Source organism: Pinus tabuliformis, chromosome 1_1 (genome assembly GCF_031772625.1).
Source record: "Pinus tabuliformis cultivar Carrire ecotype Pingquan chromosome 1_1, CPIR1, whole genome shotgun sequence".
NCBI lineage: Eukaryota > Viridiplantae > Streptophyta > Pinopsida > Pinales > Pinaceae > Pinus > Pinus tabuliformis.
Window position 1 is genome coordinate 279,990,678 of NC_142297.1, and position 72,089 is coordinate 280,062,766.

Here is a 72,089-nt window from a genome sequence, read left to right on the forward strand (position 1 = left end):
TCAGTGTACCCCACAAATATCCCAACCTCTGCGGTCTCCAACTTCTTCCTGGCATCCTTCGTCACATGCATGTAAACGTTAGCACCAAAAATCCTCAAATGAGAAAGATAAGGCTTCTTACCAGAATAAGCCTCCGCGGGTGTACTCATGCCAAGTATCCTATGAGGACAACGGTTCTGCACATAAACTGATGTATTGCATGCTTCCGCCCACAAGTGAAGGGGTAGGTCCTGATCATGCAACATTTCCCATGCAGCACCCACGATCGTTTTATTCTTCCGCTCAGCTACCCCGTTCTGTTGTGGGTTATGGGGGGTTGTGAGCTCTCTTCGAATCCCTTCTGCCTTGCAGAAATCCTTGAACTCGTCCGAGATGTATTCACCACCATTATCGCTCCTAAGAGCCTTCACCTTCTTCCCTAACTCCTTCTCAACCAGTGCTTTGAATTCATAGAACTTTGAATATGTTTTGCTCTTCTTCTGCATGAAGAATATCCAACACTTATGAGAGAAATCATCAACAAAAATCACATAATACTTGTGTTTTGCTATCGAAGCAACTGAGAAAGGTCCACACACGTCCGTGTGAATTCTCTCAAGGATCGTCGTGGCATGACTATCCTTCTCGTGAAAGGTGGCTTCCACAAACTTCCCTAAAGTACACCCCATGCACTGATCTGACTGTGCAAGAGTGCCTTTAGGCAGCCCTGTAGTGATCTGCTGCAATATCTTCAAGGCTCCATGGTGAAGGTCACCCAATCTCCTGTGCCACAAATCGCCATCATCCTGGCTCACTAATCCTTCTGCCTTGCCTTCCATTGCTGCGCATCCATCTACATGCAACTGATAAAGGTTCCTTACTCGAACCCTTATCTTTCGGGTGTCACTAGTTGTCTTGCTGTGCAGGAAAGCTTTTCCCTCGCTGAAAACAACATCATACCCCTTGTCTTCTAACATCGCCACAGAGATGAAATTCTTCTTCAATCCTGGAACATGCATGACTTCCTTCAATACAAAGGGTTTACCAGACTCCCTCTCAAATGAAATGGTACTGATACCAGTCGCACTGTATCTACCATCATCACCCATCTCGATGTGCACTCCAAGATCTTTGTCCTCCAGATTAGAAAACAAATCTCTATCTCCCGTCATGTGAAAAGACGCACCACTGTCCAAGAACCACACCGATCCCATCAAACTTGAAACCAAGCATGCGATCAATGAAAAATCAAGCTCAAATTGCGAGGCTAGAGCCTCTCCTGCTGAAGATCCAGCATCCTGCTTGTTCTTCTTCTTCTACGGACAATTAGTGGCATAGTGTCCGTGTTGGTGACAGTGAAAACACTTCGCCTTGGACATATCCTGCTTCTTGCCTTTCGCACCAGACTGAGAAGATTTCTTGCTCTTCCCTTTCTTTACTTTGGCAGCCAAAGCGCAATTTTCTTCATCAGCTCCCTTTAACGAAGATCCGTCCCCGGTACTCCGCCTGATCTCCTCCTGCACAAGATCTGACCACAGTCTTTCCCATCCTACCAATTTGTCCCGACCATTGACAGAATCCTGATAGGAATGCCAACTCTTCGGAAGACCAAGGAGAGCCAAGCTCACCAAGTCCTCATCATCGACAGTAACCCCCACACTTCCCAGCTCATCTCGACACTGAGTGAACTTCGTGAGATACTTGGGCATACTGTCACCCTTCTCGCATTTGATGTTTCTGAGTTTATCTTTGAGCACCAGCATCCTCTGATCGCTCTTGCTTTGGAATAAGTCTGTTAATTATTTCCACATCAAATATGGAGTAGCCTTTCCATGGAGGCTAGACACAATGTGATCCCTCACGCCCTCCAACAGAATTCTTCGACATTTTGTGGTCTTCTTTTTCCAAGCATCAGCTTGAGTAGCATCAGTAGGCTTTGGGACATCCGTCTCTATGAAATCCTTCAGCTCGTTATCATCCAATACTGCCTCCATCCTGTCCTTCCATGTAATATAGTTTGAGCTTCCCTCAAGAGCATACTCCAATCGCAATCCGTTGAAAGAAATTGTTGCGTTGCCACCAAGAAAACACTGCTGAAAATTTGAATTCCACCAGCAACCAACTCAACCGCCTCGGATCTAAGATTCGTGAGAACACAATATTTCTCGTACAGAGATTGAATGTATGGGCATTCACTGGATATCTCACCTTCCAAAAGAAGGATGAATCCAGAGGCTACCTGGCCCGATTACAGACTCTGCCTGAAGAAATAGAATGTAAACACTTCCTGAATAGTAGATCAGATGATCAACAGCTCCGATTCCATTTAGAAATTTTGAATAATAAACACATATTCAATAGAGATTATCCTGATCTTGTACTATTGCCGAATACATATACACTACATAAGCTCCTCTACGTTGATCATCAATATAGCAGAATCAATAACAATAAAACATCAAGAGCATTCACACATTAACACAGTATGTAACCCGGGGAAAGCATCTCACTAAAAACCCCACACTATCTGTATATTAATGATTGATAACATGTAACATTACAAAGTACAATGCTTATCACAAGCAATCCAGTACCAGCTCCACCTGTTAGACACAATACAGCTCAGATCTGATCTCCAAATCTATTCCACTGCTTGCCTGCCTCCACAGCTCAATACCTGCTCAAGAATTTAATGAGAATGGTTTACCAACCTCGTATTTACCTCCAAAGAATCACTCACACTGGGAAATATGTGAGCAGAGGCTACAATCACTTGGTATTGGCCAATTCATTGGCATACTCTATCCCTTTGATTGTGCAAATCCTCATGCACAATTATAGTCACAACTGATAGCAATTTGATCCTCTAACACCTGTCCCTGCTGAAATGAACATGCACTGACATGAAACTGATTTAACTGATGTATTCTATAGTTGCATTATGAGTTAATAATTAGTTTAACAACTCATCATTAGTCTATTTGCAGTTATACTAATTATAACTAGTTTAACCAAGTCAAACTGAACACAACTCCATCAACTCCACAATCAACTCCACCAAACTCAACTGATTGAGTTCTAACTGAAGTCATGCATGCAACAACCCAACTGACCCAAAAAGAAAGCGTACTTCCTTTTGACAACTGCATGTGCCACATCTGTAGCTCAAATCGAAGTGGTCCAAGAGAATAAGATCAAGTTTGTAGTCTAAATATTATTAAGGGCTAATAATATTTGACTGTTCTATATTTAGACTGAGCAGTCACTCCTCTGTGATCTAAAAATAGAAGTCCATCTATTTTTCCCAACTTGACCAATCATCCATAAACAGCCACCTGCAATCCATAGACATGATCCATATGTCTAAAAATAGACATAGTCTAAAAATAGACTTGCGCCAAAAATAGCATGCAGGCCCACTTAGTGAAGGTGACTCTTTTCACTAAGCTCCATCATCTTGTTGCAATCTCAACATCCCTCCCTCTCTCATTCTCACCCCCTTCTCTCTATCTATCCTTTCTTGTCTCTTTATCTCACCCTTAAAAATACACACACTCTCTCTCCATATCTCCCTTGTCACTCCCTCTCTCTTTCCACTTCTCACTCTCTATGTTTTTATTATTGCCTCCCTCTCTCCCCCTCCAACTCTATCCCTCTATCCCTCCCTATCTCCTCCTCTCTTTCAAGTCTTCTCTCTCATCCTTCCTCTCTCTCACTTTTTCTCCTACCTTCTCTCTTATCCCATCTCTCTCTCTCTCTCTGCACTCCAATCCTCTCACTATCTCCCTCCCTCTCTCCTTCTCTCTCTCACCCCTCCATATATGTGTCTCTCTTTCCCTCTCTTACCCTTCTCTACTTCTCCCCCTCTCTCTTCATTCCTCCTCTCCCCTCTCATTCAGTTTATCTCAATCTCTCCCTTGTCACTCCCCCTATCTCTCCACCTCTATCACTCTTTGCCTTTGTTCGTCCCTCCCATATATATCTAGAGTTAATATATATAATGATATATTAATATATATCGTGATATATTAAGGTATATCATAACATAACAAATTTAATATTGTATTAATAAAAAATTATTAAATTTAATAATATTATAATATGAATATTAGATTTTTTTATTTTTTTTTTCAAGCTTATGTGATCCATAATGAAGTAAACAAAGTCTTTCGGTAGAAATCACATGAGAGAATTTTTTGGCCGACGTGTTTCAAACCAACAAGTGTGGTTCATCATTGGTTCAAAATGTGCTAGCCAAAAAATTCTCTCATGTGATTTCTACCAAAAGACTTTGTTTAAAATATTGGATTTAATAATAATAATAATAATAATAATAATATTCTTTTAATATTAATATTAGGGTTAACAATATTTTTTTGCATGGTATTAATAATAATTTGGCCCATTGGCTTCACCTAAATAAAACCTCTTTTTTGAGTGTTAGTAAGTATAAAGAGGTTTATGGAAGTAAATATAAAAGGAGGTTGTATTTATTTACCATACCTCTAGTTTATTTATATTTTTATTTATTTACCTCTGGAGTAAATATAAAAAAAATGTTTTATTTATTTACCATACCTCTTGTTTATTTATATTTTTATTTATTTACCATAACTCATTTTTTAGTGTAGGTAAACCTCTTTATATTTTAAATTTATATTGTTTTTATCCATAATAATTAGATTGGTTTTAAAATAGGGTTGATTAAAAATGTTAAATGTCAAATGTTAAACATTACTTTTACGTGCTTTAGATCTGTAGAAATTTTCAATAATATGACACTTATTCACAGAGATTATCCCGATTATACACTAATGCGGAATACATGCATAATACATAACCTCCTCTACGTTGATCATCAATTTAGCGGAATTTAAAACAATGAAACATCAATCGCATGCGCACATTAACACAGTATGTAACCCGGGGAAAGGATATAGCTGAAAACCCCACACTATTTGTATATTATAATGATTGAAAACATGTAACAATAATAGTACAATACTACTCACAAGTACTCAGTACTATCTCCACCTGTTACACACAAAACTAGCTCAGATCCGAACAAGTCACAGGTTCAAATCTCCTCCGCTGCTTTGCCTGCCTCCACTGCACAATCTGCAAGAGAAATCACATGAGCACAACCTACAATTGCCTTGATATTGGCCCACACTGCGCAATCTTCTTTGGCATTACTCAATCCATGCATATGCAAAATCTCGTGCACAACTCATAGTCACAACTCACCCTTTCATTTACCTCTAACACATGTCTCTCTTGAGTTGTCCATGCACTGAGATAACTAATGTATTTTTCAGTTGCTTTATGAGTTAAAAATTGTGAATTAATTAATATTTAATTCACACAACTCATCACTAGAGTATTATTTAGTTAGACTAAATACAACTAGTTCAACTAAGTCAAACTGAACACAACTCTATCAACTCCACATCCAACTCCACAGAACTCACATGCATGAGTTCTAACTAAAGTCCTCCATGAAATAGATCAACTAACAAATAAGAAACCACATGATTCCTTCTGTCAGCTGCATGTGCCACATCTGTAGCTCAAACTGAAGTGCTCCAAGAGGATAAGATAATGTTTATAGTCCAAATATTACTAAGGGCTAATAATATTTGATTGTTTCTATTTTTAGCCTAGCAGTCTAAAAATAGACTCTAATCACTCCGCTGTGAATCAAAAATAGAATTCCATATATTTTTCCCAACATGACCAATCATCCATACCAGCATCCTGCAACTCATAGACCATGATCCATATGTCTAAAAATAGACATAGTCTAAAAATAGACTTTGCACCAAAAATAGCCTGCAGGCCCACTTAGTGAAGGCGACTTCTTTTCACTGAGCTCCATCATGTTGTTGCATTTTCAACATTCCCTCTCAACAAGATATGGATTATCCGCAACCCCTATCCTGCAACTCTAGAATGTTCTGCATGCAACACATTTGCCCGGTCCACTTGCTCCAACAACACTTGGAACAAAAAACACTCTCAACTGACTACTCTGTTGGGCTAGGAACATACTCGGATGATAAAGCTCTACCTGCTGCTGACAAGTGCTCCCTCTCTGACATCTGCGCTACTGCAAAATCTCCATGCATCTCGCACCATTGCACACTTCTCTGTGCCACCTAGCACTGTGCAAAACACTTGTGCCTCTCCATTGCTGCAGCCTGCTAGCTATGTGTTGTCCTGGGATTCCCTACACTGTCAATCTCTCTGCCGCTCCATCCGCATCTGACTCTACCCAATCAATCAGTTCCTGCTACTCCACATCGGGGCTCACGTAGCAAGGTCTCATCCAAGAGGTTGGGTACCTCAAGAATCCTGCCCCTCCTCCTTGGGACGATCAATCCACATCACCCCACCTCCTACCTGGAGGTATGGCTGCATGTGATCCCTCAGCTAACCTGGCTCGAATTTTCCCCCTACTGGAGGTCTCTGCATGAGTAGATGTCTCTACTTGATCTCCTCTTAGCTTCCCTTGTTGTAGCTGCTTCACAACCTCCAGAAGCTGCTGCACCAATCATGGCTCCTCCACAATCGTCTGAGACTTCTTTTGGCTCTGCATGTTGAGAGGTAATATACCCTCCCTCTCAACCACCAAGTTTCCATCAGTTTCCTTGCTGCTCAAGGCTTTGCATGCATCTACATGCAACTGATAAAGGTTTCTGACTCGAACCCCTATCTTTTGGGTTTCTCCAATTGTCTTGCTACGCAGGAAAGCCTTTCCCTCGCTGAAGACAACATCATATCCCTTGTCTTCTAACATCACCACAGAGATAAGGTTCTTCTTCAATCCTGGAACATGCATCACTTCCTTCAATCCAAAGGGTTTACCAGACTCCCTCTCAAAGGAAATGTTACCGATACCGGTCGCACTGTATCTACCATCATCGCTCATCTCAATGTGCACTCCAAGATCTTTCTCATCCATATCAAAAAACAAATCTCGATCTCTTGTCATATGAAAAGACGCACCACTATCCAAGAACCACACCGATCCCATCACACTTAAAACCAAGCATGTGATCAATGAAAAATCAAGCTCAAATTGCAAGGCTAGAGCCTCTCCTGCTGCAGATCCAGCAGCTTGCTTGTTCTTCTTCTTCTGTGGACAATTAGTGGCATAGTGTCCGTGCTGGTGACAGTGAAAACACTTCACCTTGGACATGTCCTGCTTCTTGCATTTCACACCAGACGGAGAAGCTTTCTTGCTCTTCCCCTTCTTTGCTTTGGTAGACAAAGCACAATTTTCTTCATTAGTTCCCTTTGATGAAGATCCGTCCCTGGTATTCTGCCTGATCTCCTCCTGCACAAGATCTGACCAAAGTCTCTCCCATCCTAGCAATTTCTCCCAACCATTGACAGAGTCCTGATTGGAATGCCAACTCTTCAGAAGACCAAGGAGAGTCAAGCTCACCAAGTCGTCATCATCGACAGTCACCCCCACACTTCCCAGCTCATCTCTGCACTGAGTGAACTTCGTGAGATACTTGGGCATACTGTCTCCCTTCTCACATTTGATGTTTCTGAGTTTATCCTTGAGCGCCAGCTTCATCTGATCGCTCTTGCTTTGGAATAGATCTGTCAACGCTTTCCACATCAAGTATGGAGAAGACTTTCCATGCAGGCTGGACACAATGTGATCCTTCACGCCCTCCAATAGAATCCTTCGACACTTTGCTGTCTTCTTTTTCCAAGCATCAACTTGAGTAGCATCAGTAGGCTTTGGGACATCAGCCTCTATGAAATCCTTCAACCCATTATCATTCAACACTGCCTCTATCCTATCCTTCCATGCAATATAGTTTGAGCTGCTCCAATCGTAATCCGTTGAAAGACATTGTCACGTTGATACCAAGAAAATACTGCTACAAATTCGAATTCCACCAGCTCCAAACTCAACCACCTCTGATCTAAGATTCATGAGAACAAAGTATTTCTCGTACGGAGATGGATTGTATGGGCTTTTATCGAATATCTCACCTTCCAAAGGAAGGATGAAACCAGAGGCTACCTGGCCTGATTACAGACTCTACCTAAAGAAATAAGATGTAAACACTTTCTGAATAATAGATCTAATGAGCAACAACTCTGATACCATGTAGAACTTTTTCTACAAATCAACCAGCTCCGATACCATGTAGAAATTTTGAATAATATGACACTTATTCACAGATATTATCCCGATTATACACTATTGTGGAATACATGCATAATACATAACCTCCTCTACGTTGACCATCAATTTAGCGGAATTAAAAACAATGAAACATCAATCGCATGCGCACATTAACACAGTATGTAACCCGGGGACAGCATACAGCTGAAAACCCCACACTATCTGTATATTATAATGATTGAGAACATGTAACAATACATAGTATAATACTCCTCACAAGCACTCAGTGCTATCTCCACATGTTACACACAAAACTAGTTCAGATCCGAACAAGTCACGGGTTCAAATCTCCTCCGCTGCTTTGCCTGCCTCCACTGCGAAATCTACAAGAGAAATCACGTGAGCACAACCTACAATTGCCTTGATATTGGCCCACACTACACAGTCTTCATTGGCATTACTCAATCCATGCATGTGCAAAATCCGTGCACAACTGATAGTCACAACTCACCCTTTCATTTACCTCTAACACCTGTCTCTGTTGAACTGTCCATGCACTGAGTTAACTGATGTATTTTTCAGTTGCTTTATGAGTTAATAATTAGTGAATTAATTAATATTCAATTCGCACAACTCATCACTAGAGTATTATTTAGTTAGACTAAATACAACTAGTTCAACTAAGTCAAACTAAACACAACTCTATCGACTCCACATCCAACTCCACAGAACTCACATGCATGAGTTCTAACTAAAGTCCTCCATGCAATAGCTCAACTAACACATAAGAAACCACGTGATTCCTTCTGTCAGCTACATGTGCCACATCTGTAGCTCAAACTTAAGTGCTCCAAGAGGATAAGATAATGTTTATAGTCCAAATATTACTAAGGGCTAATAATATTTGACTGTTTCTATTTTTAGCCTAGCAGTCTAAAAATAGACTCTGATCACTCCGCTGTGAACCAAAAATAGAAGTCCATATATATTTCCCAACATGACCAATCATCCATAAACAGCATCCTGCAACTCATAGACCATGATCCATATGTCTAAAAATAGACATAGTCTAAAAATAGACTTTGCACCAAAAATAGCCTGCGGGCCCACTTAGTGAAGGCGACTTCTTTTCACTAAGCTCCATCATATTGTTGCATTTTCAACACTCCCTCTCAACAAGATATGGATTATTTGCAACCCCTATCATGCAACTATTGAATGTTCTACATGCAACACATTTGCTCGGTCCACTTGCTCCAACAACACTTGGAACAAAAAACACTCCCAACTGACCACTCTGTTGGGCTAGGAACATACTCTGATGCTGAAGCTCTACCTGCTGCTAACAAGTGCTCCCTCTCTGACATCTGCACTACTACAACATCTCCATGCATCTCACCATTGCACACTTCTCTGTGCCACCTAGCACTGTGCAAAACACTTGTGCCTCTCGCATTACTGCAGCCTGCTAGCTATGCGTTGTCCTGGGATTCCCTACATTATCGCTCTCTTTGCTGCTCCATCGGCATTTGTCTCTACCCAATCAGTCAGTTCCTACTACTCCACATCGGGGCTCCCGTAGCAAGGTCTCATCCAAGAGGTTGGGTACCTCAAGGATCCTGCCCCTCCTCCTTGGGACGATCAATCCACATCACCCCACCTCCTACCTGGAGGTATGGCTGCATGTGATCCCTCAGCTCACCTGGCTCGAATTTTCCCCCTACTGGAGGTCTCTGCATGAGTAGATGTCTCTACTTGATCTCCTCTCAGCTTCTCTTGTTGTGGCTACTTCACAACCTCCTGAAGCTACTGCACCAATCGTGGCTCCTCCACAATCGTCTGAGACTTCTTCTGGCTCTGCATGTTGAGAGGTAATATACCCTCCCTCTCAACCACCAAGTTTCCATAAGTTGCCTTGCTGCTCAATACTTTGCATGAATCTACATGCAACTGATAAAGGTTCCTGACTCGAATCCCTATCTTCTGGGTTTCTCCAGTTGTCTTGCTGCGCAGGAAAACCTTTCCCTCGCTGAAGACAACATCATATCCCTTGTCTTCTAACATCACCACAGAGATAAGATTCTTCTTCAATCCTGGAACATGCATCACTTCCTTCAATCTAAAGGGTTTACCAGACTCCATCTCAAAGGAAATGGTACCGATACCGGTCGCACTGTATCTACCATCATCGATCATCTCGATGTGCACTCCAAGATCTTTCTCATCCAGATCAGAAAACAAATCTCGATCTCTTGTCATATGAAAAGACGCACCACTATCCAAGAACCACACTGATCCCATCACACTTGAAACCAAGCATGCGATTAATGAAAAATCAAGCTCAAGTTGTGAGGATAGAGCCTCTCCTGCTGCAGATCTAGCAGCTTGCTTGTTCTTCTTCTTCTGTGGACAATTAGTGGCATAGTTTCCGTGCTAGTGACAGTGAAAACACTTCACCTTGGACATGTTCTGCTTCTTGCTTTTCGCACCAGACTGAGAAGCTTTCTTTCTCTTCCCTTTCTTTGCTTTGGCAGCCAAAGCACAATTTTCTTCATCAGTTCCCTTTGATGAAGATCCATCCCTGGTATTCCACCTGATCTCCTCCTGCACAAGATATGACCAAAGTCTCTCCCATCCTGGAAAATTTCTCCTAACCATTGATAGAGTCCTGATAGGAATGCCAACTCTTCAAAAGACCAAGGAGAGCCAAGCTCACCAAGTCGTCATCATCGACAGTCACCCCCACACTTCCCAGCTCATCTCTACATTGAGTGAACTTCGTGAGATACTTGGGTATACTATCTCCCTTCTCACATTTGATGTTTCTGAGTTTATCCTTGAGCGCCAGCTTCCTCTAATCGCTCTTGCTTCGGAATAGATCTGTCAATGCTTTCCACATCAAGTATGGAGAAGCCTTTCCATGCAGACTGGACACAATGTGATCCTTCACGCCCTCCAACAAAATCCTTCGACACTTTGTTGTCTTCTTTTGCCAAGCATCAACTTGAGTAGCATCAATAGGCTTTGGGACATCAGCCTCTATGAAATCCTTCAGCCCATTATCATCCAACACTACCTCCATCCTGTCCTTCCATGCAATATAGTTTGAGCTGCCCTCAAGAGCATACTCCAATCGTAATCCGTTGAAAGACATTGTCACGTTGATACCATGAAAACACTGCTACAAATTCGAATTCCACCAGCTCCAAACTCAACTGCCTCTGATTTAAGATTCATGAGAACAAATTATTCTCGTACAGAGATTGATTGTATGGCCTTTTACCGGATATCTCACCTTCCAAAGGAAGGATGAATCCAGAGGCTACCTGGCCCGATTACAGACTCTGCCTGAAGAAATAAGATGTAAACACTTTCTGAATAATAGATCTGATGATCAACAACTCTGATACCATGTAGAAATTTTGAATAATATGACACTTATTCACAGAGATTGTCCCGATTATACACTATTGTGGAATACATTCATAATACATAACCTCCTCTACGTTGATCATCAATTTAGCGGAATTAAAAACAATGAAACATCAATCGCATGCGCACATTAACACAGTATGTAACCCGGGGAAAGCATACAACTGAAAACCCCACACTATCTGTATATTATAATGATTGAGAACATGTAACAATACATAGTACAATACTCCTCACAAGTACTCAGTACTATCTCCACCTGTTACACACAAAACTAGCTCAGATCCGAACAAGTCACAGGTTCAAATCTCCTCCGTTGCTTTGCCTGCCTCCACTGCACAATCTGCAAGAGAAATCACGTGAGCACAACCTATAATTGCCTTTATATTGGCCCACATTGCGTAGTCCTCATTGACATTACTCAATCCATGCATGTGCAAAATCTCATGCACAACTGATAGTCACAACTCACCGTTTCACTTACCTCTAACACTTGTCTCTGTTGAACTGTCCATGCACTGAGTTAACTGATGTATTCTTCGGTTGCTTTATGAGTTAATAATTAGTGAATTAATTAATAGTTAATTCACACAACTCATCACTAGAGTATTCTTTAGTTAGACTAAATACAACTAGTTCAACTAAGACAAACTGAACACAACTCTATCAACTCCACATCCAACTCCACAGAACTCACATGCATGAGTTCTAACTGAAGTCCTCCATGCAATAGCTCAACTAACACATAAGAAACCACGTGATTCCTTCTATCAGCTGCATGTGCCACATCTGTAGCTCAAACTGAAGTGCTCCAAGAGGATAAGATAATGTTTATAGTCCAAATATTACTAAGGGCTAATAATATTTTATTGTTTCTATTTTTAGCCTAGCAGTCTAAAAATAGACTCCGTTGTGAACCAAAAATAGAAGTCCATCTATTTTTCCCAACATGACCAATCATACATAAACATCATCCTACAACTCATAAACCATGATCCATATGTCTAAAAATAGACTTTGCGCCAAAAATAGCCTGCGGGCCCACTGTTACACAAAATATTGTCACCATGACTTTCTGTAGTCAGTGTGAGTCTATCACCACTCATACCGTCCTCCTTTGCAAATCTCAAACCTCAGATCTTCATGTCAAGCTTTAAAAATGAGAGAAAGTCTTTGAAAATCTCTAAAACTCTGGTTCCACACTTTCTCTTACCATTACCTGCGGTCACGCACCCCTTAGTCATGTTACCTACGGACCTGCCTTCTCTGTCTCTAAAGGAGTGGGTTCGGACCCCTATAAAAGTCAAAAAGGTGCAAGTTTATTCTTAAAAACTCACTTTGGGTTAATTCTAGACGCTTCTAGAAGGAATCTTGACGTGGTTTGTTCGCTCCTAAGTGGTTCATGCATCCCATAACTAAAGGAGCTAACCCCTTGATGAGAGGAGCTTATCCCTTTGAAGGAGGACTTATCCCATTGAAGGTGGACCTGGTAACTTCCCTCCTCTGCACTATAAATTGAGGCATTGGGCTGGTTGCTAGGGAGGTTGAAAGCTGAACATTTTTTAGGGTAAATGCTGTTGGAATTTAGACTTCCTAGTTAAGCTTGAAAGGAGAGATTACATACCTTCTGGCTCCATTGGGAAGAGAGTGAAACTTTTCAAAGTAGAGGAGATTCTTTCTAGACCCTGGGAGGAGCTTGTACAACATCAAGGCACCAACGTTGTAAAGTTCTTCTTTGTTTAAAGTTAATACAATCAGATTCATTTTTCTCAATAAATTGTCTTCTATGATTTATTTCATGAATTCCTTGATCATCATGATAAATATGGTTTATTATATTGGCTATGCAGGTATTATTTGATGTGTGTCTGTTTGTGCTTGCAGGTTCTTTAAAAGGGAGCTCATTTGAAGGAATGGAGCTTGGCTTCCACAAACTAGCACTGGAATCGAGGTAGGCCTAAAACATCTATTAGCCTTTATTTATAAATCGCATATTTAGAGAAAGATAGAATTTGTTTGGTTTGCTTGTCACTAGATCTCTATAGATACTAGGGAGATTGGTCTTGTCCGCAAGAACGATTTATCCACCTGACAAAATGGTGACTCCGCTGGGGAATTGAATTTTGGTTTTTTGCCTTTGCTTTTGCTTTGACCTGAGAAACTGTTTCTCTGTTTCTAGTTTTTACTTGATGTGTGTGGGATTGGGTAATTTATTTAGATTGTGAATTGTTTTTGTTTTTCATGCTTTTGGAAGAGGACCGCACGTTCTGCTTGTAACACAGTGCGGACATCCCTGTACTTTTTCTTTACACACAGAGCGGTACCGCACCTGGTTGTACTGGGAGCCTGTGAACCCTGTCAAATTTTTAAAAAACTTAAAATCTTTTCATTCAGTTAAGCCTAGGATTTGTTTATGTGTTTTAGCCTCTACCCAAATCTGCACATGTCTTGTCAGAAACGTTTTGTAGGTGAATTCCATTGGCATTTAGGTTTTAGGTGAATTTCTAGAAGTTTTGTGTGCCTGGCTTGATATTCGTTTGGTCTTTGTAGTAACTCAAAGCTCAGAAGCCTTAGAAGCCTCAAATCACCCTGGTTTTTGTTGTTCTTCTTGTGAGTCTGACCGATTTGTAAAATCTGCCTTTGGTGAGGAATACATCTCGTTTTTCTATTTGCAAAGATTCGAAAGAACTTGTTTTGAGAGTTTTTGATTTCGCTTTTAAAAAGAAAACAAAAGCTGGTTGTTTTTTTATTAATTTGTTATTCTGAACAAGTTAGTCCTTAGTTTGCTGATAACTAAGTAAAACATCCTTGAAAAGAAACTTTGTAAGCTTTTACTTCAATTAGATTTTTAGAATTTATAGATCTCAAGATTAGATTTTTTAATAGTTTTGAGTGTTTTATAAAAAAAAAAAAAAAAAAAAAAATCTCTTTTGAAAAAGTTTGTTTTTGTAGTATTTGAGTGTTGAAAAGAAAGGGATATTTTTTGTGAGCATAAATAGTAGTCTCGTTTTTGAGTTCAATGAAAAAGACAAAAAGGTTTTTCTTTTCATTTGTTGGTTAAGGAAAGATTTGTTTTTCAAGCAATTACATTCTCAACTCTTTCTTTAGCTAGAATTTCATTGAAGAAAAATGATTGTTTATCATCTTAGGAGCATTTTTAGTGTTTTGGAGTCGAGTCTTCACACCATAAAGTTTCATCTCCACACCTTTTGACTTAAGAAACAACCATAAAAAAAACGCTTAAAGTAAAATTTATCTAGCAATCTTTTTATTTCTAGGGCTCTTTATCACCAACATAGCTTAGGCTAGTATCTTGGAGTAGGGAGTAATTAACTCTCCAAGGTAGTAAAAACAAACAAGTAGCTGTATCTTGTGGTAGGAGATAAATTCCAATTTTTACATCTATGCTCAAGGAAGCTCCTCTTAAAGGAGTCAAGTAAGAGATCATATCCGAACCAGTGGGGTAATCAGTCCTTCCTCATTGGGAACGATAGAAAATATACACATATTAAAAACGGTAAACCTTGGATTAACCATTGTCGAGGAGCCTGGGGTCACTTGTTGGTAAACCTTGGATTATGTCAAGGAGCCTTCAAGGGGATTGAGCTTGCTACTCTGCCTTTGCGTGTGTATCGGATCACAGACTGTTCCCCCAAGTATATTTGTTTCCGTTGGTAACCATAGTGACCATATTCTAAAGGATTCTTTCCTGAGGTGACGGTGGAGGGAAGATCCCACTGTACCTGGAGCAGACGTCGACTAGACTCACTTGGATTTTTTGGGAGGTTCTCTTCACTTGAGACGGTTTAGTGGAGAAACTTGTGCCAGTCTATTCATTAAGCAGGTTGTCGAGGTAACTGTTCCAACCGCCATTTATGTATTGAATTCTGCGACGTTGGATTTCATCACCAACTAGTATTTTCGGTACGGAAAGTTATTGTTTGTGTGTGGTTTGACCTCCTAGATTCTTTAGGCGTGTGATTCAAAATTGTTTGGTTCTTTAGAGACTTTAGGTGGTTTTCATTGAGATTTTTCTTTGTTTGCATGTGAAGTAATTAAAATATTTAATCGTGGCTGAATTATCGAGGCAGTCCCATAGACTTCGGGGCCAACCTCCTGAGTTTTCACCAAGCTAGTTTGAAGGGCTACGAGCCCTTGTAACTCCTAGTGATAGTAGAGTTGGATCACCTGAAGAAGGAGAGTCTTCTTTAGTTGTGCATCCTAATTATCAAGTTCAAGCACCAGAGTATATTATTGAACTTGTTTCATTTTCCGAAGTTATTGGTAGTTTTTCTTCTACTAGTGAATTAGCCAAGGAACCTGAAATTTCTGAACCTGAAACTGAACTTGCTGCTACTCCATCATCAAGATTTGCTTCTCCAACTTCTAGTGGTCCTGGTTCACATAGGGTAGGATGAGTCATTACCCAAAATCTTCCTTCTGGACTAATTTTTATAGAAGAACTTGTCACTCCGGAAGAAGGTATTTCTATCCCTGAAAATCAACTAACTATAGAACTTAGGGAGTGTGAATTGATATTTTACTGTCCACCTAGGAGGGACGCTTCGTATCTTTCATTGACCAATTTTTTGGAAAACCCGAGACTCAGTTTTTCACCACCTCAAGTTCCTTGTCATCCAACACCTAGAGGTTATTATCCTCCTTTGAATATGTCGAGACAGTCATCCATGTTTTCTCGATCTCCAGAAACTTTTTTATATGGAGGTCCTTCTATTCCCTCTGGGTATCACTCACTTACTGGTACTTTTTCGAGAGCATCTCCTCAACCTGTTTAACAAGGGTTATTAAATGGTAATAACGGAACTAAACCGTTGAGTGTAGAAGATATTCTTATGATGTCAGGTACTATTCCAAATCCGCAGCCTCAAGGTAGTCAGTTACCGCCTGGGGGGCAACCTCAAGGTCCTCAATTATTGCCTGGGGGGAATCTCAAAGTACCCAGTTACTGCCTGGGGGGAAACCTCAAGGACAGTACATACCTTCGGGATAGTACATCCCTCAAGGTCAACCCCAGACTCAGTACGTACCTCAAGGTCAACCCCAGTATCAATATATGCCTCAAGGTCAACCTCAGTTTCAGTACGCGCCTCAAGGTTATCAACCTCAAGGTCAGTACCCAACCCAAGGTTTCCAACCACCTTCAGGTCAATCATTTGTCCAAGGAGCTGGAAATGTACCTTTGAATTATTAATCCTACCCTCAACCCGATTATGGTCCTCAATATGCTCAACCTTCTATGGGTCCATACCCCGAAATGAATATAGTGTGGGATCCATCTCAATCTCAACAAATCTTGCAACTGAATGTGCAGTTTTCATCTCAATCTAGACAACCCTTGGTTTCTCGTTCAACCCAGCAACCTGTCCAGCCTACTATTCAAACTTCTACACCTTCTGTAGTTTCTCAGTCTGGGCCTAGTTCGCCTCGAACTCCGCCTCAAATGACTGTTGCAACTGCTGCAACATCTGTTCAATCTACCCCACTTACTTCTAGAGTTTCGACAACTCCGATTTCTACTGTTCTTGCATCAATTCCTCAAGCATCTTTACCTCAGTTTGGACGCACAATTCAAACTTCAGTTTAGATGCCTGTAGGACAACCTGGTCCAAGTACGGTTGTCACAAGTCAACCTCAATTTACTTATCAATCGTACCAGGGACAGTACCAATCGGTCCTGTTGTGTAGAACCCGGTCTATCAGTATCAACCGTACACTAGATATACTTATCAGCAACCTCAACAACCCCTGTATGGTCCTGTTAATCCTGGTTTTCCGGGAGGATATAATATCCCAAATGCAATTCCAATTCCAAGTTATCCTGGATATCCTCCTCCTGAGGCTGGTCTCATGACCCAGGGTTTTCGAGACCCTAATCGTTAGTTACTGTTCATTGCAACTTTAGACTTGCCTGATTTGTTGCACCTTACGAACGATCCGATTAATTATCTTCCGTTTTGGCTGCCAATGCCGAATAAGTTGCCTAGTGACATCCCAAAGTTTGAAGTTAAATCAGGAGAGGATCCGTTGAACCATGTCATGACTTATCACCTCTAGTGTGCATCTAACTCCATTTCAGATGATTCGATTCGTTTACGTCTTTTTCAACGTATTCTGATTGGTCTTGCAGCCAAGTGGTACATTGAGTTACCGCGAGCCACTTTTTATAACTTTATTCAGTTAACTACTTCGTTTTTAACTCATTTTCAGTTGCCTATCAGATATGACAATGGCACGGAATTATTAACTTCATTAAAATAGTCAACATCCACTTACATTCCAGATCATATTCATGAACGGAGACGTCGACGTTGTTTAGTGAAAGTTTTTATTCCAGATCATATCTTAGCAGAATGGTTTGTTAAATCATTATTACCTAAAATCACTGAGGATGTAGCTAAGGCAGGAGTCGTTACTGATGAGCAAGTAATTGCTCAAGCTCAGTACCTTGACCTCGTTTATACGCAGTCAGGTACTTTACATGAGAAAATCCCCGACCTTCCTAAACAAAATCAAATAACTACAGCTCCTTCAGGGTCTCATGCCACTGACGATATGATTGGTTCAGTTAACACCAAAAGTAAGAAGAAATATTCCAAGAATTCTTATCCTATTATAACTTTACTAGATTCCCCGACAGGAGACTCTTCCACGGAAATTTCTGACGATATTCATGTTGTAGAGTCATCTACGGCCAAATCAAAATCTGGCGGTAAAAAGAAGGGGAAGAAGAAAAATAAATCAGATAAAAATTCGAAAGAGAAACCAGAAAAAATGGAATCTACTGATGAGAAACATAAACTTCCTTATCCTTGTCTCATTTGTGACGAAGAGAATTTTACAAGAGACTTCCCTCATCACGCTGAGGTTGCGAAAATCGTCAAAGGTTCTCAAACGGCTGTTGTCTTGAAGGATCCTTTTCAAGGAAAATTTTAAGAACTCCCCCTAAATTTATAAATATAATAAATGGGCGAATCTCCATGGTATATAGGAAAAATGGAAGGCGATTTTATCAATAATATAATATGTATATATAATTTTTTGGCGAATCTCTCACCAGGCATGGCGAATATTTTACTCAATTATAAAATTTTGTAAGATCTTGGCGAGTCTTTCCCTAAATAATAAAACTTTGTAAAGTCCTAGTGAATCTTAGCATAGACTACATGCTGGTTTAATTCCCCCATTTAAATAGGCTACATTCCAGGTGAATACCATGGGTCAATACCATGTGCCATTTTGGTGAATACCATGGGTCAATACCATGTGCCATTTTTATTTTTATTAATTCTAATATTAGGGTTAATAATGGTTTTTTGCATGGTATTAATAACAATCTAGTCCATGTTATTTGTCCCATAGTATTTTGGCCATAGGTTTCACCTAAATATAACCCATTTTTTGAGTGTTCGTAAATGTAAATATAAGGTGACTTATGGAGTAAATATAAAAAAATGTTTTATCTGTTTACCATACCTCTCGTTTATTTATATTTTTATTAATTTACCATACCTATTTTACAAATATGGTATTTGGCCCATAGGATTCACATAAATAAAACCTCTTTCTTGAGCCTTCATAAATAGAACGAGGGTTATGGACTAAATATAAAAAGAAGAGGTTTTATTTATTCACGATATGTCTAGTTTATTTATATTTTTATTTATTTACCATACCTTTTGAGTAAGTATAAAAAGACGTTTTATTTATTTACCATTCCTCCACTTTACTTATATTTTTATTTGTTTACACCCTTACATGTATATAAGGTGACTTATGCAGTAAATATAAAAAATGTTTTATTTATTTACCATACCTCTCATTTATTTATATTTTTATTAATTTACCATACCTCTTTTATAAATATGGTATTTGGCCCATAGGATTCACTTAAATAAAACCTATTCTTGAAAATGGGCGAATGGATTCACTTAAATTAAACCTATTCTTGAAAATGGGCTAATGGAAGGTTGTAAGTCCTAATTTCAAGGGCTAAATTTACCTTTTTTACCCTCTCCCTTAAAATAAGGTGGGCTATTTGAGGTGATTTGTAAAAATGTACTATGATACAAAATATTCGCCCACTAAAAATTTAAAACCCCTTAATTTCGCCAAAGGGCGAACATTCGCCCCTAAAATTATCCTTGATCCTTTTCCTAGTCAAGATAGTAAGATGATAGGTTCTTCCTCAAATGCCTCATAAGAACCCATAATGATGATGTCCCATGTTAGGATTGCGACACGATTGCAATATTATGGAGGTAAAAGTCATGTTGGTGGTAAAGAAGAATAATCTTCTAATTCGAACCCATCAACTTCAACTCTCGCATCCGATCCACTACAAATCGAGAAACCTAACCTGGACTTAGTAATCAAACCGCCCCCCAAGGGTATACTTCGAAAGTCAGCTTTCAATCTGCATGCGAGAGCTGCTCAGAGCTATAACATTGTTGAAGATCTAGCTATTTCACCTTCAGCAATGTCGGCTTTGGAGGTGCTACAATCATGTCCAGCACAACGTAAATTGCTATTGTCAGCTATAGGAGCTGTTGATATTCAAGACTCGATCCTTATAATTTTAGATTTAGAAAATAGTACACCTCGCTTACCTCATGAAATGGCTTTCTAGATTCCAGTGTTAGTCAAAAACACACCTTGCTATAGGACTATAATTGATGAAGGAGCTTCAACGTGTATTATGTCGATCTAGTGTTGGAGATCGCTTGGTTCTCCTACACTTAATCAATCCCCGACGATTCTAAAGGCTTTTGATGGCTGTGGGTTCCATCCTTTTGGCATTCTATAGGATTTACTATAGGGATTGAAGGCAAAACTGTTAATCTAGATGTGGAGGTGGTTGATGCCCCTCTAGATTACAACCTTCTCTTGGGTCGTAGTTGGTCTTACGCTATGACTGTTGTTGTTTCATCAGTCTTTTGGCTTATAAAATTTCCTCATAATGGAAACATCATAACTATAGACCAGCTAACTTACTTTTCATCCGACCCAGCCTCTTCTGAAAGTATCCAGCATGTTGGCAAAACAACTATCCCTTACAAGGATGTTGGAGTAGGATTAGTTAAAGAATCTGGTTTACTATGAACTTTTTCCTTTCCTCCTCCCAACGTATCGCCTTCTACTGCAACCATTCATATGATTTCATCAAACACCATTGTTTATGATGATCCTTGGATCGTACCTTCTGAATCTGAAACGGATTCATTTGGAGATGCTATGCCTTTGAGTCCCTATGAAATTGCATATCAGGCCGTACAGTCATTTTCTGACCCTTCTTCAACCGAAATTGACTTAATGAATGTGGTCCATGAAGAATCACTTTCAATATCAAACTCAGATTCAACAACGTTTTCTGAACTTGTTCACACTGATGAGCAAATTCGTGAAATCTTGTCTGTTGATGATTTACCATGGGAAGATCTTCATCATAGATCTTCGTTTTTACCTGAGATTGATCACTTTGAAAATGATTTTTCATCTATTTTTACAACTGATTATGTCAAGGAACCTCAGAATCCATTGAAAAATCCTGATTCTGAGTTAAATTTGGGAAATATTTCTCGAACTATTCCTATTGACATTTCGGTTAAGCCTGGAATTGTTGAAAACATTCATATAGGTGCCTCTTGTACGAAAGATGAAATTCAAACATATAAGGCTATATTTCAAGAATTCCACGACATGTTTGCTTGGTCATATGAGGAAATGCCAGGAATTGACCCAGCAATTGTTGCTCATGAAATCAAAACTTACTCAGATGCTAAACCCGTCCGGCAACGTTTGCGTCAGATTCACCCGCGAAAAGTTGCTGCTATTAAAGCAGAAGTTGAAAAATTACTTAAAGCATGTTTCATTTATCCAATTCCCTTAACGGATTGGGTATCAAATATTGTTGTTGCTAACAAGGAACAATAAGAATATGTATCAATTATAGGGATATTAATCGACCATGTCCAAAAAACAATTACCCAACTCCCTATATCGATCAAATAATTGATGATTGTGCCGGCAGTGAAATATTCTCCTTTATGGATGGTTTTTCCAGTTATAATCAAATCAATATTCTACCTGCTGATCAACCAAAAACGACTTTCATTTGTCCATGGGGGACATTTGCTTACTGCAAACTACCTTTTGCGCTGAAGAACGCTGGAGAAACTTTTCAAAGAGCCATGTCTTATGCGTTTCATGACATCAAGCACATTGTGCAACCCTATCTCGATGATTTACCTACTCATTCATTACGTAGAGCCAATCATCTCATCCATTTACGAGCAATCTTTATGAGGTGTAGGCATTATCGAATTAGGTTGAATCCGCACAAGTGTGTTTTCTGTATAGAAACGGGTCGTTTACTCGGATTTGTTGTTTCGAAAGCCGGCATTCGTGTCGATCCCTTGAAGGTTGAAGCTATTGTCAAATTGCCTCCTCCTTAGACTCTTCACCAACTCCAAAGTGGCAAGGGAAAGCAAACTTTTTACGTCGATTCATTCCTAACTATGCCGAGATAACAAAGGGTTTTACCAGTTTGTTAAAACATAATACTCCATTCTTTTGGGATGAGATAGCTAAAAAATCTTTTGATGCACTAAAACACGCATTGACCCATGCACTGTTATTGCATCCTCCCAACTATAACCAGGACTACTTCTTATATCTCGCCGCCTCTCATTCCACCATCGGAATGGTGTTAGTTTAGAAAGATGAATTCGGTAGTGAACATGTGATTTACTACCTTAGTCGAACCTTAAATCCGACTAAGCTAAAATATTCACATGTGGATAAATTGGCCCTGGCAGCTATTCAAGTTGTCCAACGTTTTCGTCATTACATTTTACTATGCAAAACTACTGTAATTTCCAACTGTAACCCTATGATCTATATTTTGACAAAACAATTGCTAGTGGGCAAGTATTCCAAATGGATTGTAATCCTGCAAGAATTTGACTTGGAGTTTGAAAAATCTAAGTCAAAGAAATCTTTAGTTTTTGTGGAGTTGATGTGTGACTTCCTGTGTGCTGATACTGAAACTGTGGCGGAAGATCCCATTGCGGACGAATCCTTGATTCTAATCAGCACTCTTGATCCATGGTATGGAGATATCATCGTTTATCTCCAAACCCAATCATTTTGGGCTGAAATTTCAATATCTCAGCGTCAGAAAATACGATTCCAATCCCAACAATTCAAAATTATTGGAGAAACACTTTATCGTCGTGGGGTAGACTCTGTTTTCTGACGTTGTTTAATTCATGAGGAAGCTGAAAGGGTTCTAAATGACTGTCACTCTGGAGCATGTGGCGGTCATATGTCTGGGTTTGCCACAGCCCAAAAGATATTGTGGGCTAGCTATTTCTGCCGTCTTTGTTTAAAGATTGTATTAACACGGTCCGAAAATGCCACAACTGCCAAATTTTTGATCGAAAGATGCACGCTCCACCTTCTCCTCTTCACCCTATAATTTTCGTCGGTCCTTTTGCAAAATGGGGTATTGATTTTATTACATGTAACCCTCACTCAGCCAAGAGGCATGCATATATCATCCTTGCGGTATATTATTTTACCAAGTGGGCCGAGGCGATGCCTACATTTTCAGCAGACGGAAAAATTGCTGCGATTTTCATTTTCAATCATATAATTGCTAGGTTCGACGTTCCACAAGCGATTATCACTGATCATGGGCGTCATTTTCAAGACATTATGATGATTGAACTAACATATCAACTTGGCCTGCGTCATGATAGTTCTACTCCATATTACCCACAGGCTAATGGTCTGGTTGAAGCCATCAACAAAGTTCTAGTCATTATGATCTGACGAATCATTGGGATTCATAGGTCGAATTAGCATAACATGTTATTTTCAGCGCTTTGGGCGTATCGAACCTCAGTAAAAACATCAATTGGTTTCACTCCTTTCCAACTAGTTTACGGTTTGGAAGATGTGTTACCCATTGAATGCGAAATCCCATCATTGCAAATGGCCATAGAATTACTTCCAGCCACTTCCGAAGAGGAGAAACGTTTTTTGTACTTGGCTCAGCAAGATGAGAGTCGACGTGATGCTGCACTAGTAATTGAAACTCATTCCAAACGTATTAAAGCTCAGTATGATCGAAATGTTACACCTCGTAATTTTTCGGAAGGAGACGTAGTCTTACTGTACGATCAAGCAAATGATAAGTTGGGCGCTGGAAATTCGTACCCATGTGGCATGGTCCTTATGTTGTTAAGCGAAAGCTGGCAAAAGGGGCCTATGAAATGGTAGACTTTGACGAAGTCTCTTTAGGTAAACCTAGAAATGGTCTTTACCTGAAGAGATATTATGCTTAAATCTGGGTGTGGATATTTTTTAGGTAGGTTAGTTTTCTTTCTAGATGGTGTGATTTAGATTAAAAAGTGTGCTTAGTTTAGAGACTGTTTTTCGTCATTATTCCTGCTTATCTTGATTTTACTCTTGATATTGCAGATGTCGACGTCTCTTCAAACGTACATTGGTTTTGCTGATGGTGCTTGTCGTAATACACAAAACATTTCTTCTACAGCCTGGGTTATCTATTCACCCTCTAATGAGTTGGTATCTATGCATGGGGTAAGCCTCGGTCAAACAACAAACAACATTGCAAAGTATAGTGCAGTGATTGAGTTATTATCTGAATCCATCTCATTTGGGATTCGGAGTTTGATTGTGAGGTTAGATTCTGAACTCGTTGTGTTGCAACTTAATAGAGTTTATGCCATTAGAAATCCAGTGTTATTGAGATCATTTTTGAGAGTTCATCTCTTGGAACGTGAATTTGACTATATTGAATATTAGCATATTCCAAGATATTTAAATAAATTAGTAGATGCAATTGCTTCTCGAATGTTAAGTAGACATTTGCAATAATCAAACAGTAAATTTAAAAACATTCCATAACATGTTTTACAAGATAACTAGTAATAGTGATATAGCATAGCATAGAAGTATGTCAAATATACATTGTCTCCGATCATAGGTTGAAAAACACCTTATGATCGGCAAAATGATAGTACAAAAATAAAAAATGTCATATGAGTCTACAACAAACGATCATCCTATCACTGGTGATGATCACGATAAGAAACCACTGTACGGGCCACCCTACAAAAGAACCTCCTGAAAGGTCCTGGGACCCCAATCACATAGCGTTGTAGCCTAAGAGGAATGTCATCTATGCTAGCCTCTAGAATGTCTGCTGTCAAATTCTCTAGATGGTTTTCCAATTCGGCCAATGTCTCTGTAGATTCATCCCGTGGGGCTGGTGCTGCTGCAGCTGGCTATTTCCTCTCATAGGGCCAGAAAGTGGCTGGTCGCCGTGGACCTACATCTGCATTCAAAACTTTTTACTATCAATTTTGGGACGATCTAAAAACAAAATAGAAAAATTAAATTAGAAAATGTTGAAAATGATTTTACTTGAGTCATCCCATTGCTCTCCTGGTGGAAGAGTGATGTCTGGGTCACCACGATAATCCATCCCAGCATAAGGAAAATCCTGAATCGTGAAAACTTGGTTCTCCAACCAATGAAAATACTCAAGAGGAAATCGAACAACCTCTGAACCCTACTCAGGATGACGGGCCATAACTGCAACCCAACACATCAGTTTGGGCTCTCGGGGAAGTCCAGCTTCAACGGAAAGATGCTGTGGGACCAACATTGGGACCCTTTCTAGACCAAAGCTCACAACTAAGAAACCATATCCAAAGTTTTTAAGTTGTCTGTTCTTTGCTCTAGTCAGTTAGACTTTTACATTAGCCAACACAACTTCACACCAGTTGAGGACGGTGCCTCGAAAGCAGTATACTGCCATCCACATTTGGGATCAAGTGGCCATATGTAGTGCTACACTTCCGCAAAGTCTGGTGACAGTAAATGCAATCACTTTGAGTTTACGATGGGAAATGGTTTTGATATCAATCCCTTTGTCCTTGGTTTGGTTGTTACAAAACTCTAGCCGGTGGCTATCGACAGACTAGCCACCTGGCCTAGTCCCGAATAGAGTCAATTGTTCACCTCTCTTAGGCAAACCAGTCAAAAAGTAAATTTATTCCGGCTCCATTTCGAGTTAGTGGCCACCAATAATGAAACACTGGTCCTGCACATTCCACCTGTCTACTAGCCACTGCAGAAAGTCAACTTGGGCCCTCATGCCAGGTATGGCCCAGAATTTAAATAAACTGCATGCCTTTAATGCATCAATTGAAGGTTGATGATTGATTGCGGCAAGGTCCACATCCTCTTTCCCTTGTTCCTGCCAGTTAAACATGATGTATACCCTACATTCAAAGAAAAGGCGGATTAGAACATCTTAAATCAAACTTTTTGGGCAAATATTGGAAAATTTGGAATTTTAGAACATATTCCATGGGGACCGCACTCTCTAAGATAGAGACATTGCGTAGGTCCGCACTCTACCTATACAGTGGGTGCAGGCCCCTGACTTTTTTCTGCATACGAAAAATTCAGGGTCCACAGTTTTCGCATGCTATGCCTGCAGACCCCCGCGAGCAGGTTTTTAAACAAATTTCTTCCTAAAAATTCAAAATAAAACCGTAAAAAAATTTTCAAATGGTTGAAATGCAAGAGTAAGGTGATGTGGATTACCTGGAGTTGACGGTGTTCGATTCCAATGGACGAATTTTCCGCAATCTTCATGGGAAGTTTCTTACCCAAAAGCTCTCTTTCTCATTCTGAAGTCAAACGGTAAAAATGAAATTACAAAAGCCCTTTTTATAAGCTTTTTTGAATAAATGAATTTTTAATTTGTTTATTTTTCACTTTAAAGAGGTAACTTTTGAAGCATTTTTATTTATTTTAAACCGGTATGAGTAATGTTTAAGTTTTTGTGTAGGATAATAGATTTTTCAGGCAAAATTGATCATTTTCGACAAAAAACATTAGAGTCACCTTTAAGCTCTTTTCTAACTCCTAAAATATGAAAAGATTTTTGAGATAAAATTTAAGATCGTTAAAACGGAATTAAAAAGACGGTCCACTTACAACTCTTTTCTGACCGTAAAAACATGAAAAGATTGTCGGATTTTTGTCGTTTCAAATTCGATATTGGTTATAAAACGACGTGTCATTGATCACTTTTTTACTTTTTCGAATCAGAGACACTAATTATGAAAATTACTCCTTGATTGTAATAGTCAAGCGGTTCTCTCAAGTATTATTTTATACATTTTCGGGCTTGGGGGACACAAATTTACGAAAAAGGACAACCATGGAGTTTTCTTAAGTTTTTTCAGACTCCCTAAAAATTGAAAAACACCGAGTTTCTCCTATACTGGACTCGTTAAAATTTAACAGTAAAGGACCTGTTCAATTACAAACAGGAACGGACCACCCCTTCTTAGGGTTCGAATTTAAACTAAGTTGGACTCATCTGAAGGATGAGCTTATAATCAAGAAAATGTTATCCTCCTCAAGTTTGTCAAAAATAAAGAGGTACTTGCCAAAAATGGTCGGGGAAAAGAGAGAAAAATGAACCTACTTGTCATACTTTGTGTCTCAGAAAAACATTTAACCACTCTTGAACATGACACTTTTTGTTCACCTAGGTAGGGAAATCCTTTGCCTAACAGTTAATCAAACCATATTGAAAGTCTTCAGCTGGTTTCTGGGTATTAGCTTTGGGTCAATTGTCACCAAACCATCTGCAATGTCATTACATGTTCAAGAGGTCAGTGCAAACAAACCATTCATCTGCAAAATATCTGTCATCCATCTTGACCATCCTTGAATCAGTCCTTGCAGCTATATTTCTTCAAACTTGATCTATGATTTCGTGTTGTGGGCTTTGCCTACGATGGATCGCTTTCTATCGACTTCAGCTCATTATCTAGAAAGATGATCTAGAAATTGTCAGTACCTTGGGATCTGCATGCCTCAATGGCAGGTTTCTCGCCTTCGACGATAGGTTGCATCATTGACCTTCGATCAAAGGATTCCATGACATGTTCGACATCAACACATCTATTCACATTTCATGGATTGTACTGAGTACTTTGAGAACCATTGACATTAATGGTGGTTTCTCTCACACTTGTTAACAATTTACATCATTGACTGGTAATCAAGTGGTTTCTACCATGTTCGACTTCGACACATTCATTCACATGGATAGAATCGTACTATTTCGGGAAGTAGAAATCAAGACCCTAGATCTAGTTTCCACCATCTAGGCTGCGAGGAATTTTGTATTCATTATACAGTAGACTATTCATAAATAGATGGTTGCACCCATACTGCGTCTACATGTGTCTATACTTGTGATGTATTACAAGATCATTCCTATATCAAAGCAGCTTAGTTAGTTTTCTAGTCAGTTTTGATCTAAGTATGGGAATGCCTACCTCAGCAATGATATGATCTCATATATATATTTTGCATTAAATGTTTTTACAGGTTCTAACCAGGCTCTCCACAAGATGATCCTTGAAATGATAAAGTACTTCACTCTTCTTAGATGATAAATGAAATTCTCATCTACTACAGACTTCGCACTTTAGGGGGAAATCTGTTACACAAAATATTGTCACCATGAATTTCTGCAGTCAGTGTGAGTCTATCACCACTCATATCATCCTCCTTTGCAAGTCTCAAACCTCAACTCCTCATGTCAAGCTTTAAAAATGAGAGAAAGTCTTTGAAAATCTCTAAAACTCTGGTTCCGCACTTTTTCTTACCATTACCTATGGTCCTGCACCCCTTGGTCATGTTACCTACGGACCTGCCCACTCTGTCTCTAAAGGAGTGGGTGCAGACCCCTGTAAAAGTCAAAAAGGTGCAAGTTTATTCTTAAAAACTCACTTTGGGTTAATTTTGGACGCTTCTAGAAGGAATCTTGATATGGTTGGTTCGCTCCTAGGTGGGTCATGCATCCCATAACTAAAGGAGCTAACCCCTTGATGAGAGGAGCTTATCCCTTTGAAGGAGGACTTATCCCTTTGAAGGTGGACCTAGTAACTTCCCTCCTCTGCACTATAAATTGAGGCATTGGGCTGGTTGCTAGGGAGGTTGAAAACTGAACACTTTTGAGGGTAAATGCTATTGGAATTTAGACTTCCTAGTTGAGCTTGAAAGGAGAGATTACATACCTTTTGGCTCCATTGGGAAGAGAGTGAAACTTGTCAAAGTAGATGAGATTCTTTCTAGACACTGGGAGGAGCTTGTACAGCATCAAGGCACCAACGTTGTAAAATTCTTCTTTGTTTAAAATTAATACAATCAGATTCATTTTTCTCAATAAATTGTTTTCTATGATTTATTTCATGAATTCCTTGATCATGATAAATATGGTTTATTATATTGGCTATGTAGGTATTATTTGATGTGTGTCTGTTTTTGTTTTCAGGTTCTTTAAAAGGGAGCTCATTTAGACGAACGGAGCTTGGCTTCCACAAACTATCACAGGACTTGAGGTAGGGTCTAAAACATCTATTATCCTTTATTTATAAATCGCATATTTAGAGAAAGATAGAATTTGTTTGGTTTTCTTGTCGCTAGATATCTATAGATACTAGGGAGATTGGTCTTGTCCGCAAGAAAAATTGGTCTTGTTCACCTGGGCTGGGAAATCATTTTCCTAACAGTTAATCAACCATTTTGAAAGTCTTCAACCGATTTCTAGGTATTTGCTTTAGGTCAATTGTCACCAAACCATCTGTAGTGTCGTTATGTGTTCAAGAGTTCAGTGCAAACAAACCATTCATCTGAAAAATATCTGTTATCCATCTTGACCATCCCTGATTCAGTCCTTGCAACTATATTTCTTCAAACTTGATCTATGATTTCGTGTTGTGGGCTTTGCCCATGATGGATTGCTTTCTATCGAATTCAGCTCATTATCTAGAACGATGATCTAGAAATAGTCAGTACCTTGGGATTTGCATGCCTTAATGGCAGGTTTCTCGCCTTCGACGATAGGTTGCATCATTGACCTTCGATCAAAGGATTCCATGACATGTTTGAAATCAACACATCTATTCACATTTCATGGATTGTACTGAGTACTTTGAGAACCATTGACATTAATGGTGGTTTCTCTCACACTTGTTAACAATTTACATCATTGACTGGTAATCAAGTGGTTTCTACCATGTTTGACTTCGACACATTTATTCACATGGATAGAATCGTACTATTTCGGGAAGTAGAAATCAAGACCCTGGATCTAGTTTCCACCATCCAGGATGCGAGGAATTTTGTATTCATTATACAATATACTATTCATAAACCGATGGTTGCACCCATACTGTGTCTACATGTTTGTATACTTGTGATGTATTGCAAGATCATTCCTATATTAGAGCAGTTTAGTTAGTTTTCCAGTTAGTTTTGATCTAAGTATGAGAATGCCTACCTCAGCGATGATATGGTCTCATATATATATTTTGCATTGAATGTTTTTACAGGTTCCAACCAAGCTCTCCACAAGATGATCCTCGAAATGATAAAGTACTTCACTCTTCTTAGATGATAATTGAAATCCTCATCTACTACAGACTTCACACTTTAGGGGGAAATCTGTTACACAAAATATTATAACCATGACTTTCTGCAGTCAGTGTGAGTCTATCACCACTCATACCGTCCTCCTTTGCAAGTCTCAAACCTCAACTCTTCATGTCAAGCTTTAAAATGAGAGAAAGTCTTTGAAAATCTCTAAAACTCTGGTTCCGCACTTTCTCTTACCATTACCTGCGGTCCTGCACCCCTTGGTCATGTTACCTGCGGACCTGCCCGCTCTGTCTCTAAAGGAGTGGGTGTGTAACCCTGTAAAAGTAAAAAAGGCGCAGGTTTATTCTTAAAAACCCACTTTGGGTTAATTTTGTACGCTTCTAGAAGGAATATTGACGTGGTTGGTTCGCTCCTAGGTGGTTCATGCATCCGATAACTAAAGGAGCTAACTCCTTGATGAGAGGAGCTTATCCCTTTCAAGGTGGACTTGGTAACTTCCCTCCTCTGCACTATAAAGTGAGGCATTGGGCTGGTTGCTAGGGAGGTTGAAAGCTGAACATTTTTTAGGGTAAATGCCATTGGAATTTAGACTTCCTATTTGAGCTTGAGAGGAGAGATTACATACCTTTTGGCTTCTTTGGGAAGAGAGTGAAACTTGTCAAAGTAGAGGAGATTCTTGCTGGACCCTGGGAGGAGCTTATACAACATCAAGGAACCAAGGTTGTAAATTTCTTCTTTGATTAAAGTTAATACAATCAGATTCATTTTTCTCAATAAATTGTCTTCTATGGTTTATTTCATGAATTCCTTGATCATCATGATAAATATGGTTTATTATATTGTCTATGCAGGTGTTATTTGATATGTGTGCTTGTTTGCGTTTGCAGATTCTTTAAAAGGGAGCTCAGTTGGACAAACGGAGCGTGGCTTCCACAAACTAGCACTGGACTCGAGGTAGGCCTAAAACATCTATTAGCCTTTATTTATAAATCGCATATTTAGAGAAAGATAGAATTTTTTTGGTTTGCTTGTCGCTAGATATCTATAGATACTAGGGAGATTGGTCTTGTCCACAAGAACGATTTATCCACCCGACACCCACTTAGTGAAGGCGACTTCTTTTCACTAAGCTCCATCATCTTGTTGCATTTTCAACAAGATCTACCCCCATACTAGGCTGTGGAGCACCTCTCAGCACAACAAGAGGTTGTTAATCCAATTTTTTCATCATTTATTCTTATTATTTTTTATTTCCAAATTTAGGCTTTTGTGATCCATAATGAATTATTGACAAGCTTTCAACAATAATCACATAAGAGAATATTTTTCGATGCACTTCGAACCAACCAATGTAGTTTACATGTTTACATGGGATCTATCCCCATACTGGGTTGTAGAGCACCTCTCGTCGCAACAAGAGGTTGTTAATCCTATTTTTTCATCATTTATTCTTATTATTTGTTGATTTCTGAATTTAGGCTTTTGTGATCCATACTTAATTATTGATAAGATTTCGGTAATAATCACATAGGAGAAGATTTTTCGATGCGTTTTGAGCCAACCAATGTAGTTCATCACTAGGACAAGATGATATCATTTTCATTTAAAAAATCAGATCTTTTAGATATGGCATTAAAAACCTTGAACATTAAAATTTTGAAAATAATATTGAACTTTTTGAAGGATGTTTTATTTTAATTATTTCAAGGGTGTAATACTCGTAAAAAAGGAGCAAGTTTGTATAGGCTAGTTTGTCACCATCCTTAATTTACATTTTATATATTTTTAAAAACATTAATTTACATTTGTTTCTCAAAAAGATTTATTGTATTAGAATTATTTTTATTCATTAAGAGTGTGTATATATATATATATATATAACTTTATTTTTCTTTCTATGTCATTCATAGTCCCGTCAGATCGATGACTCCATAGAATATTGTTCCATGTAGATCTACTTCCCGTCGGCTCGGATCAAGAGAATTTGAACTTATGACATTAGTGACCTCTCAATAATAGAAGCACTTTAACTACCAAAAATCGACCAATTGAATTAACCCTTGGGGGAAGAGTTGACACAACCATCATTAGTTGTTATTTTTCAATACAATTTGATTAATCGTCATTTTTAAGAAAAAATATGTCATTTGAAATAATTTGATCGTGGTTCTTGAAGGAAAATTTTCACTCTTACCAAATGCATTAAATTTTTTAGCAATTATCATGTTTTCTTACATCCAAGAAAATATATCCCTAACTATTACAAAAAAGGTTCATATATGCAACAAAATATTCAAAATATTTGAAATATAAGAATGCCCTTCATGGAATTAATAAGATACTTATATAAGAATATTTCAATACAAGTGATATGACATTGACACAACCGAGGGTCCATATATATACCTAGGTGGGTACCCCTTCATTAAAAATCATGTCTTTTGAGACATGCCTGTTTAGTATACTAATCACCATTAACTATTTAATTATTAATTATTTACATTCATAACATTTCCTTCCCCTTAAGAAAGGATTTGTCCTCAAAGCTTATTAATGAAAATGATTGATCTCTTTTTTTATGTCGAATGTCTTCTTGTCTCGAAACTGTCATCTTCAATGATACAAGATGATATAAGCTTCTAATCGCGGTACAAAATTGTCATACTTTGAAATGATCTCACCATCCAAAGTCAATCATCTATGGAACTTTACAATTACTTGATGTTAGGTCCCTATACTACTAGTTTAACCCCTTATTGTTATTAGTGCAACGCCCTTATTACATTTTTGTGCCCATGTAGTTCCCGTATTGTTATTATTGTGCCCCATAGAAGCCCACTATTGTTATTATTGTGCCCTTACATTATTAATGTTATGTCGGCTTTGATTATATTATGACCCCTTAGACTCCTATATATAGAAAGGAGGCCTTATCATTTGTATCATCCAAGAATTATTCATTTGTGTAATGTAAAGGAGGTTTCCCCCTCGAAGAGGCTTATTTTGAAGGCGTTGATCTCTCTTTTCTATCTTTTTGAGTTGGTCTCAAAACATTTGGTATCAGAGTTTTGGATTTTATGGCTTCGCTGCTCCAAACAGGTCTTCGTGGAATTTTCGCTATAACATTTTTTCTGCAATGTTTCAAATGATAAAAAATAAAATCATTTGAGATGAAATCATTCTAAACCTCAAGTATGAATTTCAGATCTTATATTGCTATATTTTCGGAGATATGATCTGAGGTCGTTAGGGTTTTTGCAAGCTCCATAATTCCATATCAAATAGGTCATCGTGGAATTTTCGTTATACTTTATTTTCTACGAAGTTTTAGATTCTTAAATTAAAACCCATTTGAGCCGCAATTGCGATGAAGCTTGGGCCCGAATTTCAGATTTTGATCCACTATAGTTTTGGAGATATGGTCCAAGACATTTACGGTTTCTACAAGCCCCAAAATTACATTCCAAACAAGTGACCTTGGGAAAATCATCATAACTCTCTTTCGCAGCATCTGATTCAAATTTCGTAAAAATTAATAGAAACAAAACATACTGTTGTTTTTTGGGTATTAGTTTTAGAACCTAAGGTCAAAACAGTGACACGTGGTACATCGTACAAGTTCGCTCTACTGAACTAGTCTATAATTATGTCATCGCGGGAGATTGGACATAACTCTTTCTTCAGGAATCTAATTGTTATTAGAATTGTGGGGTTAGAAAGAGGACTTAGATGGCTATCACAGGCTGATATTTCAAAACTTAATGATCCAAAATTGTAGAGTTACAGTGGTTCCAAGATTGAGCTCCTAAAATCAAGAAAAGTGATATGAGGAAGTTTGATGGCAAGGATCCGGTAAATTGGATACTACAGATCGAGAAATATTTTGATCTACATGATGTGAAACTGTTACAAAAGGAACATATTTCATCTTTATATTTAGAACCGAATCAATTTGTATGGCATAGACAGCTTTGTTCTCATAAAGCACTTGTCGCCTGGTCAATTTTCACAAAGGAAATGATAGCACATTATGAGGAGGTAAAGAACAACACCTTCTTTAGCCAAATGATAAATCTCAAACAAAAGGGTTCAATGGCAGAGAACATTGAGGAATTCCAAAAATTTAATATAAGGGTAAATGATATTCCAGAGAAGCATAGGATTGATGTCTTCATAGGGACTTTAAAAGATAACATCCAACATGAGGTTTGCCTTTGGGAACCTGATTCATTGGAAAAGGCATAGAGGTTAGCAAGAAAAGTGGAAAGAAAAATTAGAAAACAAGTAAGCCTACCATTGACAACTATAAAGATGAAAGTGTTGCTTCTCTTGGCCTTCCACAACCTACAAGGTTGACACCACAAAGATTGGAAGAAAAAAGAGCAAAAGGGCTTTGTTACAATTGTGATAGAAAATACATTAAAGTTCATAAGCGTGTTGAGAAGGAATTGTTTTACATATATTGTGAAGAGAAGGAAGAAAAGGATCAAGAAATGTCAAAAGAAGAGAATATATACCAGGAACCATCCCTAGAGAAAGAAGAAAGGAATTTGGCCATATCTTGTATTGCATTGGTAGGAATTACCACTCCTCAAACTCTCAAGATAGAAGGACATATCAAGAAGAAGAAGGTTCAAGAAGTGAAATACCAAGAAGAAAAGGATCAAGAAACCTCAAAAGAAGAGGATATACACTAAGAACCAACCCTAGATAAAGAAGAAATGAATCTGATTATATGTTGTAATGCATTTCCAGGAATTACAACTCCTCAAAATCTCAAGAAAGAAGGGCATATCAAAAAGAAAAAGGTAATAGTGTTGATTGATTCGGGTAGTACCCTAATTTTATTCATTGTAAGATAACTAAGGAATTGAATTGCTTCCTATATTGAGCACCAGAGTGTCAAGTAATGGTTGCAAATGGAGGAACCATAAATTTCTCTGGAAAGTGCCATAATATCAATATATCCATGGGAGAATATGTCTTGAATAGTCCAATGCTTTCCATTACAATGGGTGGTGCAGATGTTGTACTACGACTCCAATGGCTACAATCTTTGGGTACAATAGCTTTTAATTTTCAAGAACCTCTCTTGAAATTATTTTGGGAAGGAAAGGAACTTGAATTAAGGGGTATCGAAGGGAAACTGGGAAATATAATCAGCTCTAACAGCGTGACAAAGCTTCTAAAGAAATAACAATGGGGTGTAATTGCATAATTATGTTCACTAGAGGCTCCCACACCAAAATCATTTATTTCACCAGATCTCCAAAAAAATTTGGATAATCATTCCAAGGTATTTGAGACTCCCAAAGGCCTTCCACCTATTCGTGATCATGATCATGCTATTCATTTGATTCCAGGAAGCGTTCCTCCAAACATCAAGCCTTATAGATATCCCTATGCCCAAAAGAGTGAAATTAAACGTATGGTTGCAGAAATTCTAGAGGCTGGTATAATTCAACCTAGTCAAATTTCTTTCTCTGCTCTAGTAGTATTAGTGCACAAGAAGGATGGATCATGGCGCATGTGTCCCGATTGTAGGGAGCTCAGCAAAATCACTATTAAAGATAAGTTTCCCATTCCTATCATTGATGAATTATTGGATTAATTGCATGGATTAATTTACTTCACCAAGTTGGATCTTCGTTTAGGATATCATCAAATCAGAATGAAGACTGAAGGCTTTCTGAAAACATCATTATTGAAGAAAGATTAATTTTCATGGACTCCAAAAGCAACGAATGGCTTTGAACATCTTAAAGAGGAAATGTGCCAAGCACTAGTGTTAGCTACTCCAGACTTCATAAAAACCTTTGTTCCAGAATGTGATGCCTCGCGAAATGGAATTGGTGATCTTTTAATGCAAGAAGAAAGACCCATTGCTTTGGAAAGTTTTCCAATCAAAGGAAAGTATTTACACAAAGATATTTATGAGAAGGAAATGTTGGCAAGACTACATGCACTTGAGAAAAGGTGACCTTACCTAATGAGAAGATCCTAGTTCAAACAATATTGCCAGAACTTGACAAGGAAGGAAAATCATATTGGAACCTGAAGCAGTCACAGAAACAAGATTCGACAGCTATGAAATCGATCAATTTCAGAGTATCTCATCAAGTGGAAGAACTTACCTACTAAATATTCCACATGGGAGGATGAGAATTTTATACTGAAGCATCTAGAACTACTCAAGTGTTGAGGACAACACTTTTTGAAGGAGAGGGGCATGTTAGGTCCCTATACTACTAGTTTAACCCATTATTGTTATTAGTGCAACCCCACTATTATATTTTCGTGCTCACATAGTTCCCATATTATTATTATTGTGCCCCATAGAAGCCCGCTAATATTGTGCCCTTACATTATTACTATTATGCCAGCTCTGATTATATTATTACCCCTTAGACTAATATATATAGAAAGGAGGTCTTGTCATTTGTATCATCCAAGAATTATTCATTTTTGTAATGTAAAGGAGGTTTCCCCCTCAAAGAGGCTTATTTTGAAGGCATTGATCTCTCTTTTCTATATTTTTGTGAGCTGGTTTCATAACACTTGATAACTGGGATAAATTGTAATAATAAAGACTAGATTCTGCTGACATCAATATTCTTCAAGACTTAAGTCTCTCATTTCTGTTCTAAGTGATACAGATAAGAATAGTGATTGAGATGTCTTCTCTTGTGATTCAAATGTCGATAAGGAGTTCTTGTGATTTGATTTTCTCTTATCATGCATGTGGAAATTTCCTGTTTTACTTTAGGTATTGATATTGTTGAGTTGATTATAGAATCTTCACTTGGAATTTTCATTATCTGAACTGCAACATCAAAATATGTTTTCATTCAACTATTTGTCATTTTCTTGAGTTGTGATATTGACTAGATTGGTATCCGTTTCTTTTTCTTTGACTTCAATTATTACATCTGAAGACTTTGATATTTCTTTTTGATAAATCCTTTTACTTTTTCTTTTTCAAATATTTCTTATCATTTTTAAGTTTTTTAATTTGAGTTATTAGACTCTAATTATGCTTTTTGAGATGTACGAGTGTTATAGCTTCAAATCTCACTCTTATTGTTTTTTATGTTGTACTCATGGCCTAGGGCAACCCCTCCTTCCAGACCTGGTCCTAAAATTTAAAAAACAGTGTTTTATCCCTTATACGCGACATTGCCCTGAGTTAAACGTGTGTATACGTGGGTCTGTGTATATCCAACCCGCGTGTATGTATTAAAACACTTAAAAAAATATAAAATTCCTTCTTTTCGGGTGGAGATCGCGGGTTTTACCTGCTGATCACCTGTTAGTGCCCGTGGCCCAACTGTTCCCAACCAACTCCTAACTAAAAAACTACTTTGGAGATGGTATAAAAAGACCTCAAAGGGAAGGCCTAAGGAAGGAGAGAATAGAGAGAAAGGTTATTATGCTGAGATTTTCCCCTTGACCAGGTCTGAAGTCCCTTGTGCCTTCTGCACTTCCCCCATTTTGTAGAGGAAACCTTTGTTTCCTTGTGTGTTGATGTTCATCCACCATTTATGACATCATGGAGAGAGTCATGGAAGGAGTTTTGTTAGAGGCTTGAGGCTGGAACAGATCCAGAAGGAAGCTTTGCTTGGAGCCTGCTGAAGGTGACTCAGGTGAACATATTCCTTTTTATGTACTTTATTTGTCTATAATAAAAGAAACATATGTCTTGGTTCCTGAATTGAATCTTCTTTATGTTAATGATATCCATGTTTTTAATTCATGTGTAAATGGTTGTTTGGATTTCATAACTAACTACCTTTCTTTGTAACATGAAGATGGTTTATTTATAAGTTTTTGTCCATGTACTGTTGTGTTCTTTGAATTGTTTGTTTTGTAGGACAAAAGAGAAGAAGGGAACTCCAAGAAGGGTTTGGACCCTAAAGGCCTTCTCAAACGTAGGACCGAAGGTACGTACCCTTATCATAGAATTTGCTTATAATAGCATAATGGCTGTATGAATGCATGTTTCTTTGAATAGACAACTTTCAGTCTGCTAGGGTTTCACCCAAAAAGCCCTAGGGGAGTAATTCCCTCTACCAGAATTGGCGACTCCACTGGGGACAACACTCTTGTTGTTCCTAGTTTGGGTGTTTTTCAAGCCAATCAGGGCTCAGCTGCCTTGTCTGCTTGCTGTTACTGTCTGGTCTGTTCTTGAACTTTAAGCTTTGCCAGTTTCTTCAGTTTGTCTTTTTTATTTTTCTTGAAGCTTTTCATATACGCTGTTTTTCTTAGATACAGAGGCGTATATATGCTTGTTTCTTTGAGTGAACCCGCGTATACGCAGGTTTCCTCAAACACAGTCGCGTATACACGCAATCTGTACTACAGTACAGTCACGTATATATTCTAATTTTCAAGATTTGTAAATCTTTTTGGCCTCTGAAGGTTTGTCTGGTGGTTTGAGTCAGTCTGAAATAGTCATTTTCCAGTATCAGTTATTTGTTTTATAGCAAGCCTCTCGTTCTGAATTCTCTCTGAGTATAAGGAGTGTTGGTCTTGTTTTTGTTGATTGCAAGCGTCATTGTTCTTGGCTAAAGCACGCAAGATTTCTTGCTAGGAATCTTGGCTGCTCTGTTTTCATCAGGGTAGGAAGATTGTATTCAATCTTTGTGTTAATCTTGCTTTTGGTGACTTTTTGTTTGCTTGGAAAAATCGTTTTTTGTGACCACCTGCTTCTTTGTTTCATGAAAGTTGTTTTTTGACACTTTCTTGGAATTTGTCTTTTTGATCTTTTTGGTTTTCATTGCCAAGGCTTTCATTGCTGCTTTTGATTGTTAAGAGCGATTTCAAACACATTTATTTTTGTTGGGTTTTCATCCATTAAGTGGTGTTGATTCGCAAAAGTGTTTAATTGCCTATTCTTCAATCACAAGTTTCAGTGTTTTTGAGAGCATTTTTTGAAAAGACTTTTTTGTTTGTTGCTTTGAAGAGAATCTTTTGAAAATCTTAGTTTTGCTTTCTTGAACTTGCTTTTCATTTGGTTTCCTTTTAGTGAAGTGAAAGTGCTTTATGTTTGTCTTAGTACTTGTTTTTAGTGTTTAGACGAAATGGATGGTAACATCTCATATTCCATCTAGGCATTTTAAGTGGCAAGATAAAGATTGATAAGCAAGCAACTTTCATTTTTTGTTGCATCAGCATATAGTTGTTGCATTAGGATAGATTTGCATCCCCTTTTTAGGCATCCATAATTTTGTTAACTTTTGTGAGCGTGGAGTTTGAAAAGAAAAAGAAAAATTTGTTTATTTGAAGTTCCTCTGAACCCTGTAGAGATTACTTTTCATCGAAAAACGAAAAAGTGCATGTGCATCAGTTAATTTTTTATTAATTTCTTTTGCGTCAAAAAACACCACTAGTTTCACTTCTGTTACCTTGTGACTTAAAGAACAGCCTAATAAAATCAAGCGCTAACTAAAATCCACTAGAACTTTTTGTTTTAGTCAGTTACACCAACAAGATTAGGATTTTAGGGCCTTGGATTAGGCGAGTGGAGAGTTAACTTTCCAAGGCCAAATAAACATCAAACGTAGGAGTCTGATTAACGAGAGAAAATCCAATAGTGTTAGGAAGACCAGGAAAGCTCTGGATCTAAGAGTTAAGCACGAGGGTCTGTGAAGACAGGGAAGAGAGATACCCCCTCTCCTACTTGTCCGAACTTACCTCACGAATGTTCTTCCTGGCTTCTGCGACGAGTTGGTATCCATAGTTGCTTCTCCTAGGGAACTACACAGGTGGCTGCAGAGGGGAATCCCGTGGCACCTGAGGTTGACATTGCATCACTCTCGACAGTACTACTAGAGGGTACCCTTGCGAAGCTTGGGGGCTTACACTGGCACAGGTTGTTGTTAGGAGGTCAACTTAACTTCCTCTGTTACCTTCGGTGATAGGACTGGGCCGTCATTATCCCAGACTATCTTCGGAAGGCCCCTGACTCCACTTTCTTGTATTTTGGTGTCCGGTCCTCATCACCCGGAGCAGAAATACTCGGAAGTTGTTTGACTGGCTGTATCTTTAGGGACTTTATAGTGTGTGCTCTTTGTTCCTTGTATATAGTTGGCTTTAGGTATTTTTGTCTAGTCACGTTTGGACTTTGTGTTCTGAGTGACTGGCTTACCACTCTACCAATCTTGAAAGGCTTTTTTTCATTCTTTCAGAAGTTGTGGAGTTGCCTCTTCAAGGGCAAAGGTTTTGATTGCTTATCCATATTCCTTGAAGAGTTATTTCTATATTCCCATAAGGGAAGGGTCTTTGGATCAGTTAGATATGGCTAATATTCCCGTGGAAACCAACCAAGGTGCCCTCCCGAAAGGGGATCCTTGTGCTTTTCCTTCCTTTGGAAACGTTGGTACTCCCTTGATGGCCACTTTGAATATTCCTGGGTTGAATGTTGGACTACCCATTTGGCTGTGGTCCACTCCGAATATTCCAAATGCTCTTGAAGCTTCTCAGATGAATGCTTTATTTCAGGGGCATCACATGGGTGCTAACTATTCATCTTCTTTCAAAGAGAAATCTAGGATTCCTTCTTCTCCTCTTTCTTGCAACAAGAAATCTAAAAAGAGGAGAAAGAGGAAGTCAAAGAAGAAGAATAGTTCTATCCTTTCATCTTCAACCTCTGCCAGTCATGTTGGAGATGAGCCTTCAGCCACTACAAGTCATGCTGGGGGCACAAGTCTAGTCACTGCAAGTCATACTAGCACTTCATCTTCAACCTCTGCCAGTCATGTTGGAGATGAGTCTTCAGCCGCTGCAAGTCATGCTGGGGGCACAAGTCTAGTCACTACAAGTCATACTAGCACTTCATCCTCAACCTTTGCTAGTCATGTTGGAGATGAGTCTTCAGCCGCTGCAAGTCATGCTGGGGGCATGAGTCTAGTCAATGCGAGTCATACTAGCAAAGAGTCACCGACCTCTGCAAGTCATGTTCAGGACTCTCCGCAAACCACTGCTAGTCATGTTGGCGGAATGGAGGTTGATAAGAAACCTGGACATAGAATTTTGAAACCTAAGTTCCCTTGTAGGATATGCAAGGGAGACCATCTTACTCATTTATGCCCTGGTATTCCAGAGGTTCAAAGGATATGGTCCGAGTCTGAAAGTACTTCTACTCCTAGATCTGATATGGTTTCTCATCAATCCCATCAACCATTGGTTGATAATGTGGTAAAGCCAGTGCAATCGCTGGCCGATTACACTCCTCTTTTTGGGGGTGAAGTGCCTAACAAAAGAGTATGTTTGATCTCTAGTACCGAGTCTTCTGGTATAGGGGGCATTCCAATTTCTTCGAATGTTCCCCCTCCAAGTTCCAAGAGTGTTTCCTTTGATTGGGATAGCCTTGTTGAGCCTCATCTTCCTTCCACTGCACCTTTTCAAATAAAGGTCAGGGTTAATTCCACAAATGTCTATCGATGTATGGTGGATGAAGGATCCCCTGCAAGTATTATATCCTCTTTGACTTGGAAAGCTCTGGGTTCCCCAAAGTTGTTGACAACTCAGAGTCAGTTGTTAGCCTATGATAGAAGACCCGGTAAATCTATGGGTGTTCTTCCTCAATTGCCTATCACTTTAGGTGGGAAGACTGTCTTAATCGATATGATGGTGGTTGATAGCCCTTTAGACTTTAATATGCTACTTGGGCATGATTATGTCTATGCTATGAATGTTGTGGTGTCTTCACTCTTTCGAGTAATGTGCTTTCCTCATAATGGGAATATTGTCACTGTTGATCAGCTTGCATCTGATAATCACCACCCTAATTTGACTTTACTACAGAATGCCCCTTGGTTTGTTCCAAGTGTTCAAGTAGACTCTACCCCGCCACGGGTCAATTATGTGGCATTGAGTCCTCAATGTTCAATTGCTTCTAAGAAGTATCCTTTGACTTGTTATTCTCCTTCTTGGGACTTGGTCCCGGCAGTTGACCGAGAGATTCTTCCTATAGGGACATGGGACCCTTTAATTCCCTCTTTTAATCCTTGTAGTTCTCATGATTTCTCAGATCTTGCTTTGCCTTCAAAAGAGGAACTCTTTGAAGCCATGAGTTATGACTACCAAAGGAGTCCTTGGTCCGATCCCTGCAAGGGGTTTGTCAAGAAGAGCTATTATACGTAAGCCGCAAGGCTACGTGGTTCCCTGTACCATATTGTATATATGAGGTACGCATTTTCAAGTTTTGTATTCTATAACACAAAAATCTTATATGAAGTTTATATGTGGGATGTATTAACTTCGTGTCTAGTGTTCCTATTTATGTTTACAGAACTTGGAAGATTTCTCCATTGGAAGTTTATGGTTGGTCCGTTCTGACAGGTATTGGTTCTCGAAACTGGCATATAGGTTAGGTTTTTTCGCCAGCATTGTGCACTTATCAGTTTCCTTTCCCATTTGGCCTTAGGATCGACCCCACCAAGTTATGGTGCGGAACCTTCTCATTGCTTAGAAGTATAATGACTTGTGTGGTAGAGCCTACCTTATCATGGGTGCCCTAGTTAGTACCTTTTTTTAGCTCGGCACTCATGCTGATTTTTCATCCCTAGGCTCAGGAGTCCTCTGCATTCCCTCCATGACTTAAGCATTGAATACTCATTCCTCTTAGCTTCTCCGCTTTGTTCTGACCTTATACCCTAGAGGCTCCTTTGTGTTGAGTTGTACTACTGCATTGCAAGTTGACCACTTGCACCTTTTGGCCTAGAGTCGGCTTCACTTGGACTTGTGTTTAAGCCAACTTTTGACCATGACGTCTGCGAAATCAACCTTGCATACCTTTGACTTCTGCATCTTGACACACCTTGACCCGTGGAAGGAACATACCTTTGAGTGTCATTGACCAGTTTTCACCTCCCTGCATTGAGCATAGGAACGTTCCTATCCCGGGAACTAGATCATCTGTTTCACCGACACTTGCTCTTTCCACTGTACCATAGCATTCTTTTATTCTTTTTCCAGCTTAACAGAAAAAGACAAAAAAAATTAAATATTCCAAAAAGAGCGGGAACGGGACATTATTTCCATTTATTGTTGGCAGCTAGAGTCAGTCGTGTCACCCTTGAACAAAGCACTCAAAGCAAAGTCTCCTCCGCATGGGTGGGATTTAGTTTGACTTAAGTACGCCATAACCTTGTTATTGAGTCAGTTCTCCCCCGATTGGTTATCTCTTCCAATCATATGGAGGGTTCGTTCGTGCCTCCTGCATGACGAACTTATACAGAGTCATCATATGCTGCCACACAGTCACATTGAGTCGTGCTTTTGTTCAAGGGAAGTTAGCCTGAGTCGGCCTCTCTGCGGTGTCTCTTGACTCATTTTTCAGTCGGCCATCCCTGGTTGTCAGTGTCATGTCTATCATCACATCAGTTATATTGGTCCTTTACTCATGCCGGTTTGAGAAGGTCCCCATTGACTTCTTGCTGGCGGGTCTTGTCCTTATCGACGATGACACCTTGCTCTGAGGACAGGCCTAGAGCCGCACCCTGGCCCTATTTTCATTATTGATAGGTCACCTTGTGCTCAGCATCGATCAGTATCATGGGTCTTTGACTGAGTGGTTTCCTTTGTGTTCGACATCAGCTTACATTATCACACATTGGGATTCGTGCAGTACTTTGGTTTCCATTTGACCCTATTGGTGGATACCTCGCCTCTGTGTCAGCTTTCATTATTGGTTGGTTCAGAGGGTTTCTGCCGTGCACTAGCCACATCTTGTGTACGCCGGAAACGTACTTCGGTGGGGTTACTACATCTTTTTCGTCTGATTCCTTCCACATTATTGGCCTACAGGTTACACTCGCGCTAGATTGATGAAGGATGCCTTAATGCCTTCCTTCTAGCGAATCTTTCCCTGTCGACTCCGACTCATTGTTCTGGGACAAAGATCTAGAGTCCATTTGGCAGTACCTTGGTGTTTGCAGTCATTAGTGGCAGATCCTTCGCTATCAACAGTGGGAAACCATCATTGTCTCCTAATCGATGGATTCTTATAGGTGTTCGACTCCAGCTCATCTATTCACACTTGTTAGATTGTACTGGGTACCTTGACGCTCATTATCATTATTGGTGAGTAGTCTCGCGTTTGTTAACGGTATACATCAATGACCGGTAATCAAACGATTTCTCACATGGTCGACTTCAGATCATTTATTCCCATGGTGTAGAAATGTACCACGGCGGTCAGTGAAGACCTCAGGTTGTATCAGCATTCATTGGTTCACTTGACAGTTGCTCTTGTTACTGCTAGTCGATACCACTCCACTTTATATGTTGCAGTCAGTCATGGCGACATTCTATATGCTGGCACCTGAGTTTGTAGTGTAGTACCATCCTATTCCATCATGTTCAGTTGGTACCTTTTGGGATCAGTACTTGATATCAGTGATCCGTTGCATCTTTCAGCATCATTGACAGTCTTATATGTGATATTCAGACATGTACTTGTTCATTATGATCAGATGATCCATTATGTACTTTTCAGTCATTTATACTTGTATACTTAGTGGATCCACTTGTACTTGATATGCGGACATGCTTTACTTTTTCTGAGCATTGGTATGCCCGCCTCAGACAGTGTTTCTTTCTGATCTCCTTTGGTGGCTTGGCAGGTTGAATTCTGGTGAAGTCCTCCTCGGTTTTTGACAGACTTCCTTGCCATGTACTCGCATAATATATTTCGGCCATCATGTACCCCTTCTGACCTCATATATTAGGGGGCATCTGTTATAGCTCCAAATCTCACTCTTATGGTTTGTGATGTTGTACTCATGGCCTAGGGCAACCCCTCCTTCCAGACCTGGTCCTAAAATTTAAAAAATAGTGTTTTATCCCTTATACGTGACATTGCCCTGAGTTAAACGCGTGTATACGCGGGTCTGTGTATATCCAACCCGCGTGTATGTATTAAAACACTTAAAAAAATATAAAATTCCTTCTTTTCAGGCAGAGATCGCGGGTTTTACCTGCTGATCACCTGTTAGTGCCCGTGGCCCAACTGTTCCCAACCAACTCCTAACTAAAAAAATACTTTGGAGATGGTATAAAAAGACCTCAAAGGGAAGGCCTAAGGAAGGAGAGAATAGAGAGAAAGGTTATTATGCTGAGATTTTCCCCTTGACCAGGTCTGAAGTCCCTTGTGCCTTCTGCACTTCCCCCATTTTGTACAGGAAACCTTTGTTTCCTTTTGTGTTAATGTTCATCCACCATTTATGACATCATGGAGAGAGTCATGGAAGGAGTTTTGTTAGAGGCTTGAGGCTGGAACGAATCCGGAAGGAAGCTTTGCTTGGAGCCTACTGAAGGTGACTCAGGTGAACATATTCCTTTTTATGTACTTTATTTGTCTATAATAAAAGAAACACATGTCTTGGTTCCCGAATTGAATCTTCTTTATGTTAATGATATTCATGTTTTGAATTCATGTGTAAATGGTTGTTTGGATTTCATAACTAACTACCTTTCTTTGTAACATGAAGATGGTTTCTTTATAAGTTTTTGTCCATGTACTGCTGTGTTCTTTGAATTGTTTGTTTTGCAGGACAAAAGAGAAGAAGGGAACTCCAAGAAGGGTTTGGACCCTAAAGGCCTTCTCAAACGTAGGACTGAAGGTACGTACCCTTATCACAGAATTTTCTTATAATAGCATAATGGTTGTATGAATGCATGTTTCTTTGAATAGACAAATTTCAGTCTGCTAGGGTTTCACCCAAAAAGCCCTAGGGGAGTAATTCCCTCTACCAACGAGTTCTTCATTTTCTTAGTCAACTTTATTATGACATTCAAGCTTCTGATATTTTAAACACTTTATTTGGTCTAATAATATTTGGTTAAGGTTTTTTAAATGTAAATTTTCCACTTCTTGTCCCAATAGGTGTGTCATGAGTTCTTTCTTTGTAACCTTAGCCATTTTTACTTGTGCGAGTAATTTTTCATTATGGTATCTAAGGTGTGAAATTTCTTTACCCTTTTTCTATTATTTCCATGTAATGCATATAATTTATATCTTTATGTTTATGTAGTGGAACTTTCTTGTTTTGTTGAAGTTTGGTTATTTTGTCTTCTAAAATCTTAATATGTGAATTCTCTTAATCTTCCAAATATAATTTCTTTATATACAAAATTACATCATCTTTTTGGAAGTAGTGTTGGTTGTTCAACTTACAAATTTGATTATATTTTTGTAGAAATAACTCGAAATTTGAAATTACTAATGAATTCAGACTCAAAACAATAGACACAAATTTCTTATACTAGATTTTATGGAAGGGAAAACATATAGTAGAAACACATGCAATCATTCAATCATAATGAACACAATGTTTTTACTAGGGAACCCAACTATGAAAACCCCTCCTCTATTTGTATTACATAAAATGAGACAATGATAAATTGCAACAGAAACTTCAATCGTTGAAGCTCAACCTACATTGCAATACTAGTATTCACCACCTGAGTCTGCTCTGCCCAATACTTAGGAAAAATAGGCCTCTTGCTTCCTCCTATTTCCTTGCACAATTCCTTCTCCTAAAGAATAGGAACATACCCTATTTGTTTGCACAATCCCAAGATAATTCCTCACCTGTTACATGCAAACTTCTGTGCACACTCAATAGTATACAATAATAAATACAATAATGCCTTTTCCATCCACTCAATTAGGAAATTCTAGTTCCATGCATAACTAGGTATATTTTTAGTAAATTGACTAGTTAATTGAGATATTGGTGAGTTAACAACAATTGCAACTACTCAATTGAAATCATACTAACTCTATTCATGACTAGAGCTTAGAAAATTGAGTTTCATTATATATAACTCCACTAGATTACTATATCTTAGAAATAAACCCATGCACAACTCTACTTCTTGCTCACAAACTCGAATTGACTCACTTAACTAAGTGACTTGACCATGTCACTCCTGCTAACTACAACTCAAGTCATCATGCTGATGTGGAAATTCAAATTTCTCCATTTTATTAAGACACAAGTAAAATGAATCCTTTTCTTGCTACAATCTGACACACCCTCTTAGAAAGAAAAGGGTTATGAACGACCCCTATCTTGCTCCTCTATAAGAATGTATTGTAGCACAACTAACACTCCCTCTCACTATTGTTGTTGCTACTGCAACAAATGCACCTGAGAAACATCCAAAATATTAAATCAATTATGTCTCTGTATTGCAATTGTCTCCTCAGTCTTTGACTTCTACTAGCCTCTACATTATCACATAATATCTGACTACATCAACTGATGTTGATCCTTCTGCTACTAAATATTGTGGGCCCCTGTAGAAAGGGTTATGTTATATGAGAAGAGTTTATTGAAAGTGTTGCTACTCTCCCAAGGACCCTGCCCAAATCTTAGCAACTTTGGGACTAAGGATATACATTGCCCCACCTCACTCTTGGAGGTATAACGACATGCATGGCAAAATTTGCCTCAAGTTTGTAGATATTTTTAAATCGAACACCAATTTGTTTTACTTATCAAGTAGCAACATGCTTCATATAATCTTTCCTCTTACTAAAAACCACATCATATTCTTTGTCTTTAAGTAAAACTACAAAAACTATATTTTTTTTCAAACCAAGCACAAACATTACATCCTTCTATATGAATATGGGAGCTTGACTCCCTTTTAAAGGTGATAGTGTCAATCCCTTTGGTACTATAAATTCTATCATCTCCAAGATCTATGTGTAATTGTAGTTCCTTCTCCTCTAAGCTGCTGAAGAACTCCTTATTTCTCGTCATATGAATTGAAGCACCAGAGTCTAGGTACCATTCACTCCCTCTCATTGTGTTTGCAATGAAAGAAATGAGTGTGAAATCCAACTTGAATTGTGACATCAGTGCATCTTCTCTTGCGGTTTCTGCAAGTTCCTTATTGGATTTCTTTTGTGGACACTTGGTTACATAGTTTCCATACTCATGACAGTGAAAGCATTTAATTTTACAGAGGTCTTTCTTCATGCCATCATTCTAGTTGGATTTTTCCTCGCCTTGGTCCTTCTTTCCTTTTCCAACTACAACACAGTCCTCTTCCTCATAAGATCTAGATGAGACTCCATCTCCAATGTTTCTTGTAATCTCCTCCTCCACCAAATCATACCAAAGTCTCTCCCAATTTGGGAGCATGTATCTTCCATTAACTGAATCCTAATAGTTATGCCAGGACTTCAAAAGACCAAGGAGTGATAAGCTCACAAGAAAATATGGTGGCACTGTCTCTCCTACTCCTCCAAGTCCATCTCTAACTAGAGTGAATCTGGATAGGTACTGAAAAAATGTTTCATTTTTCTATATTTGAATATTCTTGAGCCTATTTCTCAATGCCAATTTCCTGGCATCACTACTGCTTTGAATATATCTGTTAGAGTTTTCCACATTTCAAAGGGATTCTCCTTTCCATGCAAATTTGAAACCACATGGTCTTTGATTCCCTCTAATATAATCGTCGTGGATTTTGCAGTATCTTTCTTTCACTGTGTTAGTTGATGTGCATCTGATGTTGTTAGTTTTGGAATATATGTTTTTGTGTACTCCTATACATCCACCACAACTTCCATTCTATATTTCTAGGCTATGAAATTAAAATTTCCCTCCAGTGCATACTCAAGCCTCAGTCCATAAAAATACATTGTTCCTACACTAAAGAAAAAAATTCCTGCACCTGAATTCATACACCACAAATTTGTTATTCGAAATTTATCTCAGAGCTTATTAGGAACCCGATTTCTATGCATTTTTTAGTAGCTCCAATGCCATGTAGAAATAAATTGAAATTTGAAACTACTAATAAATTCAGGCTGAAAACAACTGACGCAAATTTCTTCTACTAAATTATGTGGAAGGGAAAACATACAATAAAAACACGTGCAATAATTCAATAACAATGAACACAATATTTTTATTGGGAACCCAACTGGGAAAAACCCCTCCTATATTTGTATTATATCAAATGAGACAATGATCAATTATAATGACAACTTCAATACTTGAAGCTCAACCTGCACTACAATATTGATCTCCTCCTCCTGAGTCTACTCTGCCCAATACCTAGGCAAAATAGGCCTCATGCTTCTTCCTATTCCCTTGTGAAATTGTTTCTCCTAAAAAATAGGAAGAACCCCTATTTTCTTGTGAAATTCCAAGAGAGTTCCTCACCTGCTACATGAAAACTTCTCTGTACACTTAATATTATACAACAATAAATACAATTATGCCTTTTCTCTCCACTCAACTAGGCAATTCAAATTCCATGCATGACTACGGCTATTTTTAATACTTTTCTTAGTTAATTGAGAGATCAGTGAGTTAACAACAATTACAACTACTCAACTGAACTCATATTGACTCTATTTATGATTAAAACTCAAATAACTGAGTTTCACTAAATATAACTCCACTAGATTTCTAGATCTTAGCAATCAACCAATGCACAACTCTACTTCTTGCACACAAACTCAAATTGATTGAATTAACTAACTTACTTGGCCATGTAGTTCCTGCTAATTATAACTAAAGTCATATTGTTGATGTGGAAATTCGAATTTTGCATTTGACTAAGGCACAAATCAAATGAAGCCTTTTCTTTATACAATTTAACACTCCCTCTTAGCAAGAAAAGGGTTTTGAATGATCGTTATCCTTCTCCTCTCTGTAGCACAATTAACACTCCCTCTCATTGTTGTTGTTTCTACTACAAAACTACAACTGATAGGTATCCAAAATAATGAATCAACAATGTCTATGTGCCGCAACTGTCTCCCGAGTCTCGGACTTCTACTAGCCTCTACACTATCTCTCAACATCTGACTACATCAATTGACATTGATCCTTCTTCTACTGAATGATATGGGCCACGATAGCTATGGTAATTATCCATGAGAAGAGTATATTGCAACTGCTATAACCCTCCTATGGACTCTACCCAAATCTTAGCGACTCTAGGACTAAGGCTCTACATCATCCCACCTCAATCCTCGAGGTATAATTGCATGCATGGAAAAATCTACCTCTATTTTGTAGATATTTTTAACTTCAACACCAATTTGTTTTACTTGTCTAGTAGAAACATGCTTCAGATAAACTTCCCCCTTACTGAACACCACATCATATCCTTTGTCTTCAAGTACATCTATAGAAACTAGATTTTTCTTCAGACTAGGAACAAACATTACATCCTTTAGGTGAAGATGGGAACTTGCCAACCTCTTAAAGATGACATTTTCAATCCATTTGCTACTATATCTTCCATCATCTCCAAGCTTTGTGTGTAATTGTATATCCTTCTCCTCTAATCTGTAGAAGAACTCCTTATTTCCTGTCATATTAAATGAAGCACAAAAGTCTAGGTACCATTTTCACCCTCTTACTATGCTTTCCATGGAAGCAATGAGGGTAAAATCCAACTCAAATTGTGATGTGAGAGCATCTCCTCCTACTTTTTTTGCAGGATCCTTAATAGATTTCTTATACGGACACTTGGTTGCATATTTTCAATACTCATGGCAGTGAAAGCATTTAATTTTATTGAGGTATTTCTTCTTTCCATGGTTTTGTTTTTTCGCTTTGGGCCCTCTTTCCTTTGGCATTATTTCCTTTTCCAACTAGATCACATTCTTCTTCCTCATCAAATATGGATGAGACTTCATCTCTAGTGTTTCTTCTAATATCCTCCTGCACCAAATCAGACCAAAGTCTCTCCCAATTTGGGAGCTTGTCTCTTCCATTAACTGAATCCTGATAGTTGTGCTAGGAGTTCAAAATACCAATGAGTGCTAAGCTCACAAGCTCAGATGGTGGAATAGTCTCTCCTACTCCTCCAATTTTATCTATGACCTAAGTGAATCTTGATAGGTACTAAACAATAGTTTCATTCTTATGCATTCGAATGTTCTTGAGATTATCTCTCAATGCCAATTTCGTGGCATCATTGTTGCTTTAGAATAGATATTTGAGATTTTTCCACATTACAAATGGAGTCTCCTTTCCATTGAAATTCAAAACTAGATGGTCTATGACTCCCTCCAAGATAATCCTCCTATATTTTGTAGTATCTTTCTTTCACTATGCTAGTTGATGTGCATCTTATGTTGTTTGTTTTTGAAGATTAGTTTGTGTGTACTCCGATACTCCAATTTCATCTAGCACAAATTCCATTCTAACTTTCAAAGGTATTAAATTTGAAGTGCTCTCCAATGCATACTCAAGCCTTAAACCATAGAAAGACATTGTTCTTGCACTGAAGAAAAAAAGTCTTGCACCCGAATTCCTACACCACAAATTTTCTATTCAAAATTTCTCTAAGAGTTGATCAGGAACCTGGTTTCTATGCAGTTTTAAATAGCTCTAATACCATGTAGAAATAAATCAAATTTTTTAGTTGCTAATGAATTCATAATTAAAATAATAGACACAATTATTCCTCTAAATTCGGCAGAAGGGAAAACATACAATAGAAATACATGTAATCATTCAATCATAATGAACATAGTATTTTTACTAGGGAATCAAATTGGGAAAACCCCTCATCTATTTGTATTACAACAGAGGAGACGATGGTCAATTACAGTGAAACTGAATTCCTTGAATCTCAACCTGCACTACAATACTAATCTCCTCCTCCTGAGTATGTTCTGCCTAATACTTAGGCAAAATAGGCCTCCTACTTCCTCCTATTTGTTAAATTTTCATATTGTTCTATGTTTTATCAATTACTTTAGCCCAAATCAATACTTCAATTAACAATATTTCCAATTAGTCTTTCCATTCATCAATAGTAATTGAAGATAGAATAATAAATCCAATGACAAAGGAGACAATCAACACATCAACAAGAGACACCATGTTTGGTCAAAGATTAAGGAAAACCCCCCACAAGGGGGAAAACATTTTGAAATTCTTCTTCTATTAGATTTTCATAAAATGTTCAACAAAGAGTATAATGATCCCAATACCATATCATTAGTAAAACAACCCAATAAGATTCAGAAATAAGTTTCTAGCATCAAAATATATCAGAGACAACTTTTCCCATCTACAGTTAACTGCGGTCAACTTCGGTCAATGGCTAATTTTAGTCAAACTTCCTGGTTGGATGCATGAGGATATGTGTGAGTGACTAGAGACTTCTAATTTCACCCTTGATGTCTGCAAGCTAGCGGCTATGGTTGATTTTTCTTTGTGACATGCTTGTGACCGTAGCCCAAAAACCCTAAAATAGATGTGAGCCTCGAACCCTATAATTTTCGACCTTTGTGAAATTTTGTTGTCATCCTTGCCTCAGACCTGTGTGAGACAATCAATGAAGAAGAGCAAAAGAATAAGCTTGGTGATGTCCAAATGAGCTTGAGATCACTTTTTTTGATGATGATGGTGTTTTCGAGGAGGACAACCTTATTTAGAGTGGGGGAGGATGTTAGGGCTTTGAGTAGGGAGTGCCCGAGGGAGTCAAAAAACTTAATGCGAACACCTGTCACACATCAAGGTGCACCCATACTATGGGTTTAGTTTTTCGACTCCCTCGGGCACTCTCGACTCGAAGCCTTGACATCCTCCCCCACTCTAAATAAGGTTGTCTTCCTAGACAATACAATTATCATGAAAACATCATGTGTAATCCATATACATATAATCAATGTGTAACACCCCCACAGTAATGGTGACTCAATTTCCACTTGTGCGCGAGTTGCGGCACCGCCCAACCTTTTTGTTTCAACACTGCTACGGTTCATGAACTACGCCTATCACCAACAGCTAGTTTATTTTTCATTAAGTTTTCACTTCTTCACATAAATCCGATGGAAATAAATTCATTTAAATTTCATTTTCTACTTCATAAAATACACGACTTCAACCAAAAAAAAATATGACAATGTACACAAGATTGTGAAGGGAGGGGCAACTCTTGAACAATCTGCCCAATATACTTATAATAATTTGCAAGTTATTTTATAAGTTTACAATGTTTTACAACTATGTGACAATCTTCCCCAACACACCAGACTGTGCAGCCTACCGTGCAGGCCTTCCCATCTATCTACCCATTTCTTCCAGCACTCTGTATTGTTCACCCAAATCGTGAACCAATTGTGCAACCCGTGCACAATTTTCTTTCAGCCTTCCCAGGTCGTGCAACCCACCCGGGTCATGCAACCCACCTAGGTTGTGCAGGCTGCCAAAGTCATGCAGCCCACCCGAGTTGTGTGACCTACCCAGGTCGTGCAGGAACTTCATTTGACAAACCTGTGTCAACTTTTCTTTCAATAACTTGTTTCCAACTTGTGTGTTGAAACTCGTTCAATAGCTCGTTTCCAAACCCGTGTGCCGAAATTCATTTCAAAATCTCTTTCAAAAAAATTGTTTAGCCCAAACTCGTGGCGAAACATTACTCATAATTTCGTTCTGCCCATCCGTGTGGGAACATGCCCTTTGACGACCTCGTACACCCTGTAACTCATCAAACAAGCACATGCCCTACCGCGGCCTCGCATGCCTTGCAACTCATCAAACAACTTGAACGCTTAAAAGTCTTTTTCCTTCTGAACTAAGTTGAGATGATGATGCCTTGAACGAACTTTACTTTATTCAATATATATGCTTGTTGCCCAAATGACTTATGAACCGACACGTCCGTTCGACCCGTGTTCTCCACCTGACCAACTTGACCCGTGTTCTCCACCTGACCAACCTGACCCGTGTTCTCCACCTGACCAACCCATGTGACCCATGTGACTCGTTTGGTTGAACGCTCTTAGACACTCTCAACTCATTCGACCAGCCCGTGTGCTAAACCTGTGTGACTCGTTTGGTCGGACAACCTCAGACACCCTCACATGACTTTTCCCGTGCGTTCAGGTGGACACCCTTCGACGCCCTCGCATGACTTCACTGTTCCACATGCCCAATCTCACACATCTTCTGCATGCCCATCCTCATGTCCGTCTGCACACCCATCCACATGTTCCTCTAAACGCCTTTAATCGAGTCTCCTTTAACTGAACTCGCGCATTCGCACACCTTTAAAAGAACTTTTCCATCGTGCGCCTTTAACCGAGCATGAGTCGCCTTTAACCAAACATGTTGCCTATCGCTACAACACACCCGCCACTATGTTTGCATGCCCAACGCATAACTCGGGTGTGCCCATACTCGCATCGTCGATTTTTCAACTTTCTTGCCCACTGGTGGTCATCACAGGTGCTTGCCCAACTCAAGGCCCTGACATCCTCCCCCATTATAGAAATGTTTTCATCCTCGACAACACCTCATCCCCAAAACCTCATCACCAAGACCAAAATGTAAAAAGTGTCATCAAATCCAACATCAAATTCTCATGCTTCCCAATTCCTTGCTCACCATCGCATGAACCTCCATCAAGGCTCATGACTCCATAATGGGAAAGTCTCCTCAATCCATGATCATCAACCATCCTTTTTCACAATCTCCACATGCTGCCCCACCGTGGAAGGTGAGCCCCTCCAACTTAGCTACATGCTCTCACTGCAACATATATCATGTCAATGCACCATGTATCATCATCATGTGAACTATTGCTATGATACTCCAACTCAACTCAAACACATAGCAGTACACTAATGCCCCCCATGACTCAAACTAGTGGGATCAGTCCAACTGTCATGCTCAAACCATGAGAATGCACCTCCTCAAGCCATTGTTGGTCATTTCTTTAGCATCCTATCACAACATCAACTCGATCAAGAATCCATCCCATCTCTATCCAAGTGTAAAGTAAGCCATGTCCAGGTCCATGAAGTAGTCTCCATCTCATCTGCAATGTGTTGTCATCGATGCTAATGTTTATGTGCTTCTCATCAATCACCTACATCCATCTAAGCATCATCATCCACGTGTGAGAGGCCCTTCTCCTCAAATAAATCAAGGACTCCTCCCATCAATCCAATGTTCAATGTGCCATATCCAAGTACATGAAGAAACCTCCATCTCATTTGCGGTATGATATCCATCAATAATGTCTACACCTGCCTCATCATCTCATCGATGTGTTGCCCATGGTCATAGACCAATCAACCACCATGTCCTTCAAAAATGGTTAAGTCTCATCAACTCAACCCATGCCCAAGTGCTCCCACCAAGGCATCTCCATCGTTGCAACTCCATCAACTCAAAAGTGTCTCGTCTCTATCGTATCCATCAAGTCACTCCTCACGAACACACCCCACAATGTGTCTAAGGTATGCATCCCATACTACATCAAGGTCAAGTACACCTCTGACCTCAACTCCTCAATGAACCAGATACTCCAAGGCCACCATAATATGAATTTCTCATCAGCTGCAACTCTCTAAAGTCATCATGAGCTCCCATGACCCATCTCCATCCAACACTTCAGCAAACACACTTGAATTAGTCTCAAGTTCCATCGCAAGTTGTCCCTGCCCTCTCGTTTGTGTGAATACTCTCATAGGTTGCCCATATCTCCAAGGACTATCCATGGCCTTGTTGTACAAAGGTGCACAACATCCCCCATCGGCTCATCTACAAAATATCTCCATGTCACATCAGCAAGTCCATCCACACAACATCCCTACCTTGGCACTCCTCCTTGGATGCCCATAAGTGACATCTCTATAAGTGTTCCTGCATAATGTCCCTGCATGAAGTCTACCATGCTCTCAGTTATCCAACTCGATGTCCTTGACTCTTGTTGCCCATCTTGTCCACCCTAGTAGAACTATTACAACTTCGGTCATCATATCCTCCTTCTCAATCAGGTTTAGTGCCCTCAGTCACTCAAACCTCATATCACATCATATCACAAGTTCCTTCCATCATCGTTGCCTCCCCAACTAAAGGTCCACCAAAACTACCTCTTTGTCTCAGCCATGAAGAAGTCCACCCAAGTATCATATCATCATAACTTTGGTGTTCCCTTTCTCCAATTTTTCCATGAGTCATGTCAGGCACTTAACCGATTCTCCACTTGGCTAAGCATGACTCATCCCTTGCAAAGCTCATCATGTTCCTCCCTTGTCATGGGCATTTTCACCTTCTTCCACAAGGTCACAAATTTCCCCAACAATTCCTGCAAAAACCAATGCTCCTGGCTTACTCAATGCACAAGGTCTCATCGTAGTCATCCATGGAAAGGTTATACATTGCATTGGAAAACTTCCTTTGCCCATCCCCGTGTATGGCCCATCCTCCAAAAGGTCCAATTAAACTCAAGTAACAATAATACTTACATCTTTATGAGGTCTCTCTATGTGAGTTCCTCCTTCCTCCAATGTCTGCAATGTGCACGAATCTGGCTCAACTTGGGCTAATTCAATCACCCTAAGTTCCTCCTCTTTCTTTGGCACATCTACAACATCCTCCAAATTAGGTTTATCTATAGTAGGCTCTATCCCACCAAGCTCCTCTTCATTATGTATTGCAACTTGCTTCTCAACATGAGTAATAGCTACGACTTGCTCTTTATCAAGAGTCCTTTTTATTCCAAGCTTAGTTGCCTTCTTCCATAGCACACCTTGCTCTTCTTTCAACTTTCTCATTCCTTCTTCTTTAAGGTCTACTTTCCCCACGAGTTGATACAATTTTCTTCTATTCGTGTCAAATATCCCTTCCTTAGCTAATTAATAAAGAGCCTTTCCTATCACACGAAACTATTCCTTCGATTCCATTAATCTTTGTTCAATATCTTCCAATTTTGCTAATGGAATTTATTTAGCTTGACTTTGTTGACAACTAATCCTCTACGGTTGGGTGAACCTGGAATGTGAACAGTCATCAGAAGATGAACTGAGCAGTCACATTCTTGTATATAACAATAGCTACCTAATGTAATAAATCGAATCAATTTTCTGAGTTTTATGTCAAACTGGAGTTATTCCTGGCCTGACATGGTATCACAGCCTGGTTCTAAAAATAGTTGTAACTCCCTTCATTTTTGCCACTACCTCTGTCCTGAGCACTGCTCTTCCTCTGTCCTCAAATAGTTTGCCACTCCATCAATCCTGAGCGTTGTTGTGCCTCTGTCGATGGCCTGACATGCCCAGAGATGCGTTGGTGCCTCTATGTAGACCTGTCCAAGCTCATTTCGCTCTCACCTGACCAAGTTCTTGTACGCTGAAGGCGTATGGTATTGGGATCTCAAGATCTCCTGTAACATTTACATTTGCTATGAAAAGTGTCTCTTCATTTGCCCAAACCATTCTACTTTGCTGTAAAAACCATCATTTCATTGCCTTGTTCGACCTGCATGATATGTGAACGCTATTCTATGACGATTTTGAAGGGCCACATGAAGTTCCATCAGCGTCAATAGCCCTTCCTGTTGAATGGTAGATTCGATAAGTTGATACAACGAAGGAGAACGCTATTCTATGACGATTTTGAAGGGCCACATGAAGTTCCATCAGCGTCAATAGTCCTTCCTGTTGAATGGTAGATTCGATAAGTTGATACAACGAAGGAGAATGCTATTCTATGAAGATTTTGAAGGGCCACATGAAGTTCCATCAACGTCAATAGTCCTTCTTGTTGAATGGTAGATTCAATAAGCTGATACAACGAAGGAGACCAGTTGTAAAAGAATACGTTTCCATACTTACCAAGTACATCACCAGCATCGGGATATTGCAAGCTCTGAATGCCAGCTCTTTTTTTCCTCAAGCCGAGAAAGAGAACTACTGTGTGTTTGCATTAACGCTTGAATATTAATGTGCAATCGTATTTACGTTTGAGTGTAGACGACAAGTGGAATTATCGTTTTGAGTTTTGAATTCTCAGTGCTGACGGCAAGTGGTATTATCATTTTGAGTTTTGAATTCTCAGTGCTGACGGCAAGTGGTATTATTGTTTTAATGTTTGAATGCATTTGCATTAATGTTTGAATGCGTTTGCATTAATAACCCTTTTGAATTAAAGCTGAATCAGCTCACTATATTCAAGTATTGAATGTGTATTAAAGCTGAGCGCATCCGGGGAAAACACTGTGGGTATTAACGTTGAGCACTGTGGGTGTATATATATATATTGTCCAAGTCTGTGGTATATATATATATATTGAATGGTTTTCTTGTTTAAAAGAAAATGAAAGGGGAGGATATTTTATAAATTTTGGAGACATTTGAAGAAAACTTAGTGCATAAAGAATTTGAAATCTGTTGCCCTTTTGAGTACAACTTCACTGTATATCAGCAGAAAGTTTTTTTTTATCAGCAGAAGTTATTTATCAGCAGAAGTTTTTTTTTATCAGCAGAAGTATTTTTTACAAAATGCATTCAATCATCTCTATGGTAGGAATAGTTCTCACTGGCAAGGAGAACTATCCTGAATGGTCCCAGATGATAAAACACACCCTCATCTTCAATGAGTTGTGGAAGGGAGTGTGTGTCGGAGAAGGAGACAATGACCTAGTACATCCTACTTCAGACAAAGAGCTCGTCATTTGGAAAAACAAGAACAGCAAAGCCTATGCATTAATCGCAGCATCTGTAAATGAAGAAGTAAGTCACCATATTTCATCATATTCAACTGCCTTTGAAGCTTTACAAAAGCTGAAAGAACTCTATGACTCACATTCTGCACTTGAAGTTGTTCAGCTCATGATTAAACTCTTCACTCTTGAACTAAAAAATAATGATCCTCTTGCTCTTGCATCTGAAGTAAAGTCTATAATGCATGATATTAAATCCACTAAGGTTGAGCTGGATATCCCTCTTATTGCTTTTCTTAAGGCACTCTATCCTACCTACTCCAATTATCTTGAGTCTTTACAAGCAAATGGAAATCTTAAAGATATAACCTTTGACTCTCTTGTGAAAAAGTTTGCTGAAAGAGAGAAAGCCTTTGGAAAGAAGGTAGCTCCTGAATCTTCTGAAGAGACTGTGTGCCTTGCTCATAAAGAAAATCATCCTGCTCAAGATTCTACAAGAGGAAGAGGTGGACGAAGAGGAAGAGGAAGATACTTCAGAGGCAGGGGGGTAGACATTCTTAAGGAGAAAAGGCAGAACTGCATTGCATTCGCTGCAAACGAAATGGATCACATGATGCTTCTACATGCAAGCTACCATGGGACAAAATTGAGTAGAAAAGAAACCAGCAGAAAGGTAAAACTGATGATACAGACAAAGGTAAAGCACCTGAATCCGCTCACTATAATGAGGCACAATGTAACATTGGAGTAAATGAAGATTTGTTTAATGCTTCACTTGCTTCTTCAAAAAATGATTAGTTGCTTGATTCAGGAGCAACCTGTCATATGACTCATAGAAAAGATTTTTTTGAAGATTTCACTGACAATGTTGATGGAGCAGTATACTTTGCAGATCAGTCAAAAATCAAGCCATCAGGGTTTGGCACAATCAGGCTTAAACTGCCTGGTCTTCTAGACTTTCTTCTGGATCATGTTCTATATCTCCCACAGCTCAAGAGAAACTTGTTGTCCTTGGTCCACATCTGCCAGCAAGGTCACTCCATTCATATGTTTGATGGCAAGATTGAGGTAAGAAAAGCATCTGACCACTCACTTGTCATGAGGGGAATAGAAGAAGAAAGGCTTCTCAAACTGCAAGGAACCTCTGCTCATGCACAACATTTCTCATATATTTCTCATCATGAAGAAAGTACACTTCCATCAAGTTTATTATGGCATGCTAGATATGGACATTTAAACTATGACAGTCTCCACTTATTGAAGAAAAATGGTGTTGTTGGTTTGCCTACAATTCCTAGGAAACATAAGCAATGTGATGCTTGCATTCTAGGAAAGCATAGCAAACAATATTTTCATGATTCAAGAGCACATAGGAAGCTTGAACTCATTCATTCAGATTTATGTGGTCCAATTCCTGTTCCTTCTGCAAATGGAAATAAATATATCATGACATTTATTGATGATTACACCAGAATGTGTTGGGTTTATTTATTGAAGAACAAATCTGATGTTTTTCAAACATTCAAGAATTTTCATAAATGGATTGAAAATGATGCACAATCTCATATTGGGTCTATTCGCACTGATAATGGAAAAGAATATACATCAAATGAATCTGAAAACTATATTCGCCAACATGGGATCAAACATCAAACAATTGTGCCTTATAATCCCCAACAGAATGGTGTAGCTGAAAGAATGAATAGAACAATCTTGAATATGGTACGATCCATGCTTTTATTCAAAAATGTAAAGATAATGTTTTGGGCTGATGCTGTTCTATGTGCTGCATATATAAAGAATAGATGTCCATCTAATGCTATAAGAAACAAGACTCCTTATGAATTGTGGTATGGACATGTTCCTTCGGTAAAACATCTCAGGATCTTTGGTTCCACCTGTTATGCTTTGATACCAAAGGTACATAGAAACAAACTTGGTGCTAGAAGTCGTAAGTGTATCTTCCTGGGGTATTCAAACACCTCTAAAGCATACCGCCTCTATGATGAAGTAAATAAAAAGTCTGTTGTATCTAGAGATGTCATTTTTCTTGAATCATCCAAATCTGACAATGTTGTTGAGCGGAAACTTGATCGCTTGGATAGATTCGCAAAAACGAAATTATTTCAAGAATTTGATAATCAGATTCCACATCTTGAAGGGGGGATTCCTATACTAGAACAACATGTGGAATCTTCTTCTGAAGAACAATCTCCTATGCATGAAACTCCAACAATGGATGATGCTTTAAGTGATGTAAATGATAGAATTGGGAGACTCAATCTTGATTTAGTCCCAACTCAATCAACAGAGTAGCCTGGACCATCTCAGAAAGGTCCCCCAAAGTGGCTGACAAAGACACTTGAAAGTGTTCATCCTGATGAAATTGGAAAAACAAGAACCAGAAATTCAAACCGACAAAATGGAGGTGATGTAGATGACTCTAATTCACCTGTTGATATGGATGTTACTTATGATTGTGAATTGAACTTGTCTACAGATTTTGAACCAACTTCCTTCAAAGAAGCTGCTTCTCATGATGAATGGAAAGAAGAGATGCAAAAGGAGTATGATGCCCTCATAAAGAATGGCACTTGGAAGCTGGTTGATCCTCCATTTGGAACCAAACCAATTGGCTGCAAGTGGGTCTACAAGAACAAGTACAAAGCTGATGGCTCAATTGACAAGCACAAAGCTAGGCTTGTGGCAAAAGGTTTTGCACAAAAAGAAGGGGTCGATTATGAGGAAACTTTTGCCTCCACAGCAAAATGGGCCACCATCCGAACACTCTTTGCACTAGCAGCTCAGAACGGTTGGAAAGTCCATTAAATGGATGTAAAAACTGCATTCTTGAATGGAGATCTAAAAGAGAATGTTTTTATGTCCCAGCCTGAAGGATTTTCTGTGAAAGGACATGAACAAAAAGTATGCAAACTTGTGAAATCCTTGTATGGCCTCAAACAAGCATTGCGAGCCTGGTATGAAAAACTAACTGAGCATCTTCTGAAACTCAACTTCAATCATTTTGATCTTGATGATGCAACTTTATTTGTCAAGAAAGTTGGCAAAACAGTTGTATATCTTGTGGTATATGTACATGATCTTTTAATGACAGGGAACAATGAAAGCTACATTGCATTCATAAAGAAGGAATTGGGGAAAAATTTTGAAATGACTGATTTGGGCTATGTTCATTACTATCTTGGCATTGAAGTAACCCAACATCCAAAATCCATATTTCTTTCTCAAAAGAAATACATTGGATATTTGTTAAATAGATTTGGCATGACAGAGTGCAATCCTCTTTCTACTCCAATGGAACAAAACTTAAAGCTCACATCTATTGAAGGAAAGGAATTTGAGGATGCAACAAAGTATAGACAGCTTGTAGGAAGTCTCATCTACCTCACTACTACCAGACCAGACATTTCATTTGTTGTTGGAATCCTCTCCAGGTTTATGCAAAAGCCTTGTGAGGGACATTGGTCTGCTGCAAAAAGAGTTCTAAGGTACTTGAAGGGAACTCAAGACCTTGGAATCAAGTATACACAGGTGGACGACTTCAACTTGATTGGATACTCTGATTCAGACTTCGATGGAGACAAAGGAACTGGGGTATCTACTTCAGGATATGCTATGAGTCTTGGATCAAGAGCTGTCTCTTGGAGATCACGCAAACAATCAGTTCTAGCAGATTCCACAACAGAAGCAGAATACGTGGCAACAGCTGAAGCAACGAAAGAAATTGTGTGGCTCAGGAAAATTCTTAAAGATTTGCAGGTAAAACAAGTACAATCAACTCCACTCATGATTGACAACACCTCTGCAATAAAGTTGGCCAAGAATCCAAAGTTCCATGATCGTACAAAGCACATCAATACTAAATATCATCTGATCCGACATCATGTTGAGGCCAAAACAATCCATCTCCGTCATTGTTCCACAAATGAGAAAATTGCAGACATCTTCACCAAAGCGCTTGGAAGAGAAAAGCTTGAAAGATTTAGAATGATGCTTGGACTCACCAACATCCCTTCAGATTAAGGGGGGGAATGTTGACACCTAATCCTCTGTGGTTGGGTGAACCTGGAATGTGAACAGTCATCAGAAGATGAACTGAGCAGTCACATTCTTATATATAACAATAGCTACCTAATGTAATAAATTGAATCAGTTTTCTAAGTTTTATGTCAAACTGGAGTTACTCCTGGCCTGACAGACTCAACCCCATGGTGTGCCTCTACCAATCTTCAAAATTCGAAATCTCTGTAAAGCCCATTTTCTGCAAAACAGGCTCTGATACCATTTGTCATGAAGTGGCAGATGTATCTCTGCTCCATGATCTTAATCAAGCTTAGTTCGCCGTGAACCAAGCTATGATACCATTTTCATGCTAATTCTCACCATGTTCGAGTGCAAAATTCCAAGTTCCTTAACACTCTTGCTACTCATGCGTTGAGGGTTTATGACGAAAACCACTTGGAAGATGAGAAATCCCACCTTCTAATTTTTTTTGGAATCAATGGTCAAGACGATGAGCCACACTTGTTGGTTCAAAACACGTCGACAAATTAATTTTGATATAATTATTGCCAAAAACTATCTTAATAAACTTGATATAGATCACAAATGCCTAAATTAAATAATTATAAATTGTTGATCAAATGAATTAGTTCATAATTTGACCACAAATCAAATACAAAATAATAAACTGCAACTTAATATATATATGAAATATGAAATGAATTAGTTCATAATTTGACCACGAATCACATAGAAGATAATAAACTACAACTTAATATATATATAACACCCAAAAAAAACCATAACCAAATGTCTTATAAAATACTTCTTATACCCGCCACTTGGTCGAATAAATTTGGTTTTAAGTTTTAACTTTTGAAAAGCCAAGTGTCATATTGAAATACTTATTATACCTGCCGCTTAGTGAAATAAAATAGATTTTTTAATTGCATTCCCTTGGTCAAATTCATTTGTTTTTTAAATTAGTTAGTCGAAATAAAATAATTTAATTATAATTTTATAAGAAATGTCTTATAAAATACTTTTTATACCCGCCACTTGGTCAAATAAATTTGGTTTTAAGTTTTAACCTTCAAAAAGCCAAAAACAAGTGTTATATTGAAATACTTATTATACCTGCCACTTAGTGAAATAAAATAGATTTTTTAATTGCATCCACTTGGTCAAATTCATTTGTTTTTTAAATTAGTTAGTTGAAATAAAATAATTTAATTATAATTTTATAAAAAAATTTGAATAAATCTATATTAAATTATTTAATAATTTCAAAAATATATTTAATTTTTTAAAATTATATTCTTAATTTTGATCGAGTAAAAATAATGATATGACTAATTCAATCAATGACACTTGTTCAACCAAAGATATCCACTATTGAAATATGTGATGCCTACTTAATTTGTGACGGACCCACTAAAGGTAAAGGAAGTTTTGGTAAGATGATTAAATAAAATACGGCTTTTAAATGAAATTTCAAATAACTAACCTTGTCATTTTCCTTTTCGAAATAATCAACATTAAGAAAATAATTTCTCAAAATAATCAACTTTCTTGAGATAATCAACATTGAGAAAATAATTTCTCAAAACAATCAACTTATAACATTTAGAAAAGAATTCCCCCAATTGGTGACTAAGCATGCATACACCTGTCACATGAGATGCCATTAGGGCTTGTCCCTCCTCCACATGGTCATTAAAACCTCTATCATGCATCATCCCTGCATTCAATTCCCTCGCGCGATAATCTATCTCTCACATTCAACTGTTAAATTCAAGAGTTGGCAAATGCTTTTCTCCAGTCTGGAAGTTTGGGCGATGAATTTGGGTCGGGAGGAGAATAGAGGTGTGCATGACATGTTCCATGACGACTCACTAGGGTCTCGACCTCGATTGAATGGTGAAGTGAAAGACAATTTTATTTCGGTTTAGGTTGGGTTCGACCTTCTAACATGTCCCTTTGTTTCGGGCACCAAGACGGACAAGGCATTGAGTCGACTCCACACCATTTTCCTAATAGCGTGCCACAGGCCCTCACCTAGAAGATAGAAGCTCCTGGAACTCCCTTCTATTCTGTGGGGTAAGGTCTCTGTCTTTATAATTTCTTCTGCATGTCATTGTAGTTGGAGGGCTCTATCACTGTTTGTTCATGGTCGCTCTATTGTCGGCTCGTTGTTAGAAATTCCATATGGGTTTTACTTGTGTGGGGTTGCTTCCCCGGTCTTTGGTCAGTTATGTTTGTGGTTTTGGTGCCCATTCTATTTGTCTCTCTATGTAATTGGGGTCATGTTTTTTGTTTTAGTGGGTCAATTGGGTGGTGGGCGGTGTCTCCCCTACACAACTCTCTGGCCTCGGTGGACGCTTTCCTTTCCTGTTTCAAAGTTCGTGGGTTTGGGGTTCTGGTGTGTACCCATTCGAGGCATTAGGTTCTTGGTCTTGGCTATTGTAATTTTATTGCAAGTTGTATGAAGGTTTTCCCTCTACCTTCCCTCTCAACCGACAGTCACCTCCTACCAAATTCGATATGCCCCGCCAACGGTGTCGGTGTCACTAAGAGGGGAGGGGGGTGGTCAGCATTTCCTTGGAGGGCGTCCCGAGCTAGGCCAAAGTTCATTCTTTGCTAACTTGGATAGTCGTGAAACCGAGGATGCTCTAGATATCTCTCCATCTCACTCTCCAGGTCACATAGTGGCTCCTACTACCATGGAATCCATTGCAAAGCAGCTTCGGAATATCCAAATCAATATGGACATTCTCAGGGACCACAGGCATGAAGACCACAACAAAATTGTGGCCTATCTCAATATATCCAATATAGTTAAAATGAAATCCTGGAACAATTGGACAACCTTCGTTGCAGTAATTTTCACACAAATGACCACCTTTGCAGCTTGGAAGCATCGATGGAACACATTGATTTCCATATTCAAGATCATGTTGGTTATTTTGTAGCTCCCATGTACTGCTCCCCAATGCCCCTCCCCTATATTTTGTAGTCAGTTATGGTCTCCTTTTTGTTTACTCCTCGTATGCTATGGCTACAATGCCTCTCGAAAATAATGAATGTAGAGTGTCTTCTATTGTATTCTCCAGTCCCCAGTATCAACAAGTCTAGTCGGAATGAGAGAGACGGATTGTTGAGACTGATTTTGTAAGCTATATTTTCCTGAAAATCTAATAAAAGTCTATCTAGAAGAACGCCTCATGTGTAAATTATGACACCTCTTTATGTCAACACCATGCCAATTGTCATCCATGATATCTTGACTACAAGAAGAAAAGGTAAGTTCGTGCAAACCAACCACAAGTGATGTATACTAAAAATGAAAAGGTAAATTAACTATACCATTCATTAAAAAAATGTTAATTAAAATGTTGATTTTCAAATTTTACAGTTTTAAGTTTGAACTCCTTTAAAGTTTAATATGGGTTTAATTTTTATCAATTCATATATACATTGTGGTTAGTGGTTGAGATGAAGTTTTGTAATGAACACAATTTAAGTTTAAATTTTAATAGAACAATTATATATGTGAGGGAAGGTATTTGACCTTTTAAAATTAGTTTCCTTTCATAAAAAGAACTTCATACATTTTTAACATTCTAAATTGATAAATAAACTTTAATAAGATACTTTATTATCATTTTATCACAAAACCCAATTCAAAAATTTATAATCAATCCCTAATAAATAAAATATATTTGAAAAAGTGTATGAGAAAAGATGTTTCATCTTCTAAAATTAATTTTCTTCCATAAAGAAAATTCGTATATACTTTTTCCCTTAATTACCATTTTATTAAAACATCTAAACCAAAAATTTATAGCCTTCAACAAATAAAATATATTAAAAAAAAAAAAATTATTTACCTATGCTAAATACAAAAATGTTTTCTTATAATTTATAAGACAAAAATTTATGACCTTCAACACATAAAATATACATAAAATATATAAAAAAATAATTTTGAAATAATTGTTTGCCTCTACTAAATTCAAAAATGTTTTCTTGTAATTTATAAGACAGACCAACAACACTCTTCCCATCTTCAAATATTGTTTACACTCTTCCCATTTTCAAATAATTTTTATTATTATTCATTTATGTCTTGTCATTAAAAGAATGAAATAACTTAGATAATGAAGAGAGCTGAACATTAAAAATTTGAAAATGATAATGAATTCTTTTAATGCTTAGTTTTAATTTAATTAATAAGCTGATTATGTTTTTTCATTAAGAACTTATATATTAGGAACTTATATATTAAGAACTTGAAGATAAAATAATATATTAAGGGTTTAGAAGATAAAATAAAACCTTTTGAAGTTATAGCTTTAATCTAATTAATTAAAAGAGTATTAATTAATGTATTTACATAAATTTAATTTTTATATAATTATTTATTTATATGCTAGTGATTTAATATTTAATTAAAATTAAAAAATATAATTATTAAAGTAAAAATATTATTTTATTTTTTAAATATAAGAAATAGTAAAAATAATTATTAAGAAAAATTACACCACTTAAAATGATTGGTTAGCCATCTAGAAGAGATAGATTCTTACTTTTACTATAAAAAAAAATGCACATTAAATTATTGACATATTTGTATATGTTAAAATATTTAGTTTTACTATTAAAAATAAAAAAATAATGAATTTAACGAGCTTGTAGATAGTAGCAAAAAGAGAAGGTTCCGAGCGGAGGAACCTTGGGTGCTCAGAACAGTGTTGGTAGTGATGGAGACTTTGGTGGATAGAGTCTTAGAAAATACTACTATGTTATGTGCTTTGGGTGACCAGAAGCAGAACGTTGGAGGCAAGACGGAGGAAGCACCAGCTATTTTCTACCTGGGTTCCAAAATTCAATTCTTTGTATAGGAAACTTGATGAATTAGTAATTGTCCCTCTGCCTTGGGAAAAAGGGAATTTCACTAGTGAAATTACCAGTTCATGGCTTCTTCCCAGTCTAAGTCTTATTGCCAGTCAATAGCAGCACGAAAGAGTGTTGCCAATACACCGCAACTTTAGAAGGTAACCTAGCTAACCTAAAGAATGAGGTTTTGAAACTAATCCTAGGCACTACCTATCCAAGGGATTTCCTTGCGGATCCTATCCTATCAATATAAATAACTATCATCGTTCACATAATAAATTAATAAGAATCCTAGAAGCCTACCGGATTTCAGAGCGGTTTTGTTCTCAACTTATTGCCAAGTATCGAGAGACACAGAACGCGACAAAAGCGGAATGAACTAGTGTAACTTGGGAAATACAAACAACTAAAATATATATATATATATATATATATATATATATTTCAAACCATTTCCCGTGTCACTTCCCTTCCACTTTCTCGAAGTAATCAATATAAGAAAAGAATTTCTCAAAATAATCAACTTGTAACATTAAGAAAATAATTTCTCGAGGAGAACGTTTTGCGTGTAAATTATAAGTACAAAGAAGAAAAAGATTCGGCAGACCAAACCAGAGGTCATGGGTTCTCAACGAAGAAATCGCTGGGCCCGTCACTTTCATCGTTCACATAATAAATTAATAAGAAATCTAGAAGCCTACCGGATTTCAGAGCGGTTTTGTTCTCAACTTATTGCCAAGTATCGAGAGACACAGAACGCAACAAAATCCGACCGGATTTCAGAGCGGTTTTGTTCTCAACTTATTGCCAAGTATCGAGAGACACAGAAGGCAACAAAAACCGAATGAACTAGTGGTAACTTGGGAAATACAAACAAATAATATATATATATATTTCAAACCATTTCCCGGTCACTTCCCTTCCACTTTCTCGAAATAATCAATATAAGAAAAGAATTTTTCAAAATAATCTTATAACATTAAGAAAAGAATTTCTCAAAATAATCAACTTATAACATTAAGAAAATAATTTCTCCAGTAGAACGTTTTGCGTGTAAATTATAACTACAAAGAAGAAAAAGGTTCGTCAGACCAAACCACAGGTCATGGGTTCTCAACGCAGAAATCGCTGGGCCCGTCACTTTCATCGTTCACATAATAAATTAATAAGAAACCTAGAAGCCTACCGGATTTCAGAGCGGTTTTGTTCTCAACTTATTGTCAAGCATCGAGAGGCACAGAACGCAACAAAAGCCGAATGAACTAGTTTAGTGGTAACTTGGGAAATACAGACAAATAAAAATATATATATATATATATATATATTTCAAACCATTTCCCGTGTCACTTCCCTTCCACTTTCTCGAAGTAATCAATATAAAAAAAATTTCTCAAAATAATCAACTTGTAACATTAAGAAAATAATTTCTCGAGAAGAACGTTTTGCGTGTAAATTATAACTACAAAGAAGCAAAAGGTTCGTCAGACCAAACCAGAGGTCATGGGTTCTCAACGCAGAAATCGCTGGGCCCGTCACTTTCATCGTTCACATAATAAATTAATAAGAAACCTAGAAGCCTACCGGATTTCAGAGCGGTTTTGTTCTCAACTTATTGCCAAGTATCGAGAGACACAGAACGCAACAAAAGCCGAATGAACTAGTGGTAACTTGGGGTCATCCGCTGCGAGTCACAGCGCAAGAAAGGCCGAGTCAACGACTGGTAATTTGGGTCATCTTTTGGTAGCCTATTTACAGTTGTTTTGAGTGAAACCATACATAATTCCAATCTTGCGGTAATTGTTGGCTCCTTGTTAATGGTGGTGTAGAAGGTCAACGCTCCTAATGTGTTTAGTGTCATGTGCTTAAATCTAGCGATGTCTCTGTTTACTAACACATGGGGGTTTTGGTGTAACAGCAATAGTGACTCCAACAAGTGGTATCAGAGCTCGAGGAATTCAAAACAATGGCATTGGGGGGAGATTGTTGGCTCCCCATTAATGGCGGTGTAGAAGGTCAACGCTCCCTCCATGTGTGTTTTGTGGCATGTGCTTAAATCTAGCTATGTGTCTGTTTACTAACACTTCCCGGTTTTGGTGTTACCAAAATCTTGACTCCAACCATAGTTACCAAGTTCGAATTCGAATTCGAATTCGATTCGGTACGGAAAAAATTCGGTTACTTAAAATTTAATACGAGAAAAATTCGGCAGTATACTTCTTATTCCAATATTTTAAATAATTTAAATATACAATTATAACATTGAAAACAACAAAAACTCTTTTAAAATTGTTTCAATTATAAATATTACAAATAAAATTATATATTGAACCAATTAGCTTAGTTTTATATTTAAAATAGCAAGTAAAATGGTAAGATTTAAGAATTTTTGTATTGATTCATTCACCCACTTGGACCACAAATTATGACATTTAATATAGAGTGAATTTTCAAGAAATAATATATTACAATGAACCACATAAATTCCACATTATTAAGTATTTTATGTTCATAATGAAATGGTATATTAAGTGTGTGCAAACAGTCTTTAAAAATATATGCTTATATTATCAATTGCTAATTATTTATTTTTCAAACCAAACTCACCTCTACTTTATAAGGTATAGTAACAACATCTATTATTTAGTATAATACAAAATGTTAATCTATATAATTTAATACTTAATACTTACTCAAAATAATAAAAAATATTAATATGTATACTTTAATACTTACTCAAAATCTTAATTAAAAAAATCCACTTTAAAAATAAAATCCATTTACTAATATAATTCAAGCAATATTTCTATTTTTAAAATATATCTGTTTAAATTTAATAAATCTACAAATTTACAAATTATATATATCATATATATTTTTTGTTTTACTCTATAAACACATAATTATCGTAAAAATTATAAATTTTTACATATTTCATTACAAACTTGCTAAATTTACTGTAAACTTTTTATTGCATAAACTGACAGGTAACATTATCATTTAGTAACCATATTCTTATACTATTTCCTAAATCTGAAAAAAGTTTTGAAATATAAATTGGAAACTGAAATCTCAATTAGAAATGTATAATAACATTAACTCATTAAACCACTCATTGATTGATTGCATGTAAAAAGTTATTTGGACGAGGCCTTTCACGAAGTTAAGTTATGTAAGTGTGAGCTTATGTAAGTGTGAGCTAAGAACCGAAGGACCACCCCTTTCTCTGCCTCAATAAGTTGGCCGCCTATACTATATTATATAAGTAATAGCGCTAGGGCATATCACCCAAGCTAGCGAGACGAGAGAAAGGGATCTATCGCAAGAACTATCACGAGGTCCGTGAAAAGGGCATCATCCGCTGCGGCATCACTGCCCGAAGGTATCATCTCTGCCCCAAGGTGGGTTAGGGGCAACGCTGCTCAGCCAAGCACCAACCGTAGGATAAGCGTTGGAAGCCTGCCAAGGTCAGAGAAGGCGTACATAGAGAAAGACCGAATCGAACCCGAATTTTCGAATTAATTCGCAAATCGAATCGAATAAACGAATTTTCGAATTTTTTTCGGCAGTACGGCCGAATTTGGTAACTATGACTCCAACAGCGATATGGCATCCTCCTCCACCTCTTATGTGTACGATGTGTTTATCAACCACAGAGAAAGGTCCTGACTGCAAGAAAACATTGGCCACCTATCTCTACGATGGCCTCTCCAACTGCAAATGGTGAGTGTTCATGGACAAGCCACCTATCTCTACGATCACCTCTCCAACTGTGTATGGAGTGTTCATGGACAAGCAGGTATTGCAACAGGAGATGATCAAGAGAATTGTGCCTTAGCTCGTAAGGAAAAGAAAGGAAAGGGTAGGTCATCCCATGCCAAATTAGAAGACATGTTGAAAATCAAGTGTTTTCACTCTCATGAGCAAGTGTTCATGGACAAGCAAGGATTACAACATGGAGATGATCAAGAGAATTGTGCCTTATCTAGTAAGGAAAATAAAAAGAATGGGAGGTCATCTCATTTCAAATTAGAGGACATGTTGAAAATCAAGTGTTTTCATTGTCATGAGACACTACAAGAAAGCCAGTAAGAATCCTTCGAAAAGAGCGATAGGTGAAGCTCTTGCTTCACAATTCGAATGGGCTTTTACCATTCTTCAATTGAAATCAAAATTGCCTAATTATATTGAATAAACAATTTGTACTTTACTTGTTTAAAAATTGTGTATTGCAATCAAAATTGCTTATTCGAATTGATCTTATTCAAAAAAATTGTTTATCAATATAAATTTAAGCATTATTTTGTTGCTTCTGGCTGCTTTTAAAACTTTTAAATCAAAATCAAAATTACTTAGCTTTATTGAAAAAAAAAATTATAAATCCATACCTTAGTTTTTGGGTAAAATTAAGAAATGAAACCACATCGTCCTTTCTCATATGTACATGGCTTCCATCTAGGGTGCAAGCAATTGTTCGATGGGAACGAATTTATTTGAATTCTTTAATTCTAGAACATCTGGAAAAAAAATGGAATAAAGTAATAGAGTTGTCATGGTTGAAGCTCTAACTTTTTACTAAATAAATATTTCATTCATTTTATCTTGAATAGATAACATGGTGCATATACTGCCT